The sequence below is a fragment of the Schistocerca nitens genome, chromosome 4, assembly GCF_023898315.1.
Source record: "Schistocerca nitens isolate TAMUIC-IGC-003100 chromosome 4, iqSchNite1.1, whole genome shotgun sequence".
Taxonomy (NCBI): domain Eukaryota; kingdom Metazoa; phylum Arthropoda; class Insecta; order Orthoptera; family Acrididae; genus Schistocerca; species Schistocerca nitens.
The window spans coordinates 76,733,185-76,805,273 of NC_064617.1; positions in this window are offsets into that span (position 1 = coordinate 76,733,185).

Consider the following 72,089-nt stretch of genomic DNA (forward strand, 5'->3'; position numbering starts at 1 on the left):
CATAGAGGGAGGATTATTTATGATGTAGCCAACTTCACCTTCTTAATATGGAACACTAACACTCACATCACACATCCATACCCAGGGAGCCCCTTCCAAACACCGATTCACGCAGACATTCACGCTCTAAACATGGCCCGGGCATCTGAGCCAAATATGGAGCAGTTTATTCTTTACAATCAGAGTTGGAGTGCTCCGCAATTAAATGCCCAAGATGTTACAACAATTTTAATCATTAAACTAACCTGACCTCACTCACACATGATAATATTTAAGTTAACAATCTCTTTGTGAGTTTTCAGAATCTAGTTACAACCTCCGATTCATTCTGTCTCCCTGCAGCAAGAATAACCTTTACAAAATGTTCCCTGAACTGATGGTCCATTCACAATGACAGTGGTGGTATCTGCTTCAGTTTATGGGGACTTCAGGCACACTGTTAGCATACACACAACAATAAACACAAAATACAAAAAAAACATGATGTGGAGAACAATACAGTAATCTGTAATAAGAATTACAGTGTAAAACACAAACGCATACAAGGTATAACATACATTACAGAAACAACATAAGAGAAAGAAATTTAAGAAAAACAAAAAAAACAAGGTTCATGGGGCATCAAATTGTGCGTGCACATTGCACAAAGTTCACGACTGTGCTGAGAATGAGGCACTAAATCACATTGTTAGAAATATCCGTGGCACTTCACTGATTCCACTGTACTGACATCACATAAGGCTAAACGTCGGTTGTAGTTGCTACGTTGTGGCAACAGCAATAGGGAGTTCTGGAGTGTCTGCAGTACGCTGTTGAGATTGTAGTCAGACCCACGCATATGATCACGGCCGTATGGTAGGAAGACACAGTGATAGGCTCTCCTCACGTCGATTAATTGTCTCTGAGGTCTACTCGTTGGGATACATCACTAGTCTAGGTCTCTTCTCTCGCTGGACAGAACTTTATGTTTCCCAATATTGCAGTTCGACGAGGGATGATGGCACGTGGAGTGACTCCACAAGTGTGTGAGGTCATCCATACAGGATCGAACTAGGAGCGACTATTGTTAAAAACTGCTCTCTAATAGAGAGGAGAAGTAAGACATGAGACCATACATTTGTTAGTGTGGCACGATACTGCTTTGTGTATGCAGATCGGCCAATGCTAGTGAGTTGTAAAAACCCAAACAGGTGAGTATAGAGCGTCCCTTTCTGTCCTGAGGCACATGAGGCGCAGGTTCTGACACGATATGTGATGTTCTTCGTGTACTCACGACAACGTGGTCTGCCGCAGGGAATCCCTCCAAGCGGCTGCCGCGTCCGGAGAGCTAGCAGGCTGTCGCGTGTCAGGGTCAACGGCCAGCCCCACTTTCGCTTGTGGCGGGGCGAGGGTCCCGTGTAATCCCTCAGGTAGGCAGCCGGGTGACTGTCAGCGTGTAGGACGGGACGCTCGCCCTCTAGCAGGTAGCCGAAGACCTCTTGTTTTTGCGCTGGCTGGCCTCTGCATTGCCACGTTCCTTGTCATCTGTACAATTCTTACAAAAGTCTTATGCCTAACTTTTTCCCATGACCTTCTATGTTATAATAAATTTACATAATGAAACATTGATGGTCTGTCATTTCAGACACTCTTATTTTACTTTTATAGTTATTAATCTATGGCAATCATTATAACATCTAATCTAGACATGGAAATAATTTATTTTGATATATGTGTAGAGACCGATCTCAGTATGTACATGGTGTGTGATAACTGATGCTTTGTAATGGATGAACAACTAAATGTGCGGGCCCGCACTAATATTACTATTAATTATATAGATCGACAGTAGACATGCTTCAAGAATTAACTACCATATCCCAACGATCTACATTCTACGTCTTTTAATTAAATTATGTTGTTATGCAGGTCTAAGTTTTACTGTGCTATAAAGAACATGCAACTACGCTACTTTCGCTCGCCCGTCGTCCCTCCATCTCGGGTCTGTGGTTTGGTGACCTGAAAAATAGCAACTCAACAGGCGCGCGCCACACTTGTGGTAGAAAACCCCCACAATATTAATCTAGTTATTGTTAAATCCTACAGTTTAACTTATCCTAGTATCGTACTTTCCCTTTTATTTATTTATTTATTTATTTTATTTTATTTATTTATTTATTTATTTATTTATTTTTTTTTTTTTTATTTACCTTATACAATACCCTTACATAGTTCCTGTTACGCTGAGATGTCTTGCTGCTCGCCGCTATTGACGACAGTGATGTGCGCGCCGTACGACATGACCTCCGAGTTTTCATTACGCCTCACTGAAACTCCAGAGACTGGGTTAGCCATGGCTATACACGACAATAAATTTATAGTTGCAACTTCCTTCTCTATGTGAAGCGGTTTTCGCGATCGAAGTACACCTTTCCAGAAGCAATGTAATATGACCAAGCCAGGACTGGTTCCTGTTGAGGATTCAGACACCCAACACACGCCAGCTACACAGTATGTCACGAATATCCAAGTACAATTCCTTGGTGATTCATCTGTGACAAAAACGAGCAGCACGCTAAATCCCCAACCAGCACATTAGCATGGTAGGCTTTTATGCCCTCATTTCTCTCGTCTAGGGCACCATTAGAGTCAAATGCTCACAGGTTCACCCCGACTTGCAAGACAACGATACCGGCGCAGCTCTGCAAAAACTATACTGCCCATATTCACCCTCGAAATCACGCAATATACCACAATCGTGCAGTGCACTGACGCGTGCCTGCAAGCATTGGTATGAACGTCTCACGAACTGGTTGTGGCCGCTATGGGGCGTATCACGACCTCTCAGAACGCTTCTAAGAGCACGTTCTTGTATGCGCCCGTTTGTGCGACGTCTCGTCACTCATCCTTATCCCTTAACATGGACACCAGATAGGAAAGGACAAAAACATTGCTCATGAAAAGGTAGTGTCTCCTACTCCATCGACATTGGAGATCGCAAACATAAACAAAAAGAGGATAGCAGCAGTAAATTCTTATGCAAGACAACGCAGCGTGTTAATACTTTAGCAATCTTAATCTATTAATGTAACGATTATTGTTCCCCGAACAAAGGTTCATATATTTGCCTATTCTACTATGTACATTTCTTACACTACTACTATTCTACGAACTCCTTTATGTGAGATATGTGGTGGAGTCCTATGGACTTCTTTCCTTTCAGCGTCTCCAATTCATAAGCATTGTGGTGAGCTGCTCTCCTTATACGGTACGGGCCGTTGTAAACAGAATAGAATTTTTGGCATTTCATTTTTTGTTTGTTCGAAAGTCGGAAAGACTTAACGAGCACCTTTTGTCCAACTTGGAAGTGTCGTAGACGAGCTCCCCTGTCGGCACGTCTCTTCCTGACCTCTGCTGCAGCCCGTATCCTCTTGAGAGCCAAATCCACTATGGCTTGGTGCTGCGTTCGCGCCCTTGGTGGGAAGTTTACGACCTTGGTTATCAAGTCCTTAGGAATCCAGTTTTTTAGTACTGTAATGGGTGCCAATTTTGTTATCCCATGGGGTGCCTCATTGATCACCTCCTGGAAGTCTTTAAGGAAAACGTCCCATGTCGTGTGCTGTTTGTTACAGTACAACCGGCACAAGTTTCCGAGTTCTTTAATAACCCGTTCTGCAGCATTCGAGCTCGGATGGTGTGAAGATATAAAAATGGGATCAATTTTACATCGACGCAACGTCTCCTTCCATGTTTTTGACTTAAACTGTGGCCCGTTATCACAAATGATTCTACTCACATGACCAACCTGTGGTAGGAAATCCCGGATGAGGGCTCGTGATACAGTTCGTCCTGTCGCCCTCTTCAGTGGCGTAAAGGTAACGTATTTGGACGTTAGTTCAACAAACACTAATACGTAAGTATATCCTCTTCTTGTTCTTGGCAAAGGTCCCATCAAATCTGTTGCTGCTAATTGTCTTAATCTGGTCGGTACGATTGGGTATAATGGTGCCTGCATGCTCACAGTGGTGTGCTTAGCCTTTTGGCAGTCTTTACACACCGACAGTACCCTCCGAATTCGACGCTCCATGTTTCGAAAGTAACACATGGTCCTTAGCTTGAGATTGCACTTGCGTGGTCCGAAGTGTCCATAGCTAAGGTGAGTATGCCATATAACCTTGTTTATTAGGTGTTCAGGGATGCATACCCCCCATTCAGTGTCATTGGTATAATTTCGGTGGAAAATTATGCCTTTACGCAAGAGGTAGAACTGCCTGATGGTGGCGTGTCTTCTGTCTATCCATTTCTGCTTCAATAACACTAGGGCAGGGTCCTTGTCTTGCTCCTTCTTGATGTCCTGCATACTACAGGTAATAAAATTCTCAAAGGCTACTTTCTGCATATAGTAAAGGCAGTAGTGATTTTCCTCTAGATCTTCTTCCATGTTGTGCTCAAATCCGATCGGTGACCGTGATAAGGCGTCTGCAATAATGTTCTGACTGCCGGGGATATATTCTATCGAAAAGTTGTACTGCTGTAGATATGATGCCCACCTAATGAGCCGCCTGTGATTAAGCTTTGCAGTCATCAAGAACTCGAGTGCCTTGTGGTCTGTGTAGACTTTCGTCTGGCGACCAAACAGAAGGTATCTGAATTTTTCAAACGCCCATACAATAGCCAGCGCCTCTAACTCGGTTACTGAGTAATTCCTCTCACTCTTGGCTAGTACTCTGCTAGCAAACGCAATTGTCTTCCACACCCTGTTTCCTTCATGTACATAGTCTTGGAACACCATGACACCCAGACCGGAGTATGAACTGTCCGTTACTATGCAAAGCTCTTCAGCTAAATTAGGGTGTGATAGGATGGGTGCTTGTAATAATGCGAATTTTAATGTTTTCCATTCGGATTCGGCCGCCTCATCCCATTCCCAAGGAATCTTCTTTCCTGTAAGTTGATGCAACCGAGGACTGCTCTGAGTTTTGACATGTATAAAGCGGTTGTAAAAATTTATGATCCCCAAGAACCCCCTTAACTGCTTCTTTGTCGTAGGAATGGGAAACTTTTCAATCGCTTCGATCTTTTCGGGATTTGGCGCAATGCCCTCACCCGTGATGATATGTCCTAGAAATTTCACAGAGGACGTCCCAAAATTCGATTTTTCGATATTGATAGTCACACCGTATTCCTTGAATGTCGCTAGGAGTTCACCGAGGACCGCATTGTGCTCTCCCCAAGATTTCTCCGCGATCAGCAAATCGTCCACATAGCTGGTGACATGACGTTTCAAATTATCGCTTAGTATGCCGTCCAGCCCCCGAATGAATGCGGCAGATGAAACGTTCAAACCAAATGGTAGACGACGAAACCGGTAACATCTTCCAAATGCTAAAAAGGCTGTGTACTGTCTGCAATTTGGATGGAGCTCGATCTGCCAGAAACTCGATTTTAGATCAACTGATGAGAAGATTGATATTCCATGGAAGTTTTGTAAGAGTTCCTCTAATCGTTCCGGTCTGTCTGTTTCGGGTTCTATTATGGTATTAATTTGTCGCGAGTCCAAGACTAAACGAATACTACCATCTGCCTTCTCGACTACTCTTAACGGGTTATTATAGGCTGAAGCCGTAGGTTCTATTATTCCTTCACTCAGCATTCGCGTAATTTCAGCTGCTACTTTCTGTCGATATGCCAAGGGGATTGGATAGGGTGGCACACGAAACTGGTTGTGCGGACGTACACGAAATTCATATTGGAAGTTCTTTATTGATCCTGTCTTGGGAAGGAAGACCTCCGCATGTTCTACTAGTAATTTATGAAGTTCTTTGCGGTGTTCGCCCCTTATATTCTTTATTGCTTCCACTTTTTCTCCTATTTTCTCCTTTATTTCTCCCATTATTCCGACTTCATTCTCATCCGTGTCCTCTCCCCTATCCGCAACGTCGTCCTGTTCTTCCTTTCTGTCTTTCAGACACGCATAGTTTATCCGAACACAGTTAGACGGTAGTTGAGCTGGGATCAGCTGATCGTCGAACTTAATGTGGACGGGATTCCCTTTCCTCAAAACCACTTCACCTCGTCCTAGATCAACTATCGCTTCATGTTCATTTAGGAAGTCCGTTCCTATTATCATGTCGATCGCCAGATTTGGCACGATCCAGAAGTTAGACTCTATTTTGTGTCCTTGGCAGGAGAATTCCAGTCTTGTTTGTTGGGTGACCTCCGTACATTTACCCGCTAATGCCCCTTTTATTTTGGTTTTCTTAACCGATAGGACAGGCCAGTCCATCTCCTGAGAGCACCTCTTGTATGCTGCCTCAGATATTGCTGTTATGTAGCTTCCACTATCTATTATTGCATTCAGACTCTTTTCAGCTATTGCTACTGTGATAAGAGGCTGCCGATCATGTCGAGGAGTTGCTTTATGTTCCTCTAGCAGGATTTCTGATAAATCTTCGTAATGTATCATCCGTAGTTGGCCAGGTCCGAGATTACGTGCGAAATTCCGGCGGCCTGTGTTCGCACTAGTCTGGCGTCAATCCCTAGTTAGGCTCCCCCTCCTCTGACGTGCATTAGGATTTGCGGGTCTGGTTTCAATCTCCTGGTTCCACCGTTGTCCTTGGTTTCGCTCTCTCCAATTACGGTCGCTTTGCCGTTCGTTATTCCTTCTATCCCAGATTCCTTGTCTAGATTGACCCTGCTCCCTGACGTTCTGGTTTCCGTGTCTTTGGTTTCCATAACCTTGAATAGCGTAACCTTGACTTCCGTAACCCTGGTTTCCTAACTGACCAGTGCGATTATGCAATCTGCTGTCGTCTTCTGTTCCTGGCCGGTGGTATTTGTTACTTTGCCCCTTCTTCCTGTCCTTTGCGTCTTGTTTATCAAAGACTACTTCGAGTTCGCGCAATAGAATCTTGAATGCTTCTATGTCAGCTCCACACTTGCCGACAAGTGTCTGTTGGTACCTAACTGGCAATTTGGAAAAGCAAAATTTAATGATTTCTCCGTTACTATATGGACTATCTAAAAATTGACTCTTCTTGAGTAAATCATCAAGAAATTTGGTTGCGCTCCTATGCCCGGACACTTCCAGTTCAGGACAAAATATTATTTCCTCTTTAATCCTATCTTGCGTTTCCTTTGACCAGTAGGTCCGCAGGAATGCACCAACAAATTCCTGATAAGTCCGACACGTCACTGCCACACCCCGCATCTTTTCCGCGGCTTGGCCTTCGATGTGTCCACACATGAATTCTAATTTTGCCTGGGTTGGCCATGATGCCGGTAATGAATTTGTAAACTGCATCACCCAGCTCTTCGGATGCATCGACCCTCCATTTTCTTTGAACTTCTGGAATTTCAGTATCGACAGGAAGTGATTGTGATCAAAATCCTGTCTGATCCTCGCACTGGTGTTGTCACTCGTTTCCGATACTTGCACGTCTGCTGAGTGTCCTGTTCTATCTTGCTGATAACTGTGATGTGCAACCTCTGTATCACAGTGGAAGTGGCACTCAGAATTCACTCTCCTAAGTGGGCTATAATTATTGGAGCTATTACTTGCTGTTTCTCCGTGTGCATTGTTAGTTCCGCACTCTGTCAGTGGGCTAGAGCACGGCGGGCTTTTCCTCGGAGACACAATTCTGTGTACTCCATCATGGGTATCCGAACGCGCAGTGCTCGTGTGCCCGTTTTGCTCTAGTTTTGCTATCCGACTCTCTACTTCTTCCATTCGTTTCGTGGAGTTCGCAACCGCGATATTACCTTGAGTTTTTAAGAATGCTAGGGATTTTGAGTGGGATTGTGTTGTACGTCGCAAGCGCCCTGCGAGTTTAGAAGTTGCTTCCGCGACTTTCATTGCCCCTGTTGCTGCAGTTTTGGCAAGGCCTGCTACTTTTTGTGCTACCGTTGACATTTGTTTTGCTTCTCCACATTCTTTCTTTATTGTTAATAATTCCCCACGAATTTCCCCTATATGCGAAATTATTGCCTCCGTGTCCTTCTTACGCTGTTCGTCAGCTTCTTCCTTCTCCTTCTTACGTTGTTTCTCCTCTTCTTCCTTCTCCCTCTTACGCTGTTCGTCAGCTTCTTCCTGCTTCTTACGCTGTTCGTCAGCTTCTTCTTTCATTGATCGTAGGAAGCTCAGTATTGGGTTTACGTCATCTTCTTGATCCTCTTCAAACATGGGCGATGTAACTCTGGACACCTGGGCGCTAGAGCTCTGACGTGACCGAGCTGGCCTCTGTCTGCACTCGTTCGTTTGACTATAAACTTCTGCTACCGTCTCGACCTGTGTGCCTGTCTCTGTTTCATCCTCTACTTCACTATCATAATCACGGCCGCAACGCTGCTCTGAGATCGCGTCCAAATCACCTTCCTCATCAATGCCCCTGGCGTCCTGTCCTGCTAAAAATGTGCCCATCTCATCTCCGAACCTATTCCCGTCAGTAAACTGCCCCTTATCCATTATGCTATCCTCTTTTGTTTTAGCTTCGCCCGATAATAGTCGTGCCTTACTTCTCGTTATCATTCATAAAAACAAATTCATCTAAAATGCACAATAAAATTAATCTACTCCATATATTTTTTACACATAAACATAAAATTTCAACAACGCTGTTCCAACGCTGTAATCACAAACACAATTTGATGTGGTACAGAAACCGCACACAAATCCGACAAAGTGCGATGCGGTACAGACACCACATCAGCGAAACACAAAAAAAACAATGAACAAAAAATATATACACTGAAAACAAAAACTGTAGTCATGCGCCGCTACTTAAAACTAAACGCGGAACTACCAAAAAAAACTTGGGTATTAATCATTAAAAAAAATAGAGAGAAAAAAAATTGAATGTTCCTACTAAGAATCCTGTTTGTTTATCAGAGATTCACAGGAAAGATCCGAGGCCAAGGGTCGCCATATTATGCGAGGTGCCGGGGCTAGTAGTGTATTTATCACTAAATTCTACTAGAATCCACATGTGTAAATCATGCTCTAAGCCCCCCCTATTCTAACTCCGACTTTTGCTGTTGCACAAGGATAAAACAAATACGCGAACTGACTCTAATCAACCCTGCTAGTGGAGTAGAAGAGAGTTTGGCACCTGCAATAATTTAATTTGATAAATAAGTTAAATAAACAAAGGTTTCATTAGCATAGTGAGGAATGATAGGGTTGCTCTATTGATTAACAGAAAGAAAGTTCTGTCCAAAATAACAATATGATTTATTAAGATTAAACGCAGAATAGTAAAAGAGACACAGGAAATATAAAACATCAAATTGGCTAAAATTGGAGATTCATACAAACACAGTAAAGGTGAAGTTGTCCCTAACTTAGATCGTGAGGTTTAAGACGAAGTGGTATGTGGAGCCAATTCCTTTCCACTCAAATCTCAAGAGAGACACACAGCTAACCCAATAGTAATTGCTGCTACTCGAAACTGAACAAAGTTAGAAAAGGATGAACAGGCGCGCTCTGCTGAGCTCTGATTATCACCTAGGAAAATCCCTATCTGCCAGTGCTGCGGACGTACATTACCAACAGTCTTCTTATCTCCCAGAACACGATCTGGCGTACCGCAGGCGAGGGCTGGTTGCTCCGATGTCCTCGACCGAAAGGCGACTGCCGACTACCCAGAGCACCCGTACAGGCCGAACACCGAACATTCCCGCCCCCACGACAGTGGCCGTGGTTACGTTCCAATCAGCAACTCGAAAACCGGCGGAAATTCCACTCCATTGCCGGAGCACTACCATTCCACCAATGGAGATTCTTGGCGCCAATTTCTGTGCTGATTTTGCAGAAAGTGCGGGAATTTTCCCGCCACAACTGCGTGGGTACACAAGTCATTCCCACGCCTCGCTGGTAGCCCGCCAGAAAGTGTTTTCGCAAAGTTTCTCTGAAGTAACGGAACCTCTAGCCCAGCCGCTACTTCACACCCCAGCGGGCGTGTCTCTTGACAATGTCGGCGTCTGAAAAGCATTCACTCGACTGCCTCACACACGTCGGCTTAACTCTCTCCAGTTCCACAGAGCCCGCCTGTCACCGGCCCACCCGGGTGACGAGAGACGCTGCGTGGGAAGTACGCGTGTTAAGGAAAAGCAACCCTCCACCGCATGCAACTAGAGAGGAGAATCGTAAGATAGAAATATGAGAGGGGGCTCATGCCACCTCTCAAAGGCATCATCATAATATCAGTCGAAGCAGAGACTAATTCGGTGTTAATGCAGCCAAACCGGAAAGTTTGGTATGCCTCATGATATATACACAGATGACCACCTGCTTAACAGCTTATTTGTCCGTCTTTGGAACGAAATACATCACTGATTCTGTGTATCACGGAACACACAATTTGTTGTGACAAATAAATAATAACACCTACAGCCGTCCTCATGATTTTATTTTATTTTGTCGCTACCAGTTTCAACGCTTGAGTGCGTCATCTTCAGGGCTGTATGCATAAAACATTAAAGATAGCATTATAAACTTATCAATCAAGTTACAAACAAATAGGTTAAAACATAATGAGAAACAATGGCAAGACTCTACAAATGATTTTACACCGAACATTTGACAGAAAGGATACATCCATTGTCACATATCTAAAATATACCATTACGAATTTCCCCTCAATACATCGTACAATTATACTACCTGTCTATTAAAAATTTCTTTAAATAGTATTCATGATTTTTATTGGACAGACGGACACACATTGTCTGCACAACCCTGAAATAATACTGTAACACAAAATAACTGTAAAATGTGATTAATTTCACAAACAGAAAAAAGAAGGAACATTACCTATGTGTCGTGTCAAAGTATAAAATCCTTAGTTGTACACAGATGAGGGGCATAAATTGTATCATATCTATAAAACGAACGTCCAAGACGTGGTATAAACATATACAGAAAGTATGAAAGACGCCCACAAAGAAACTGTTCATGATGCAAACATTCATATGCGAATGCATGTGTCGTGTACTGCCATGAAACAATCACACACATGGATACTAAGGGATACTAAGTAGCCCACAAGGATGCAGTGTATTATGAAGGATATATATATATATATATATATATATATATATATATATATATATATAATTGAAATTTTAAATATATAGTCATGAATAAATGCATTGTAACTAAATCACGCCGGCCGAAGTGGCCGAGCGGTTCTAGGCTCTTCAGTCTGGAACCGAGCGACCGCTACGGTCGCGGGTTCGAATCCTGCCTCGGGCATGGATGTGTGTGATGTCCTTAGGTTAGTTAGGTTTAAGTAGTTCTAAATTATAGGGGACTGATGACCTAAGACGTAATTTCCAGTCATTCAAATTGCGTCTAAGTCAAGCCACAATATTAATTGACCAGTGAGGAGCCCAAACATCATGCTCATTTGTAAAGTCTTGCCATTTTTCTCATTCTGTTTTAATCTGTCTCTATGTTGACTACATTGACTGATAAGTTGATAATGCTATCTTTAATGTTTTATGCATACAGGTCTGAAGATAACGCACTGAAACGTTGAAACTGGTAGCGACAAAATGAAATAAAATCGTAAGGACAGCTGTAGGTCTTTTTATTTTTTTGTCACGATAGTAAACGGCCGTCGTCCCAGAGACGTCCTGCTAAAAACACAATTTGTTGGTTGGTTTCTGGGAGTATGGCGCTCTATATGTCTATGCACAGGTCATGTAATTCACGTAAATAATGGGCCTCTGATTGCTGTACACGGTGATGTCGTCCGGTAGCGAGGAAGGTGGGTTCCATATCATTTACATCAGATGAATTTGGTCTCCGAGACATCAACGTGACTGCACTGTAATGCTCCTCAAACCACTGTGACTGGGAGACCGTTCGCCTAGTGCATGTCTTTCGATGTGATGCCACTTCGGCGACTTGCGCATCGATAGGAATGAAATTACAATGATTAGGACAACACAACACCCAGTCCCTGAGCGGAGAAAATCTCCGACCCGGCCGGGAATCGAACCAGGGCCCTGAATATTAACAGACTGTCACCCTGCCCACTCAGCTACCGGGGGCGGACGGCACTTATACTGCTGAAAGAAGACGTCGCCGTCGGGATGGATATCAATCATGAAGGGATGCCGGTGTTTCGCAGCTGTCATTGTGTCTTCGATAACTATCGAAGATCCAAGCAAGCACAGGAGAATTCCCCTCATAGCATAACACTGCTCTCACCAGACTGCGTCCGTAGCACGCTGAACGTTTCGAGCCGCCGTTCACCTCGATGACGGCGTTTGCGAAGACGACTATCAACCTAGTGTAGCAAGAATGTGATTCACCCGAAGGGCCCACACATTTTCACTGATCGACGGACGAAATCCGATGGCCACGTGCCCACTGCAGTTGTAATTGACGATGTCGCTGGGTCAATATGTGAACACGTATAGGTTGGTCTGCTGTTCAACATGTACGATGAATGGTGTGCTCCGAAACACTTGTGCGTCCACCAACATTGTGCTCTTTCGGAACAGATACCACAGATCACCATCTGTCAATCTTTTCGGAGCAGAGAAATCTCCGAAAATTGTGATGGCGAGCCACGAAGGGCTGCTCGTTACTTACGCTGTTACAGGTTGCAAACGGACTTTTGCAACCTGTAACCGCGAAAGTAACGAGTAGCCCTTAGTGGCTCGCCATCAAAATTTTTTTTTAAATATTTTTGTGACTAATGCCCTTTTGGCATATTTATCATCTTATGAATCACATATAGATACTGCCAGTCTTTCACGATGGTTCTGCACTTATACTCCGTATCATACGTTTTTAGTCATAATTCTGTGACCATGTTATAGACCATTCTTTGATTTAAATTCTGAGGAAGACACTCCTAGCAGTGTTGAAACCCGGTTAATTCGTTAAAAATAGTGACCGAGGGCTGTTTTCTTTCAATTGTAAGTATTCACGGTCTCTGAACGTGCAGCGGTCCGCATCTCGTGGTCGTGCGGTAGCGTTCTCGCTTCCCACGCCCGGGTTCCCGGGTTCGATTCCCGGCGGGGTCAGGGATTTTCTCTGCCTCGTGATGACTGGGTGTTGTGTGATGTCCTTAGGTTAGTTAGGTTTAAGTAGTTCTAAGTTCTAGGGGACTGATGACCTCAGATGTTAAGTCCCATAATGCTCAGAGCCATTTGAACGTGCAGCCATGTACAAAATTTTGTGTCTCTCATTGTCATTACCGCTCATTTTTAAAGCCTTGTGAAGACAGATTGCCAGACACGTACAAACAACCACGTTCGCACCTTGAATAAACACGGAACAATAAACAGCGCTGACCCCACGATTCCGTCGTAATGCAGAGAGTTGTGGAGACCGAAAAGTGCCACACCGTACTAAAGGAAATGTCGCGCTCTACCAACACCGACTCAAAGGAAGGCCTCGGCGCTTGCTCGTGACGTCACGTCAGCTAGGCACGGCGAGCGCCAGGTCTGTTGCAGGCATACTCACAATGGTGGTGTCTCCCTCTCTGACACAGGAAAATGTGAAACTATTGGCGGTAGTTGACCAACACACATTGTTCTGAGAGATTTCTGCAATCAATTAATTGTGCAATTCATTACAGTTCTTAACAAACAGTGTTCTCCTGAAATTAAATTTCCACCTGTTTTAAGGATTGACATACAAAAACAACTTTATGGTCCAGCACCAACAGAATTCGTGCTTCTTTACCTTATTTGTAAATCTGAGGAAGTTACGTTTGTACTAGGTTGCTTTTACAAGAAACTGTGAACATATTGGTGCTCTTCTTTAAGTATCTTGGTTGACTATGGGGTGAGGAGCACTGAATGTTAATGAAATATCTTGAGATTGTACACGTTGGGAAAGGGGAGTGGGGGACAGAAGAAGAGGCAAAAGAGAGATACTTGTTTTATCAAATAACATTTTTTTTTATCTTATAAAATTTCTCCTTTCAGTTGCAAGAAGGGAATATTTTGCTTTTCTAATGTGCATGTTTAAAAAAAGTTTAAGCTCAACAGTATTTTCGATGTATGTAGCTATTTTGTTTCCTGTTTAGAACTCCTTTCGTTGAAAACGACTGTAATCTAATGGCTGGCAACAGTTGGATATTTACACATGTAAATTAGTTCACATTTCCAGTGACGATGTCAAACAAAACTAAATAAATAAATAAAAGAAACGAGTTCATTGTAACGGGGTTGGGGTAAGTTTCGATAACAAAATGGATCAAGTAAATATAGTTACTTGAATGTAAAATTTCCGAAGCTTGCAATGGGGCAAAGCGTCTTGTCATATTGATCTACGGTTGTTTCGACAGGATTCAGTAATACAGAACTATGATCTTCATTTGTAGCTTTACGATAGTAAGAAAATCTTTCATCTAAATAAAACTGCAGAATCCAAAACAATACCAAACATTTTGTCCAAAAATAAGAGATTTATAGTGATAAGCACGTCCAGGCGTTTCTGCATGCAACAGACCTGGCGTTCGCCCTGCCTAGCTGACGTGACGTCACCAACAAGCGCTGAGGCCTTCCTTTGAGTCGGTGTTGGCTCTACCCACTACTTCCGGGATGGAAGTAGCAAAGCCGAGTGACAGTACAGGTCTTGGCCCGCACGCAACGGGGTCACCCGGCCCGCGTGGTGTTTGTCTCGCCGTGGGCGGCCGTCATGTAGATGTAGAAATACACGCACTCAGTGAGAAAAACGGTGCAACGAGGGGCACTCAAACACGGCTTGTTCGAATTCCCTTGACGCATCCAATCGCAGCGCAAGTGTCAGGGCTGGCATCGATGGTCGCAGCGTGAAACACAAACCGCTCAACCAGCTCGATATTATCGCCTGGGCGGGGATCGAATTGAGCACCGAGGCGAGCAGCGATGGCGCAGGCTAAATGGGCCGGTGAGACTCGCAAGGGAAACTCCACGTCGCAGCCTCCTCAGATTTAGTGGTAAGATGGGCCAGGGGACACACCGTCAAAAACTGAACACAGACCAAGCACAGAAAACAGGGAGAAGCTAAGGATGTCGTGGTTACGTGGTCACGGCGTTGAACTTCCAAACAGGAGATCCGTGTTCAAACCTCTGTCGTGCCCCGCATCTTTTTCACAAAATTATGAAGTTACCGTCCGGTCATTGACGTGTCTGTTCACCATATTCAAATTTGTGTATGTCGTGGTGAAACATCAGTTTCCAACACCGAGGTGTAAGGAAGGGAACTGCACACGTTCGTGCCTCCTATTTGTCCCACGCAATTAGCACGAAGATGACGTGCTACAGACGCGAAATTTAACCGACAGGAAGAAGATGCTGTGATATGCGCATAATTAGCTTTTCAGAGCATTCACACAAGGTTGGCGCCGGTGGCGACACCTACAACGTGCTGACATGAGGAAAGTACCCAACCGATTTCTCATACACAAACAACAGTTAACCGGCGTTGCCTGGTGAAACGTTGTTGTGATGCCTCGTGTAAGGAGGAGAAATGCGTAGCATCACGTGTCCGACTTTGCTAAAGATCGGATTGTAGCCTATCGCGTTTGCGGTTTAACGTATCGCGACATTGCTGCTCACGTTGGTCGAGATCCAATGACTGTTAGCAGAATATGGAATCGGTGGGTTCAGGAGGGTAATACGCAACGCCGTGCTGGATCCCAGCGACCTCGTATCACTATATAGCAGTCGAGATGACAGGCATCTTATCCGCATGGCTGTAACGGATCGACAGCCACGTCTCGATCCCTGAGTCAACTGATGGGGACGTTTGCAAGACAGCAACCATCTGCACGAACAATTCGACGACGTTTGCAGCATCATGGACTATCAGCTCGGAGACCATGGCTGCGGTTACCCTTGATGCTGCATCACAGATAGGAGCGCCTGCGATGGTACTCAACGACGAACCTGGGTGCACGAATGGCAAAACGTCATTTTTTCGGATGAATCCAGGTTCTGTTTACAGCATCATGATGGTCGCATCCGTGTTTGGCCACATCGCGGTGGACGCACATTGGAAGCGTGTATTCGTCATCGCCATACTGGCGTATCACCCGGTGTGATGGTATGGGGTGCCATTAGTTACACGTCTCGGTCACCTCTTGTTCGCATTGACGGCACTTTGAACAGTGGACGTTACATTTCAGATGTGTTACCACCCGTGGCTCTACCCTTCATTCGATTCCTGCGAACCCCACATTTCAGCAGGATAATGCACGACCGCATGTTGCAGGTGTTGTACGGGCCTTTCTGGATACCGAAAATGTTCGACTGCTGCCCTGGCCAGCACATTCTCGATATCTCTCACCAATTGCAAATGTTCGGTCAATGGTGGCCGAGCAACTGGCTCGTCAAAATACGCCAGTCACTACTCTTGATGAACTGTGGTATCGTGTAGAAGCTGCATGGGCAGCTGTGCCTGTACGCGCCATCCAACCTCTGTTTGATTCAATGCCCAGGCGTATCAGGACCGTTATTACGGCCAGAGGTGGTTGTTCTGGGTACTGATTTCTCAGGATCTATGCACCCAAATCGCGTGAAAATGTAATCACGTGTCAGTTCTAGTATAGTATATTTTTCCAATGAATACTCCTTTATCATCTGCATTTCTTCTTGGTGTAGCAATTTTAATGACCAGTAGTGTACTTGTGACGGTTATATGTTCTTATCACAAGACTCTTATTCTATAACCAGTGTATAAGATGACTTGCCAAGACTAAAGAAGGGAAACAGACACGTCAATAACCGGACGGGAAGTTTATAACTTTGTGAAAAAGGTATGTATGAGGTGGGAGGGAATTTTGAACACAGATCTCCCGCTTTACAGTCGAACACCATAACCACACATCAACGACGACATGGCTGTTCAGCTTCACTGAATGTGGCTTATGCTGAGCCTGGACCGTTCACCGTTTCTATTTTCCTCCTTTTTTCGCAGTTCAGTACACTTTCTTCCTGTTTTCATGCTTGATATTTGTTTGTTTTTGCAGTGAAAATATGGTGCTTCACAGGGCGATCACTCTAGTTTTAAAATAATTGTAAAGCCACGATCGCTTCAATATCGTTTACTAGATGACCGGTTTCAGCACTCTGAAGGTGCCATCATCGGATCTGAAACGTGGATTAACATTTATAAAACCATATGGACATAATGGCACATGAGGCAGACCACCCGATAAAAATCATTGTCACAACCAATAAAAAATAACGATCATGAGAGTATTTTTTATTATTTTTTATTGGTTGGGACAATGATTTTTATCAGAGGGTCTGCCTCATGTGCCATGGTGTCCATATGGTTTTATAAATGTTAATCCACGTTTCAGATCCGATGATGGCACCTTCAGGGTGCTGAAACTGGTCATCTAGTAAACGATATTGAAGTGATCATGGCTTTTCAATTACTTTGTTTAGTTTGTTGAATCCTGCCTACTCGTCAAATATAGGGTGTCCAGGAAACCTGCTTTCTTGGATCGCTAGACAACGATCCAAACAAATCATATTGAGTTTTATTATGAAAATTAAATCTCTCTTTCCAAGCATTTATTCCGACTTGCGGGGTCTGCTGGTTAATCGGATGTGGCATGTTAATTGTAAGGGGTGGCCGGATGCCTTTCCTGTCGCCTCACCGTACCCCCCCCCCCCCTAGGAAGGTATTAGTGTACCCCAACTGTCTGCGTCGAGTGTGATCCATGGAAAAGTGCAAATGTGTTCAGATGTCTGTGAGCCGTGTAACTGAGGCGGAACGTGGGGACCACCCCCGTATTCACCTAGTGGGATGTGGGAAACCGCCTAAAAACCACATCCAGGATGGCCGGCACACCGGCCCTCGTCGGTAATCCGCCGGGCGGATTCGATCCGGGGCCGGCGCGCCTACCAAAGTCTAGCAGGCGGCGCGGTAGCGCTCTCAGCTACCCTGGCGGGTCTATTACGAAAATTAAATGACAATACTTAACTTTGAGAAATACACAGATGTGTCGCAAGTAGAAAGCAACATGCAAAATAAGAACCCTCTTCAGTACAACTATTCGAAGATTGCCCTACGTAGAATGTACAGGCAAGTAACGAGCATTGACTCTTCTGGGGCCGCAGCCACTCTGGCGTGGCGCTTATGTTCTCTTCGTGTAGAGGACGCTGCTGTCGCGTTGTCCTCCTGGAGTGGGTTCGGTCAGCACGCAATTCGCTGACGTCTGCTTCACAACCCTCTCCGTTCTATCGTTCCCAACTGGTGTGCCGGCGCTTGACTTTACTTTTTAGACAACATAGTTGTATGGAGATAAACAGCGATTAATTGACTTATAATCAATTATTCAAAATTACAGTCACAATCGCAGTATTTATTTTGCCGCCAACCGGTTTCAACCCATGGTGGGATCACCTTCAGGACAATTTACACCATTTGGTCGCTTGCCATAGTCGTCACCCTGCCTGTGCACAGTTGGTAACTATGCCAACCGTGCACAGGCAGGGTGACGACACCAGCGAGCGACCAACTGGTGTAAATTGCACTGAAGATGACCCCATCACGGGTTGAAACCGGTTGGCGGCAAAATAAATAATGCGATTGTGACTGTCATTTTGAATAGCTTGACTTTACACCATAACACAGTTTTTGACGGACTATCCATTGGGCCATTTTACTACTAAACCTGTGGGGGTTCGATGGGGAGTTTCCCTTGTCAATATGTTTGTTTCATCATCGCCGGGCAATAGCGGCGAGCAGCGAGGTGGCAGCATAAACGCACCCTGAGAGAACGCTAACAGAAGAACGCATGAAGAATCACACAGATGAAGAGATTTTGGGATAAGAGGAAAGGAAAGCTTCAGCGAAATAACTTCAATAGCGCTCGATAGTTGGGGATATCAAAGTAAAAAATAATAACAATAGCATCACGGCAGCCGCGAAGCGCCTGTTGTTGGCCACAGACGAGGTCGCGCCAGACGGAGCTGCCGGCAGCCACGGCCGCCCGCCGCTGCCCCACTGTAACGGTTTCGCCGTCAATTGGGCGCCTCTGCTCGGCTTTCTTGCCGAGGCGCACACGTGCGCTGCGAGCCCGGCTGCGCGGCCGCGGCCGCCTAGTTATTGGTGCAGCTGCACGGGTGACGCAACCCGGCGTGGCGTGGCGCCGCAGCTGGACCGTGGACCGCGGGCCGTGGGCCGGGGGCCGCCGCGCGGCGTGACCGGCCGCAGCAGTCGAGGCTCGTAAATCCGGCGCTCACGAGGCTACGGGTTGCAGGTGGCCGCCCGCCCGGAAAAGCGTCCTGGCACGGTCGCCAGCGAAAAAGCGTCCTGGCAGGGTCGCCACCGAAGCTGGGCGCCGCCGTGTCGTGCTTGTGCACGGGCATAGTCGGTGATAACAAACCTCCTCTGACAAGTGAAACACCCCAACTGTAAAGCCAGTTCACACCAGTCTCTTACTGCTCCAAACTGACTACCCGTTCTTGGTCCACACCACGCGCCTGCGTTTAAGTCAGCAGCTAATGCGTCACAAGTTGATCAGTGGCATCAATGGTGTTGTTGTTGTTTTGTTAATTGACTTATAATCAATTATTCAAAATTACAGTCACAATCGCATTATTTATTTTGCCGCCAACCGGTTTCAACCCACGGTAGGATCACCTTCAGGACACTTCCTCGCAAATTAAAACTGTGTGCCCGACCGAGACTTGAACTCGGGACCTTTGCCTTTCGCGGGCAAGTGCTCTACCAACTGAGCTAACGAAGCACGACTCACGCCCGGTACTCACAGCTTTACTTCTGCCAGTACCTCGTCTCCTACCTTCCAAACTTTACAGAAGCTCTCCTGCGAACCATGCAGAACTAGCACTCCTGAAAGAAAGGATATTGCGGAGACATAGCTTAGCCACAGCCTGGGGGATGTTTCCAGAATGAGATTTTCATTCTGCAGCGGAGCGTGCGCTGATATGAAACTTCCTGGCAGATTAAAACTGTGTGCCCGACCGAGACTCGAACTCGGGACCTTTGCCTTTCACGGGCAAGTGCTCTACCACCTGAGCTACCGAAGCACGACTCACGCCCGGTACTCACAGCTTTACTTCTGCCAGTACCTCGTCTCCTACCTTCCAAACTTTACAGAAGCTCTCCTGCGAACCATGCAGAACTAGCACTCCTGAAAGAAAGGATATTGCGGAGACATGGCTTAGCCACAGCCTGGGGGATGTTTCCAGAATGAGATTTTCACTCTGCAGCGCAGTGTGCGTTGATATGAAACTTCCTGGCAGATTAAAACTGTGTGCCCGACCGAGACTCGAACTCGGGACCTTTGCCTTTCGCGGGCAAGTGCTCTACCAACTGAGCTACCGAAGCACGACTCACGACCGGTACTCACAGCTTTACTTCTGCCAGTACCTCGTCTCCTACCTTCCAAACTTTACCGGTCGGGCACACAGTTTTAATCTGCCAGGAAGTTTCATGACAGCGCACACTCCGCTGCAGAGTGAAAATCTCATTCTGTAAACATCCCCGAGGCTGTGGCTAAGCCATGTCTCCGCAATAGCCTTTCTTTCAGGAGTGCTAGTTCTGCATGGTTCGCAGGAGAGCTTCTGTAAAGTTTGGAAGGTAGGAGAAGAGGTACTGGCAGAAGTAAAGCTGTGAGTACCGGGCGTGAGTCGTGCTTCGGTAGCTCAGTTGGTAGAGCACTTGCCCGCGAAAGGCAAAGGTCCCGAGTTCGAGTCTCGGTCGGGCACACAGTTTTAATCTGCCAGGAAGTTTCATATCAGCACACACTCTGCTGCAGAGTGAAAATCTCATTCTGGACCTTCAGGACAATTTACACCATTTGGTCGCTTGCCGGAGTCGTCACCCTGCCTGTGCACAGTTGGTATTGTCCTGAGACTGGTTTGATGCGGCTCTCCATCCTTCTCTATCCTGCGCAACCTTCTTCACCTCCCAGTACTTACTGCAAAAATGGTTCAAATGGCTCTGAGCACTATGCGACTTAACTTCTGAGGTCATCAGTCGCCTAGAACTTAGAACTAATTAAAGCTAACTAACCTAAGGACATCACACACATCCATGCCCGAGGCAGGATTCGAACCTGCGACCGCAGCGGTCGCTCGGTTCCAGACTGTAGCGTCTAGAACCGCACGGCCGCTCCGGCCTGCCACTTACTGCAACCTACATCCTTCTGAATCTGCTTAGTGTATTCATCTCTTGGTCTCCCTCTACGATTTTTTACCCTCCACTCTGCCCTCCAATGCTAAATTTGTGATCCCTTGATGCCTCAGAACATGTCCTACCAACCGGTCCCTTCTTCTTGTCAAGTTGTGCCACAAACTCCTCTTCTTCCCAATTGTATTCCTCCTCATCAGTTATGTGATGTACCCATTTAATCTTCAGCATTCTTCTGTAGCACCACATTTCGAAAGCTTCTGTTCACTTCTTGTCCAAACTATTTATCGTCCATGTTTCACTTCCATACATGGTTACACTCCATACAAATACTTTCAGAAACATCTTCCTGACACTTAAATCTATACTCGGTGTTAACAAATTTCTCTTCTTCAGAAACGCTTTCCTTGCCATTGCCAGTCTACATTGTATATCCTCTCTACTTCGACCATCATCAGTTATTTTGCACCTCAAATAGCAAAACTCCTTTACTACTTTAAGTGTGTCATTTCCTAATCTAATTTCCTCAGCATCACCCGACTTAATTCGACTACGTTCCATTATCCTCGTTTTGCTTTTGTTGATGGCATCAATATCGCGAGCATATTGTAGACTGAGCATGCACACAGATAAGGGTTGGCGGTAACATGTCGATATTGTGTGATAACATGTCGATATTATTGTGTCCGCCCACTAGCCTAATATAGGCTGCCCCAGGAAGGTTTTCGCGGACCGCTAGGCAACAATTTAAGCAGATCGTATTAATGAAGTTTATTACAGTAAGTTAAATTGAAAATACTTTGCCTGTTCGCAAAGGTGTGTCGCAAGCAAATCGCGACATGGAAATAATCAATGTCCTCTGGTATAAACAAATTCAATGCAAGCAAAACAATACAGCTCATGTGACTGCTGTAGCGTTTGTATGACGGCTCGTCTTGCACTCCGGCCGCGGTTACGCGGCGCGGCGCTTATATTCTCTTGGTGTAGAGGCCGCTCCTGTCTAGGTGTCTTCCCAGAGAGGGGTTCGTCGGCTTACTATTGGCCTCTCTGCTCTTCCGTCCTTGATCATCGTGTCGGCGCTTGTCGTTACGACCGAATAGATATATCAATATAGTTATCTTCGTCCCAAACATATCGATATATACGGGCATTTCTTTCGATATGACATAGGAATGGTAATATCGGGTATCGATACTTTTGTTTCATATTATATTTTTTCGAAATTTCTGGCAAATATTTGAAGTTGTTCTTTGGACATTGTAGTAGAACATAGTTTTACTTTCACTGTGTGAAGGAATCTTACTGTCTTCTTTTCGAGCTTTAATCACGTTCAGTGTTTCTCTTTGACTGTAGGAAGCAAGTACAGGGCTATTACAAATGATTGAAGCGATTTCATAAATTCACTGTAGCTCCATTCATTGACATATGGTCACGACACACTACAGATACGTAGAAAAACTCATAAAGTTTTGTTCGACTGAAGCCGCACCTCAGGTTTCTGCCGCCAGAGCGCTCGAGAGCGCAGTGAGACAAAACGGCGACAGGAGCCGAGAAAGCGTATGTCGTGCTTGAAATGCACTCACATCAGTCAGTCATAACAGTGCAACGATACTTCAGGACGAAGTTCAACAAAGATCCATCAACTGCTAACTCCATTCGGCGACGGTATGCGCAGTTTAAAGCTTCTGGATGCCTCTGTAAGGGGAAATCAACGGGTTGGCCTGCAGTGAGCGAAGAAACGGTTGAACGCGTGCGGGCAAGTTTCACGCGTAGCCCGCGGAAGAATAAAGCAAGCAGGGAGCTAAACGTACCACAGCCGACGGTTTGGAAAATCTTACGGAAAAGGCTGAAGCAGAAGCCTTACCGGTTATAATTGCTACAAGCCCTGACACCCGATGACAAAGTCAAACGCTTTGAATTTTCGGCGCGGTTGCAACAGCTCATGGAAGAGGCTGCGTTCAGTGCGAAACTTGTTTTCAGTGATGAAGCAACATTTTTTTCTTAATGTTGTAGTGAACAGACACAATGTGCGAATCTGGGCGGTAGAGAATCCTCACGCATTCGTGCAGCAAATTCGCAATTCACCAAAAGTTAACGTGTTTTGTGCAATCTCACGGTTTAAAGTTTACGGCCCCTTTTTCTTCTGCGAAAAAAACGTTACAGGACACGTGTATCTGGACATGCTGAAAAATTGCCTCATGCCACAACTGGAGACCGACAGCGCCGACTTCATCTTTCAACAGGATGGTGCTCCACCGCTTTTCCATCATGATGTTCGGCATTTCTTAAACAGGAGATTGGAAAACCGATGAATCGGTCGTGGTGAAGATCATGATCAGTAATTCATGTCATGGCCTCCACGCTCTCCCGACTTAACCCCATGCGATTTCTTTCTGTGGGGTTATGTGAAAGATCCAGTGTTTAAACCTCCTCTACCAAGAAACGTGCCAGAACTGCGAGCTCGCATCAACGATGCTTTCGAACTCATTGATGGGGACATGCTGCGCCGAGTGTGGGAGGAACTTGATTATCGGCTTGATGTCTCCCGAATCACTAAAGGGGCAGATATCGAACATTTGTGAATGCCTAAAAAAACTTTTTGAGTTTTTTATGTGTGTGCAAAGCATTGTGAAAATATCTCAAATAATAAAGTTATTGTAGTGCTGTGAAATCGCTTCAATCATTTGTAATAACCCTGTATAGGTGGCGCAAAACTAGTCCGATTGCACTGAGGGTGGCGGTGTGAACGGAGTAACGAGATTTCCGGTGTGAAGAAATAGAACATAAGTTGCGTTAAAAAACAATTTTTATCGCAACTAATGAGCTATTTCTTCAGATCAGCATTGTTTAAAAGCAGTTGCAGAGAATAATGACAAGATAGTTCTTTACGATGGGTGGAGGTGTGTGAGGGGAAATGCTGACGTAATCGGCGCTCGGCGCTACCTGAAGAAACTGCAACGTTTAACTTTACCACCCAATTTTCAAACAGCAATTACTAGGTCGTTAGCATAAATGTAAAACAGGGAAGGCGACGTGAAGTGTTCCGGACAAAGCCGATATGTGACGAGACTGAACGACGGACCCACTGGACACCTTCTATTGTGCTACACACACGCAGTTAACATCGGTAGCAAAGTTGTTATCTTCAAGCGTGAAAGTGCATCAGTTTCCTCTCAATTCTTGTTCTAAGGGCGATAATCAGGCTGCTAGCTTGTTGATGTACAGAATATCTAAATAACATACCTATAGTTAAATATACAGCTCTAAAACTGGTGGTACACTTACAATGTGCAGCCGACAGTTTTACAGACCGGTATGTCGATATTTCTTCCGTAGATATATCGACACTATTTCCGATATATCCATGGCCGGTAGCGACATTTTTTTAAAATATCGGAATATCGGATTCCCGATATTTTTAAAAATATCAACAGTTCTAGTGGGTGGCAGCGTGTCCTTCTATTCTAAAACAATGGCCCTGCATTCGCCATTCAGGAGCCAAAATTCACAGCGGATAACTCTCACAAGACAAGCAATTTTATTGCTGTCATTGTAAACTAAAACGCAATTCGTGACAGGTGAGACTCAGTAAATAAATAAAACGTCAGGGCCGCTGCAGTAGACTCGCCACCAGCACTCGAATGACACACGAAAGTTGTTCGCGTAAAGGGACCTTATGACGAAAACTGAGTCAAAACTACTGTAAAACAGGGAAGTGTGTTTGTTCTTCTACCTGTCAAATCTTTGAAACCCTGCATCTGTGTACAATCGATGTCTCGAGATGACAAAAGTCACTAAAGAAAAAGAAGTGCCTATCAAGATCATTTGTCTTTAAAACCCTGGGTTTTTGTGCAGCCGATGTTTCGAGATTCACACAAGTCGCTGAAGAAGAAGCAGTACCATGAAAAGTAGCGAAGTAGAGGCATCTTTCCAGCCAAAGTGTTAATTCCACTTTTGCTGTTGGCCGGAACGGTACTGCATTCGGAAGGGATGATGAAATATGCAGATCGCATTACACCAGTGCATCGTCATACTGAAATGTTCCTTTCGCCCGTGCTCGGAGATTCTGCAGAGTCTCTCGCCGCCACTGCTGGTGCCAACCCTCCCGAATTTCCGTAATTCCCCCAGTAAAATGAGATTAAAAAAAAATCCAGCTCCACGAACATAGGTAAAACCTCTCGAATTTTTTCATTGCGTATCCATCCGCCACGACTAAGTCAGAAAGTACCACAGTTTATGAAATTTATCTTGGTGGTTGGTCCCGAAATTCCCTCGGGCCATGTCGGAATAATTCGGAACACTGTCGCCTCTTTCCCACTGTTGCGAACGACTGCGCTTCCGTGTGAAGTTTATACCACAGCCTCTGTTTGGTACGAGGCTCACGCGCGCTAGCTTCTCAAATTGGTTCAAATGGCTCTGAGCACTATCGGACTTAACATCGCAGGTCATCAGTCCCCTATAACTTAGAACTACTTAAACCTAACTAACCTAAGGACATCACACACATCCATGCCCGAGGCAGGATTCGAACCTGCGACCGTAGAAGTTGCGCGGTTCCGGACTGAAGCGCCTAGAACCGCTTGGCCACCGCGGCCGGCCCGCTAGCTTCTCGGTTGGCAGTTCTGAACCGGAAAGCTTCAGAATTCTCCCGTGACCTTGATTGTGTAATTAGTTTGTGATCATAAATGGACAGAGCTGGACGCACTTTGTGTCTGTAAGCATTTATGTGGGTATTGTTTGCTGTTACATTCTGAGTAAAGCGTTATGTTAGGTTCGGAAAGATCAACGCGGACACCGCCGAAAAAGGAGGAAAAGCAAGTATCTTACAAATTTTGACGAAACTTGGCTGAAAGATCATCTGCTTAGTGCTTCGATAAAAATGCGAGATGACTTCACTGCTGAATGTAACGAATGCAGAACCGACATCAGAGTGAAAAACGGAGGTAGAAAATCTCTCATTGTGCGTTCGGATGAAAAACATAAGTTGCGTCTCAAAAACAACACTGAGATGTCACCAGCTTCCAGTTTTTTTTTTTTTTTTTAATTCACGGAATCAAGATGTAATTACTACCACAGAAGTAACGTGTCCACATTATGGAGTTAAACATCACGCATCTGACAGCTTCTCAGGTCAAGACTGTAACAATAAGTTGTTTTCGAAGTTATTTACTCATTTAGAAGGCAGAAGATGTAGTGGACTGACAAGGCAGCCAGTCCACAGTGAAGTAGCCGAAAGGGCACGCGTCAACTCACGCCGTCTGGCGTGAAGTCTGGAACAGGATAAGTTATGAATGTGATAAAGAAAAGAACGTAGCTACTAGAACACTTAACTTGTATATTGTCCTTTGGTATACAGCATTCTTGATGATACAAGTGAGACTCTATCTTGAGGTACATGCAATGGTACAATTGGCGCCTTGCTAGGTCGTAGCCATTAACTTAGCTGAAGGCTATTCTGTCTCTCGGCAAATGAGAGAAAAGGCTTCGTCCGTATAGTCGCTAGCAACGTCGTCGTACAACTGGGGCGAGTTCTAGTCAGTCTCTCGAGACCTGCCTTGTGGTGGCGCTCGGTCTGCGATCCTGACAGTGGCGACACGCGGGTCCGACATGTACTAATGGACCGCGGCCGATTTAAGCTACCACCTAGCAAGTGTGGTGTCTGGCGGAGACACCACAGAAGATATCATAGACCCGCTGTCGTAAGAAATACTGCTATCCGAACTGCATGATTCGACACATTTCCCAGCCGGTACAGATTTTTGGTAGGAAACTTGTGGTAAGGTCTTATGGGACCAAACCACTGAGGTCATCGGTTCCTAAGGTTACACACTACTGAATCTTACTTAAACTAACTTAAGCTAAGGACAACACACACACCCATGCCCGAGGGAGGACTCGAACCTCCGACGGGTGGGAGGTACGCGGAACGTGACAAGGCGCCCTAGACCGCTTGGCTACGCCGCGCGGCTATACAGATTTTTCTAACAAAGGAAATGCAAATAGGTTTCCAGTTACAGTGCAATATTTTGTCTGAAACAAGAACACTGCTGAGACCAGTGAAGCGATCAAAACACAGCTCTTTAAAGTCTAGCAGATAAACGGTTTAGCCTGGGCATCAGTATCTTCATTATCTACAGATACTGCTTTAGTCAAGTATGCGATTCACAACTCAGTTTTTCATAAGCTCAAAGTAGAAAATCCACATAGATTGGCGGAAAAATTGCAACACCAAAAAGTAATTCATGTAGAGTAGTGAAATTTCAAGAATAATTTTGTCTAGCTAACTTATTTGAGTGATTAACAGTGCCGGATCACACGTTAAAGGAAGCACGAGATAAGTCAGTGTAAATGTGAAATGCTGGTTTATTAATAACCGGTGTAACTGTCAGAATATTGAATGCAAGCACACAGACGTGCATGTGCTTTGTTGTACAGGCGCCGGATGTCAGTTTGTGGGATGGAGTTCCATGCCCGTTGGACTTGGTTGGTCAATACAGGGACGGTTAATGCTGTTTGTGGATGACGCTGGAGTTGTCGTCCCATGACGCCCCATATGCGCTCCTGTGCAGACACATCTGGGCCGCAGATTCGGACGCCAGATCGAGAGCAGTTGTTGCCGCTACTATCTTAGCCACGCCATCGAGGAAGCACGTTACTGGCTGCCTTGCAGCTCCCAACAAGAAGACCGCTGAGTCGACTGCCGTCGCAGCCTGACGTCGTCACAGCCGGCCGCGGTGGTCTAGCGGTTCTGGCGCTGCAGTCCGGAACCGCGGGACTGCTACGGTCGCAGGTTCGAACCCTGCCTGGGGCATGTGTGTGTGTGATGTCCTTAGGTTCGTTAGGTTTAAGTAGTTCTAAGTTCTAGGGGACTTATGACCTCAGCAGTTGAGTCCCATCGTGCTGAGAGCCATTTGAACGTCGTCACAGCTCCGCGGCCGTACAAGGCCGACATACAGCCGGGCGTTGCAGGGGTCGCTGAGGCGCCAAGCCGTTTTGCAGACAGTGAATTGGTGTCCTCAGCATTGCAGGACCCAGTGACACAGACCGAGAGGAACGGGGGCACTGTAGCTGCAAGTAATGAACCACTTGGGAAACTCCAACGAGTTTTTGGTATAGCATATCCTGCAGTCAAATGGCTCTGAGCACTATGGGACTTAACATCTATGGTCATCAGTCCCCTAGAACTTAGAACTACTTAAACCTAACTAACCTAAGGACATCACACAACACCCAGTCATCACGAGGCAGAGAATATCCTGCAGTCCATCCACGTCCAACATACCTCTGCAAATATTATATGAATGAAAGAGGCCGTAGATGAAGATGAGACAGGAGATAATACATGGCGTAAAAAATTTGACCACTGAAAGATCGAAGTCGAAACAAGGCCCCGGGAGTAGACAACACTGCATTATAACACCTCATTCGGAATTCTCGTCTTGGACTTCACCACTGCTAATACCTCAAAGCCATCCACTCCTCCCTCAAATGGTTCAAATGGCTCTGAGCACTACGGGACAAGAACTGAGGGCCTCACTCCCCTAGAACTTAGCCGGCCGCGGTGGTCTAGCGGTTCTGGCGCTGCAGTCCGGAACCGCGGGACTGCTACGGTCGCAGGTTCGAACCCTGCCTGGGGCATGTGTGTGTGTGATGTCCTTAGGTTCGTTAGGTTTAAGTAGTTCTAAGTTCTAGGGGACTTATGACCTAAGATGTTGAGTCCCATAGTGCTCAGAGCCATTTGAACCAACCTAGAACTTAGAACTACTTAAACCTAACTAACCTAAGGACATCACACACATTCATGCCTGAGGCAGGATTCGAACCTGCGACCGTAGCAGTTGCGTGGTTCCGGAATGAAGCGCCTAGAACCGCTCCGCCACCTCCGCCCTCATCTGGAATGTCGACTGTGCCAGGAACTGGGTTGCTCAAGGTCTTCTCGGCACTCAAGCTAATGGTTTCATCCACAGACCGTGTTGATTGCCCATCTGGTGGCAGCGCTAGCTCGCTTATTGGTTGTATTATCCTGTTTTTCTGTCTTCACTTGTATTTCAACAAATCTTGTTCACCTTGTTCATTACTCAATCTTTCTGCTGTCTGTTCTTCCACCATTCGTGGATACAACATTTTCAAACGAAGAAAATGAAATAATTTGCAACAAATACGTTCCACATAAAATATCATACATAAAAAACCGCAGATAACATATTATTCTTGCACGATTTCAGTGGGTGTGATACAAAATCAGTACCGTTCAACCAAGAAAAATTAAATTTGGCGACGTGCTCTCCGACAAAACCCAGATTTAAAAGATCTTGTCCAGATGTTCAGGGACCAAGCTGCTGACTTAGATATCATTGCTGAAGCTGGAAAACGCTTCATCTATGCATTACACGGTTACAAGTCTTGAAACGTTTGTTGTTAAACAGCTATAGATATGCAGTGGTCAGCTATTACATTATGACCACGAACCTAATAGCCGGCACGGATAACAGCGCCGACACGTTGTGGCATTGAAGCAATGAGGTCTTGGTAGTTCGCTGGAGGAAGCTGGCACCATATCTGCACACACGAGTCACCTAATTCCCGTAATCTCCGGGGAGAGGGCTGATGAGTTCTGACGCCACGTTCAATCGCAGCCCAACTGTTTTCGATCGGATGCAGATGTGGCGAGCTGGGGAACCAGAACATCAATAGGAAGTCGCCACTGTGTTTCTCGAACCACTCCGTCACACTCCAGGCCTTGTGACATGGCGCTTTATCTTGTTGAAAATTGCTACTGACGTGGGGAAACATGATTGTCATAAAGGGGTGTATGTGGTCTGCAACCAGGGCGCGACACTCCTTAGGAGTCATGGTGTCCTGCACGAGCTCCACTGGTCTCGTGCATGCCCAGAGCATAAAGTAGCCGCCATTAGTTCCTCTCCATCCTGCATTACTCTCAAGGAGTTGTTCCCCTGGAAGACGACGGATTCGAGCCCTCCCATGGGCTCGGTCGAGAAGGTATCGAGATTCATCAGACCATTCAACGGTATGCCACTGCATCAACGTCCAGTACCGATAGTCACGTGCCAATTTCAGTCGTAGTTGCCGATGTCATCGTGTTAACATTGGCGCACGGATGGGTCGTCCGCTGCGGAGGTCCATCGTTAGCAGTGATCGGTTCAATGTGTGTTCAGACACAGACACTATGCCCAACATTAAGGTCTGAGATTTCAGACACACTCGTACTCCGCCCAACATTAAGGTCTGATGTTAGTTCCGGTTCGCCGCCTGTCTGTTTAACCAGTCCCCCAGCTTACAACGTCCGACATTTGTTATGAGGGGTGGCCGCCCACGACGCCTGGATGTGGTTTCACCTTGGCTTCGTCACGTGCTGAAGACACTCATCACAGCACCCCTCTAACAACCTACAAGTCATGCAGTTTCTGGGAAGCTAATTCCCAGCCTCCGGGTAATCACAATCTGCCCTCGGTCAAACTCAAATACACTAATGGTCATTAAAATTGCTACACCAAGAAGAAATGTAGATGATAAACGGGTATTCTTGGACACTACATTTTCACGCAATTTAGGTGCATAGACCCTGAGAAATCAGTACCCAGAACAACCACCTCTGGCCATACTAACGGGCTCGATACGCCTAGCCATTGAGTCAAACAGGGCTTGGATGGCGTGTACAGTTACAGCTTCCCATGCAGCTTCAATACGATACCACAGTTCATCAACAGTAGTGACTGCCGTATTGTGACGAGCCAGTTGCTCGGCCACTATTCACCAGAAGTTTTCAATTGGTGAGAGATCTGGAGAATATGCTGCCAGGGCAGCAGTCGAACATTTCCTGTATCCAGAAAGGCCCGTACAGGACTTGCAACATGCGGTCGTGCATTATCCTGCTGAAATGTAGGTTTTCGCAGGGATCGAATGAAGGGTAGAGCCACGGGTCGTAACACATCTGAAATGTAACGTCCACTGTTCAAAATGCCGTCAATGCGAACAAAAGGTGACCGAGACGTGTAACCAATGGCGCACCGAGTGATACGCCAGTATGGCGATGACGAATACACGCTTCCAATGTACGTTCACCGCAATGTCGCCAAACACGGATGCGACCATCATGATGCTGTAAACAGAAACTGGATTCATCCGAAGAAATGACGTTTTGCCATTCGTGCACCCAGGTTCGTCGTTGAGTACACCATCGCAGGCGCTCCTGTCTGTGATGCAGTGTCACGGGTAACCAGCCGCGGTCTCCGAGCTGATAGTCCATGCTGCTGCAAACGTCGTCGAACTGTTCGTGCAGATGGTTGTTGTCTTGCAAACGACCCCATCTGTTGAGTCAGGGATCGAGACGTGGCTGCACGATCCGTTTTACAGCCATGCGGATAAGATGCCTGTCATCTCGATTGCTAGTTATACGAGGCCGTTGGGATCCAGCACGGCGTTCCCTATTACCCTCCTGAACCCACCGATTCCATATTCTGCTAACAGTCATTGGATCTTGACCAACGCGAGCAGCAATGTCGCGATACGGTAAACCGCAATCGCGATAGGCTACAATCCGACCTATATCAAAGTCGGAAACGTGATTTTACGTATGTCTCCTCATTAAACGAGGCATCACAACAACGTTTCACCAGGCAACGCCGGTCAACTGCTGATTGTGTATGAGAAATCGGTTGTAAACTATCCTCATGTGAGCACATTGTAGGTGTCGCCACCAACCTTCTGTGAATGCTCTTAAAAGTTAACCAATTGCATATCACAGCATCTTCTTCCTGTCGGTTAAATTTCGCGTCTGTAGTACCTCATCTTCGTGGTGTAGCAATTTTAATGGGCAGTAGTGTAGGTCTCCATACTGAAGACGATGCACTCTCAAAATTCGGTCCATCAAGTATGGGGAAGCGAAGAAGGATGCCCTAAATTCCGTAATAGTGCATTACATGTGGATTAGACCTGAGACGTGGCGGATCATTTCACTATCGATATGTTTTAGCTGGCGCAAGCTATTTGAACAGATGTTTGTGTTTATGTTCATTGAGTTGAAATGGCTCTGAACACTATGGAACTTAACATCTGAGGTCATCAGTCCCCTTGAACTTAGAACTACTTAAACCTAACTAACCTGAAGACATCACACACACATCCATGACCGAGGCAGGATTCGAACCTTCGACCGTAGTAGCAGCTCGGTTCCACACTGAAGCGCCTAGAACTGCTCGACCACAGCGGCCGGCTATGTTCATTGAGTTGCCATGCACGCATTGTTATTTCGCTCTGCAGTTTTTGGAATTGTGTAGTTTTAGTGTGGTTTTAGGAATAGTGTACTGCTGCTCTGTGTGTTTTTGAAGTAACTTGTCTTAATCTGCTGACCAGCGTTCTGTCTCAAAAAAATTGCCATGAGTAACATTGTAATGATTGTATGATGTGTTCAGTTGTCATGCATACCAGTACCAGTGGCCCACGCCTTATCTAGCTTATATGCAATTTTTTTGTTTTGTTTTAAAATTCTTAAACAAGAAAACCAGCTGTTTCTGATATTTCATTTCTCCATGTTTTAGGAGCTTGTGGGCTCTGGTATCACTATTTTTCAGTCCTTTTAAGCATGTTGTGAGCTCCAGTTAATGGTAAGACCCAAACCAGTAATCTATTATACAGGGTGATTCAAAAAGAATACCACAACTTTAAAAATGTGTATTTAATGAAAGAAACATAATATAACCTTCTGTTATACATCATTACAAAGAGTATTTAAAAAGGTTTTTTTTTCACTCAAAAACAAGTTCAGAGATGTTCAATATGGCCCCCTCCAGACACTCGAGCAATATCAACCCGATACTCCAACTCGTTCCACACTCTCTGTAGCATATCAGGCGTAACAGTTTGGATAGCTTCTGTTATTTCTCGTTTCAAATCATCAATGGTGGCTGGGAGAGGTGGTCGAAACACCATATCCTTAACATACCCCCATAAGAAAAAATCGCAGGGGGTAAGATCAGGGCTTCTTGGAGGCCAGTGATGAAGTGCTCTGTCACGGGCTGCCTGGCGGCCGATCCATCGCCTCGGGTAGTTGACGTTCAGGTTTCATAACTAACCTTTTTCGTAGGACTCTCCATACAGTTGATTGTGGAATTTGCAGCTCTCTGCTAGCTCTGCGAGTCGATTTTCCTGGGCTGCGAACAAATGCTTGCTGGATACGTGCTACATTTTCATCACTCGTTCTCGGCCGTCCAGAACTTTTCCCTTTGCACAAACACCCATTCTCTGTATACCAACGTTTAATACACCACCTATCAGGAGGTTTAACACCATACTTCGTTCGAAATGCACGCTGAACAACTGTCGTCGATTCACTTCTGCCGTACTCAATAACACAAAAAGCTTTCTGTTGAGCGGTCGCCATCTTAGCATCAACTGACGCTGACGCCTAGTCAACAGCGCCTCAAGCGAACAAATGTACAACTAAATGAAACTTTATAGCTCCCTTAATTCGCCGACAGATGGTGCTTAGCTCTGCCTTTTGTCGTTGCAGAGTTTTAAATTCCTAAAGTTGTGGTATTCTTTTTGAATCACCCTGTATTGCTTTCTGGAAGAAATTATAGCTTCGTTTCTGTAGTTTTCTAGGGCCTATCAGCTTGTTGGAAACGCTCTACAGGTGCAATCATAGTTAAAGCATAACTTTACTTGTAGCATAATACACTGAGACACTCATCTTTCTTGCTGTTAACAGCGCTTGGTAGTAGCTGCGAGAGTGTTTTGCGCCGGCGGCTGCTCGCCGCGTGAGCCAGGCTTATGTGCGGCCATGTGCGCGGCTCTCGAGCATGTCCTAGCGGGGCTTGCTGATGTTTGCAGTCGCCTTTCCTGGCTGTCTGCGCTCAAGCTGACTAGATTATGTTATCTGACTTGCACTGTAAATGACATTTTGCTGTCGACCAAGAGACCTTTGATTAACTGGCATCGCACAAGAAGTTTTCCCTTTAATGTTTGATACATATCGTATCCTTGTTCTAAGTTTATTGCAAATCTTTTGGTGTAAATCTTTCGGGAGTCTTGCTAATGTTTTGGAGAAATTTACCTCCAATTGTTTTAATAACTTAAATTAGCTGGTTTATTTAAAACTAATTTAAAAATTTTAAAAAGGCAAATATTGTTACGGTCTTATTTCTTGAATTGGTTTGAGGTTATTATTATTCAAACTCAACGTCTGTCTCATTCATCATTTGAACGCGTTTATGTTTTCAATGGCAAATCAGTTTCAGTTCTCTCAACTGACATATTGTTGTTGTTAGTTAAAGGGACGTAGTCCTTCCATGTCCTTTCCTTTATCCTGGTAATTCACGATTTCGAGGTCTACTGGGGATACCACAAAGAAAGCCACTTATTTTACCTCATTGGCTGTATGGGAACGACCATTTTTCCGAAAACGCGTGTTGGAGTAGACTTTGTGGCGTACCTACGCTATAAGTATTTATTAAGAAAAGTTACCATATAAATTATAGGAAATGTTCTATAGTTTAATTTATTACATAGCTGTTTTCATTACTAAATCGGTTGGGGAGGAGATACCGTTCAAAAACTGCTTTAGAGTGCCATTTTTCCAATATGGCGGAGCAAGCGGCAGAGATACGAGGTGGCGAAATAAAAATTCGATAGAGCACATCGAAATCTACCAAAATACCAATTTTTAAATGTTCTGGAAAACTTTACAGGTAAAACTGCCAAATTAGTGGACCATCACCGTATGGCGCATCTTAGCAGATAAGTTGAAGAATGAGACATTTATGTTTATAGAATTCATAGATTTCGAGAAGGTTTTAATAGTGTTGACTGGAATACCCCTCCGAAATTTTGAAGGTAACAACCACAAAATACAGGGAGCAGAAACTTATCTAAGTCTTGCACAGAAACCTGACTGCAGTCATGAGAGACGAAATACAAGAAAGGGAAGCATTAGTTGAGAAGGGAGAAAGACAGGATTGTAGACTATTACTGTGATGCTATTCAGTTTGTACATTAGCAGGCAGTAAAACAAACCAAGGAGACATTTAGAAAGAGAATTAAAGTTCATGAAGAAGAAATAAAACACTCAGGTCTGCCGACGACATTGTCTGAAGTGGCAAAGGACTTGGAAGATCACTTGAAAGGAACAGACAATGTTTTGAAAACATGTTATAGGATGAAAATCAACAAAAGAAAACAATGCGTATAATGAGACACTGAAAGGAATAGACATGTTTTGTTATTCAGGGCCGGCCGCGGTGGTCTAGCGGTTCTAGGCGCGCAGTCCGGAACCGCGCGACTGCTACGGTCGCAGGTTCGAATCCTGCCTCGGGCATGGATGTGTGTGATCTCCTTAGGTTAGTTAGGTTTAAGTAGTTCTAAGTTCTAGGGGACTGATGACCACAGATGTTAAGTCCCATAGTGCTCAGAGCCATTTGAACCATTTTTTTGTTATTCAGGCAGCAAAATAGTGACACTGGAAGAAGTAAAGGGGGTAATAAATGATGACTCGAAATAAGAAAAAAAATCTTCTGAAAAAGAGAAATGTTTTACCATCGACTGAAAATGTAAATGTAAATGTTAGGAAGTTGCTTCTGAAAGTATTTTTAGGAGTGTAACGTGGCCGGTAAACAGTTCAGGCCATAAGAGAGAAGAGAAATCAAGACAAGAAATTGTTCTATGTGCTTGTTTTTGTTCCCAGCAGCGGTTTACATTTTCTAAGATAACTTCAGATACGTTTATCAGATGGAATATCTAATGCTGGCTGATGGTCACCCTATTTAGCCTTTGCAGTTTAACCTTCTGACTTTTCTTGAGCCTTCGTGGTAGCTATCGAATAAACTGTCGAAAACCCACCGACCTTTTCCACCATGTTTTCTAGGATGAGGGGTTTGGATTCCCGTTGGCCAGCACTCCGTATTTATTTACATCGACCTCCATAAGAATTCAGGCTATCTGAGCTGTCCTTTAAACGGGTATTCGTACTGTTTTGTCCGACATCTGTATAGCGACATAATTTCAGATTAATTTTATTGATGACTTGAAAGAAGAAAAGAGGTTAAACTGGCTGGGAAACTGTATTAAATTATAAGTGCTGCGGAAGTTGCCTAACCAGACAGACAAGTGAGAGGACATCATTTCTTTCTGTCTGATGAAACAGCTGAGTCTTTTTCAGATGCTGAGGGTTTTGGGTGTTGCAGCAAAGCAAGCTCATAAATTCACTGCAACCTCGTTGCAACAATGGCTGGAAAGTTAAAGCAATTCCTACACACAATTGAAGTCACGAAATACGTTCTGTAAACTTCGCAACCAGGCCACCAAGTTGAGGATTAAAAAAAAAAAAGTTAAAAAGGAGCGATACATCAACAGTTAAATATTCGTGCGTTAGTCATTCACATAATTCAGTCTTTATGTGCCATTCACTGGACCATTATCTTAGCAAAGCGAGTTGCTGGTTTATGATACCTCTACTGGCCGCTGTGAAGGCAGCGAGAAACGTTACAGGAGATTGCGTGTGCCGTTACAAGTTCTCTCTGATTCTCTTCGTTTCGAGACTGCTTGTAAAACAGTTTATACAGGTTGGAAGCGTATAATTGCTACGCTTCATTTCTTAACTACTGCACTCCAAATGGTTCGCAAAAATGTGTTTTGGAGCCAAATCAGTCGTGGTAGTAAGTAATTTACGCACGTTCGCAGCAGTTTTGTGGACTGCAACCAGTTCTACGTGCGATATCCTTGAACAACAACTTTTATTATTACATATTTTTTGATAATAACATGTCCACTTTGATAAACAGAAGTTGGTTTCATTTATAACAGGAATGCGTTCAAAATGATGAATGAGACAGCCGTTGTATTACAATAATAATAACCTCGAACTAATTCAAGAAATAAGGCCCTAAAAATATTGACCTTTTTAAAATTTCTAAATTAAACAATTTTAAATGAAACAGCCAATTAAAATAATTAATTAAAACAGTTCTAGATCAATTTCTCCAAAGATTAGACAGTGGTGCTGTGAAATGCTTACGCCACAAGCACCAGAGACAGATGCGCGCCTTGATGAAGTAAAGGATATAACTAGGCGGCATTGTGAAACTTCCTGGCAGATTAAAACTGTGTGCCCGACCGAGACTCGAACTCGGGACCTTTCTCATTCTAGGCGGCATTGTGGTTAGCGCAGCGGCTTACCGCCGGTGTGCAGATTGCTTCGAACACCTGTCCAGCGTACTTAAACACTGTAGGTTTCCGCGATTTCTCTAAATTGCTTAAGACAAAAACAGGCGCGGCATATTTTCTTCTCGATGCTCGCCTTGCACGAACTTGTATCCGTGTGTGGTGACCCCCATCGTCGAAGGGACGTCAAAAACTTACCTTCCATCCCTCTGGAATAGAACGCCGTGTAGTGATGGAAATGCTTCATATTTAGAAGTAAAGTATTGGCTTCAGTAGTTTCTCCGTCGGCGAAATACTGGAGAAACACCACTGCTCATTACATTCTAGGCACTTTCTGTCGCATTCATTATTACGTGAACTTGCTCGTTTTCAAAGATTTCCTCTTGGAGTGATACTCACCAGAAATATATCCCATTTGTAACAATTATGTGATAAAGGAAGCAAAACTAAAGAAAAATCAAGCCGTGTCCATGGTATTTGTCGACCTGGAAAGAGCGTTCGAGAATGTCAAATGGTGCAAGATATTCGAAATTATGGAAAAATAGGGGTACGTTATAGGGAGAGACGGACAATGTGTACAATGTGTAACTTTCTGGCAGATTGAAAGTGTGTGCCGGACCGAGACTCGAACTCGGGACCTTTGCCTTTCGCGGGCAAGTGCTCTACCAACTGAGCTACCCTAGCACGACTCACGCCACGTCCTCACAGCTTTACTTCTGCCAGTACCTCGCCTCCTACCTTCCAAACTTAACTGAAGTTCTCCCGCGAATCTTGCAGAACTAGCACTCCTGAAAGAAAGGATATTGTGGAGACATGGTTTAGCCACAGCCTGCGGGATGTTTCCAGAATGAGATTTTCACTCTGCAGCGGAGTGTGCGCTGATATGAAACTTCCTGGCAGATTAAAACTGTGCCGGACCGAGACTCGAACTCGGGACCTTTGCCTTCGGGACTTGTGTTAAGTTTGGAAGGTAGGAGGCGAGGTAGTGGCAGACGTAAAGCTGTGAGGATGGGGCGTGAGTCGTGCTTGGTTAGCTGAGTTGGTAGAGCACTTGCCCGCGAAAGGCAAAGGTCCCGAATTCGACTCTCGGTCCGGCACACAGTTTTAATCTGCCAGGAAGTGTCATATCAGCGCACACTCCGCTGCAGAGTGAAAATCTCATTCTGTACGTATACAAGAGGGAATAACAAGAGTGGACGACCAAGAACGAAGTGCACGGATTAAAAAGAGTTCAGTCTGTACATCGAAGAAACAATTATGGAAATAAATGAAAAGCTCAGGACTGGAACTTAAATTCAAGGTGGAAGGACGCCAGTGATACGATTCGCTGATGACACTGCTGTTCTGAGTGAAAACGAAGAAGAATTACATGATCTGCTGAATGGAATAAGCAGTCTAATGAGTACAGAATACGGACTGAGAGTAAATCTAAGAAAGAGGATAGTAATGGGAAGTAACAGAAATGTGAACAGCGGGAAGCTTAACATCAGGACTGATGGTCACGAAGTAGATGAAGTAAAGAAATTCTGCTACCTAGGCAGCAAAATAACCAATGGCAGATGGAACAAGGAGGGCATGAAAAGCAGAATAGAACTGGCAAAAAGGGAATTCCTGGAAAAGAAAAGTTTGCTATTATCAAACATAGGCCTTAATTGAGGTAGAAATTTCTGAGAATGTACGTTTGTAGCACAGCATTTTTTTTTTTTTTTTTTGTATGGAAGTAAAACATGTAGTGTGGGAAAACCAGATCAGCAGAGAATCGAAGCATTTGAGATGTGATGCTACAGACGAATGATGAAAATTAGGTGGATTGATAATGAAAGAAATGAGGAGGTCCTGCGCAGAATCGGAAAGGAAAGGAATATATGGAAAACACTGATAAGGAGAAGGGACAGGATGATAGGACATCTGCTAAGACATGAGGGAATGACTTCCATGGTACTAGAGGGAGCTGTAGAGGGCAAAAACTGTAGAGGAAGACAGTGTTTGGAATACATCCAGCAAATAATTGAGGATGTAGGTTGCAAGTGCTACACTGAGATGAAGAGGTTGGCACAGGAGAGGAATCCTCGTCGGGACGCATCGGTTCCTACTATTTCATAATTTTGTGTAATATGCTGCCGGCCTGTTGTGTGGGAGAGAGGGAAGGTCGCTTCCGACTGACGTGGCACCTGTAGGGCGACACTTTTGTGGCCCGGCTTGGCGTCAGGCACGTAAGAGCACGACATTGGCGGAGTATATGTGTACTGTAGTCAGACTAAATTACCGTGGCGCTGATTGGCCGAGGGGCAAGGTAGCTGGTTCCTATAGTGTGTCGTAGAAAGCTGGAAGACCAAAGGCCAGTGACGGGGGGAGGCGAGCAGCAGCGGACTTGTGTCGGTTGTAGCTCTTACTGATCACTATAATTATTGTATTTAGTGGTTAAATGTCGAATCGGTATCTGTGGCCTCCGAATTCAATATCGGAAGTGGTTTTCGGTAAGTACCGTAAGGTTCGTGGATAATATTGCATATTTGCGGTCCGTGATTCTGAGGTCGCGTATGTACGCGATATGATCTGGATAATCTGCCTATAACACTACTGTCCGCTACTGCTATACCATAACCTTAAAGTTGGAGGCAGGTCGTGAAATAAAACTATACTGTTAAAGCAATTATGGTATAAAGCAACAGAGCATTGTTGCCCTCTGGGAGGAATTTTGTTTACCTAACCGAGGCGGCTTATCGGAAGTGAAAGTCAGAATTACATAAATATTTAAACAGTAACAAACAATATTTTACCTATCTACACAGTTTAAAGAATAAGGAGAACGGCCGCCATCTTAATTAGGCAAGAGAATGATTGACATTCTATAAAACGTCCCCTTTGAAAAATTATACATGACTGTGCTTAAACTGACACACAATATTTTTTGGGGAAACGCAATCTGACTTTCAAAAATCCCTACAAAAGAATGGCCCTGACTAACATTAACCTATACGTTTCACAAATCACTTACCTCACAAAAATCTTCGTTACTCGAACTACTGCAATACAGCGAGCGCCACTACTGCCAGCTAAATAAAAGATTCAAACTACTGAAGGCACTAACTACTGATAGGCATAGTTAGCAAATGAAAGATTTTGATAGAGAACAAACAATGTATTTACCTCAATAGTGTTCAAAAGTCATTATATATATATATATATTATATATATATATATATATATATATATATATATATATATATATATATATATATATATATATATATCATCCGCTCTCAAAACTCTGCCATCTCACTCCCCACATCCACCACTGCTGGCGGCTCACCTCCAACTGCGCAACGCCACGCGCTGTTAACATCCAGCTGCCCAACACTACAATGGCAGACAACAATGCAAACTAGCCACAGACTGCACACAGCACAGCCAGTGATTTTCATACAGAGCGCTACGTGGCGTTACCAATAAGAAAACCTAAACAGCCTACTTACAATTCTTGTTCAAGAAAATAGGTATGAGTAACTTTAAAGGACAAACACAACCTATACTTTGCCACACGCGAGTGTGATGAACTCTGACACCTGCATATGTTCACAAGATTGGAGCAGACAGAGCAGAACAAACTATTTGCATAAATATATCAGATAACAATACACACTATTACTTTCAGGGCTTATTCAAACTGAATGGTCTTTATAACATTACTATTAATATTCGCTGTAGAATCATAAATTGGAGATAGGTTCAGTATTACTTTTCACACGTTTTCCTAACTGACATAAAATTGTAAATGTAGTTCACTGCAAAATTATGAACTGATCACAGGTTAAGTCTCTCTCAACTAAATACTATTCCATTTAGAATGAAAGTTAAATGGAATTCACTAACAGGTTACTTCTCACTGTCTTTTGAATAAAGAAATTATTGTTTTCATAAATAGTGGTCTTTCTGTTAATTGTTATTTATCATGAGCATAAAGGATAACCTGTGGATCCTATTACACTATTAATATGCACTTTCAATACACAATAGAAACAAGGCATTAGTTCTCAACTCTTACTGCAATAGAACACAACTTGACATATCTGTAAGAAACTGACTCACTTTTTGCGATTTGCAACAAGCAGCAATGTGATCATTTACTAAGCAGAACTTAACCATCCTCAGTTTTAAGAACTTTTAATTTTGAAACTGGCAACAATATATTAATAAGCAGTTTTAAGAGAAAAATGTACTTTAGCTCACCCCCTTGCCACATTAACTTTAACTTTCTTTCAATAAAGGGCACTCAGTAAGCACTTTAGCGTGGGAGGGACCCTAAGTGGATATGTGAGTGACGGTAAATCACGGTAGGTACAAAAGTACAGTTAAAAATTACCTTGTATGTGAGTACACTAAACATCCAATGAGCTGATCCTTCACTGTACATTACTATAGTGTTCTATTAACAGTGATTGCGCCATGTGATGGTGATTGCATGTTGGTAGGTGGATTTGCAGGTAGAATTGCCGGACTCTTCATTTCTTGGTGGCGATGACAGACATCAATTCCAGAATAGTTCCGGCTCTTTATCCATCCATCCGAGGCATTGGAAAGCGCCAGGAAAAGCCTCTCTCAGAACCAACACAATACACAACTTTTACATGAGCAGTTGACAGTTTGGTAGCTCGTCCCCGACTGACTCTTGTTCCACCTTTCTACCCAGGCCAACCACAATTTGCGCGCGCTACACTTCCGTTCCCGAGGGGAACCACAACACCTTCTACATACAAAATAACTAAGAACCCTAAGTGAGGATGAGCAATTACATAACAACAGCCAAACATATTAATTAAAATAGAACATTTACACATATTCGTATTTCTACAAAAAATTATTTAAACAAAATTATTCAATCTCAAAGATATCCAAAGACATTAAGTGAGAAAGACAAACATATCATTTGCTCATATCGTACATATTACATAGGTCAAACTTCCCTCATTCTAAACAACATCAATGTTTATAACAGAGAAAAGAATGAACACTCTCCTGGTATGGATTCAATCCAACAACATTTACATAAACTCAACGATGTAACATTAAATAAAACAAAAGGCATAAGAAATCAGTACAGCATTAGAGCAATGGTGTTACATGCCTACAATTGCAGGCTGGAATGTAATTGTGCAATGAAGTGTAATATGCAGTGCATGGTATCTGTGACAACACCACAAGATCAGTAGTTAATTATATGTCACCCCGTTTACAAGGTTGTGCTCTCTTTGCAGGCATGAACCAGTAGTTGAGTAATCCCTTCAAAATTCACCTTTGCAGTCACAACTTCGTATCCAGATCCCCTGGGACCACGACCAGTGCTACCATTGAAGCGAGAGCGAATCACCTGAGAGAATCAGGTTAGAGAATTTCAGATCAAAAACTACACAGGAAGAGAATAGAAGCTTTCGAAATGTGGTGCTACAGAAGAATGCTGAAGATTTGATGGGTAGATCACATAACTAATGAGGAGGTACTGAATAGGATTGGGGAGAAGAGGAGTTTGTGGCACAACTTGACCAGAAGAAGGGATCGGTTGGTAGGGCATATTCTGAGGCATCAAGGGATCACCAATTTAGTGTTGGAGGGCATCGTGGAGGGTAAAAATCGTAGGGGGAGACCAAGAGATGAATACACTAAGCAGATTCAGAAGGATGTAGGTTGCAGTAAGTACTGGGAGATGAAGAAGCTTGCACAGGATAGAGTAGCATGGAGAGCTGCATCAAACCAGTCTCAGATCTGAAGACCACAACAACAACAACAAACTACACGCTGTGACGGACTTGCACACCTCCAACGACGATCTCGCCATGTACAGTTGCTTTAGCACAAATAGAGACAGATATCGGTCTCGCCAACGCAAAGGGAGTGTTGTACATTGCTTTTATAACAAAAAAATGTCCTAATGTACTAGATCTTTTCCCCTATTTTATATTTCAGTTACACTATAAATCCTTTTCTTGTGGTAACTCCGCTCCCCCCTCCCCCTGTCCAGTTGAGACGCAATGAATGTGGTGCCACTTTTTGAAAACAATTATGTGAACTGAAAATTAGAGAAATGAAGAGGTTTCCACCCAGTCGACGACCAAAGGAATATGCGGAGAACACCGCGAAGAGGAGAGAACCGATGGAAAATGCGAGCAAATCATAAAGGAAGTTGCTTCGGAAGGACAGATTCAGCATATCGAAAAGAAAACAACTTTCGGTGAAATTAAAAGCATGGGCATCAACAGTAATGGCTGCGAAAGGTTTTCCACAAACGCAGAGGAGAGAGCGGACAGGCGGAAAGAATACACTGAGGACCTCTAAGGGAAGAAGGAAATGGTTGCTGAGCGCAATAGATAAAGAGATTGTTGTTCATGTTGTGATCTTCAGTCCTGAGACTGGTTTGATGCAGCTCTCCATGCTACTCTATCCTGTGCAAGCTTCTTCATCTCCCAGTACCTACTGCAGCCTACATCCTATTGAATCTGCTTAGTGTATTCATCTCTTGGTCTCACTCTACGATTTTTACCCTCCACGCTGCCCTCCAGTACTAAATTGGTGATCCCTTGATGCCTCAGAACTTGTCCTACCAACCGATCCCTTCTTCTAGTCAAGTTGTGCCACAAACTTCTCTTCTCCCCAATTCTATTCAATACCTCATCATTAGTTATGTGATCTACCCATCTAATCTTCACCATTCTTCTATAGCACCACATTTCAAAAGCATCTATTCTCTTCTTGTCTAAACTACACTCCTGGAAATTGAAATAAGAACACCGTGAATTCATTGTCCCAGGAAGGGGAAACTTTATTGACACATTCCTGGGGTCAGATACATCACATGATCACACTGACAGAACCACAGGCACATAGACACAGGCAACAGAGCATGCACAATGTCGGCACTAGTACAGCGTATATCCACCTTTCGCAGCAATGCAGGCTGCTATTCTCCCATGGAGACGATCGTAGAGATGCTGGATGTAGTCCTGTGGAACGGCTTGCCATGCCATTTCCACCTGGCGCCTCAGTTGGACCAGCGTTCGTGCTGGACGTGCAGACCGCGTGAGACGACGCTTCATCCAGTCCCAAACATGCTCAATGGGGGACAGATCCGGAGATCTTGCTGGCCAGGGTAGTTGACTTACACCTTCTAGAGCACGTTGGGTGGCACGGGATACATGCGGACGTGCCGGTCTAGGAATGGTAGAACGATGGGTTCGATGACGGTTTGGATGTACCGTGGACTATTCAGTGTCCCCTCGACGATCACCAGTGGTGTACGGCCAGTGTAGGAGATCGCTCCCCACACCATGATGCCGGGTGTTGGCCCTGTGTGCCTCGGTCGTATGCAGTCCTGATTGTGGCGCTCACCTGCACGGCGCCAAACACGCATACGACCATCATTGGCACCAAGGCAGAAGCGACTCTCATCGCTGAAGACGACACGTCTCCATTCGTCCCTCCATTCACGCCTGTCGCGACACCACTGGAGGCGGGCTGCACGATGTTGGGGCGCGAGCGGAAGACGGCCTAACGGTGTGCGGGACCGTAGCCCAGCTTCATGGAGACGGTTGCGAATGGTCCTCGCCGATACCCCAGGAGCAACAGTGTCCCTAATTTGCTGGGAAGTGGCGGTGCGGTCCCCTACGGCACTGCGTAGGATCCTACGGTCTTGGCGTGCATCCGTGCGTCGCTGCGGTCCGGTCCCAGGTCGACGGGCACGTGCACCTTCCGCCGACCACTGGCGACAACATCGATGTACTGTGGAGACCTCACGCCCCACGTGTTGAGCAATTCGGCGGTACGTCCACCCGGCCTCCCGCATGCCCACTATACGCCCTCGCTCAAAGTCCGTCAACTGCACATACGGTTCACGTCCACGCTGTCGCGGCATGCTACCAGTGTTAAAGACTGCGATGGAGCTCCGTATGCCACGGCAAACTGGCTGACACTGACGGCGGCGGTGCACAAATGCTGCGCAGCTAGCGCCATTCGACGGCCAACACCGCGGTTCCTGGTGTGTCCGCTGTGCCGTGCGTGTGATCATTGCTTGTACAGCCCTCTCGCAGTGTCCGGAGCAAGTATGGTGGGTCTGACACACCGGTGTCAATGTGTTCTTTTTTCCATTTCCAGGAGTGTATTTATCGTCCATGTTTCACTTCCATACATGGCCACACTCAATACAAATACTTTCAGAAACGACTTCCTGATACTTAAATCGATACTCGATGTTAACAATTTTTTCTTCTTCAGAAACGCTTTCCTTTCGCTTCCCACGCCCGGGTTCCCGGGTTCGATTCCCGGCGGGGTCAGGGATTTTCTCTGCCTCGTGATGACTGGGTGTTGTGTGATGTCCTTAGGTTAGTTAGGTTTAAGTAGTTCTAAGTTCTAGGGGACGGATGACCATAGCTGATAAGTCCCATAGTGCTCAGAGCCATTTGAACCATTTCTTGCTTCCCAAGTATCGGCACCATGACCGGAAACTGCTGTCTTGCCAACCGAAAGGTCCCCTCTATTTAGTGCTGTTTAAGTGAACACGTATTATTGTGTTTGGTTAAAGGTCTATCCGGATTTTGTGATGTGATACAGTCCGAGCTAGCGAGGTGTATTAATTGGTACTATTGCTGTTCGGAGTGACGGACGGCATAAGCCAGTATGGTGAAACTGTAATATTTTTCCTGGTGTAGTGAGCTATGTGGACGTTGTTATATTTGCTTCGAAGCACAGGCTTAACATTGACTCTGTACGTTCTGTGTTATCTAATTGGCCGGCCGGAGTGGCCGTGCGGTTCTAGGCGCTACAGTCTGGAACCGCGTGACCGCTACGGTCGCAGGTTCGAATCCTGCCTCGGGCATGGATGTGTGTGATGTCCTTAGGTTAGTTAGGTTTAAGTAGTTCTAAGTTCTAGGGGACTGATGACCTCAGCAGTTAAGTCCCATAGTGCTCAGAGCCATTTTTTGTTATCTAATTGCATTACTTGTTCACTCGTAAACAGTGAAATGGTAGCCTTACTTGACTGTTTAAGTTTGTCAGTATCCTGTTAAGGGGTAATTTAGGTGAGCCCCCCAGTTTCAGTGAGCAAATGTTAACCTACTGGTGTAGTTTAAATTTCTAAGCTGACTTGGTATTATGCTATTCGCCCTCGTCCTTTAAGGTTACGTCAAGAGCATTAGTTATTGATTCGCCCTTGACTATTTTATTTCAATGTTATGAAATAGGCTATCATTTTATACATCGTAGTTATTTCACGTCTGAGGAATTAATGTTTACCGTTCCCCCACCCCCCCACCCCCTTTTCTCTGAAATTGTATAGAAGCATGAGCTTTAAGACCTCTTTTTCAGTGTGTTATAGTGTAGTGTGTGCGGCACCTTGTCCAGCTCGCCCGCTTGCTGTGGGTTCTGGGTCAAGCCGTCCCTGGTCTGGATCCAATGGGCCCCCCCTCTGCTACTTGAATTAGCCCGTGCCTATGTGACGTCACTTGTTTTGAAAATGTGTCACGAAGGAGCGTATCTGTCTGTGTTTTATTTTGTGTTTAAAAAATTTTGTGATATCCATTATTGGTTAAAGTTTATCTCTTTGTTGTAGTCTCCTTTTGGGAGCTTTACTGTGTACATAATTTAATTAACTTGCGAGTCACTTACTGCTTGTTTAAAGATGAATGTTGTTGTTTGAATAGGGCGGTTGCCCGTTATAATGGTCGCCTAGTCGTAGATATTGCTATAATCGCACTATATCACTCCCATTTAGGGGGCTTGTTAGCACTTGATGTTAGGTTGGCGCCATTAAAATGCATTGTGGTAATCGCTGCTGCTTGCTGGATCGCTGCTGTGTCTCGATGCTAATGCTGGCTCTAAATCTGGTTGTCTAGGGGTAAAAATATGAGGTCCCGTGGTTTTGATGTGCTTTTGATGACAAAGAATGAGCGAAACCAACAAATATTTAAACTTCATATATTTATTACTCTGGTGGCCATCTTAATTCCACTGTCCACCAAAGACAATGACACAACACAAAGTAGCACTTCTTTTACATGTTCTTTGAAATGTTTATCCACCTCGAACAAAATAACACACATACACTTTACCAAAGAGACATTCAGACTCCGCTCCCGACCCTTCTTGCTGCTTGTATTTATAAGCTTGTCAAAGAACTACTGAAAAGAGGTATAGTTTATAAGTCACATGTACATCTGTTATCGTAATTTGTGCAGAAAAGTTATTAATTTATATCGAGTGGCATAATTTAACAGGTTATTAAAATGACAGACAGATTTGTTGACTTGACGGAATAATTCTTTGTTACAAAATGGCCGTTTTTTAGAAGTTTGTCAATTGACTTCTCTAATTTGCATAAATAAGTAAATAACATGAATTATTAAGAATTACATTGGTTTTCGTCTAAAATAGGAGTTTTTACGTGAATACTGAGAGAAAACGGTCCTAATGAACAAATAGGTTTCACTGGGTGATTTTTATTTAAGGAGATTCAAAATATGTAAGTTGGCCACTATTTTTCGTACTTCATATTAATTATTTAATATGAACTTAGTGTTTTTAGATGATGACATTTGCTGTATCAGTGATCAAGTGATATTAACTTTTGTGTGGGTCAGTTATTCAGTATAATTTAATGGGTTGACTGTTTATGGAGACATGTTATGCAATCATTGTTAACATACACAATAACTTTTCTATAATCATAAATACTCGTTAAACTGGTTGAATTTGGAGGGTATCTCAAACTTCGGTAAAGTAAAGCTTTTAATAGGTTTCGTTACACCGTGCTTGTAAGGATTTTTTGCTAACTTACCTTATCACAAAAATTTTAAACATAAAATTTTATTTTGCCAGAGAAAAGTTTAATAAAAGTGTTGTTGTTGTCAACTGTGAATGTTGCTTATGTGGCCCGCCCCTCCCGCTCAACAGCAATTGGTTGATCAGGGTGAAATGGCCACCACAGTAATCATTTGTTTTTCTCTACATGTAGATCACATCTACCGATTTCCGTCTCATTCAGATACTTGCTTCGTTGTGCGTCCATCTCAGATAGGTGGAAATTCGTGCACGACGGCAGGTTATGAATGACGATAAGATGAGGGAACATTAAACAGACTGCGATCGGGCTTCATTTTACGTGATTCCGCCAAGTTGTCAAAGCCCGTGCTGCGGATAAGCTGCCACTGTGTTGGCGACAGCGACGTGGTGCTGTTGGGTCTTCACAGCAGTCCGGAGCAGTCGGGCTGACACGCTGATCGTTTACCGCTCATTAAGTCCGCGGCCGAGACAGCAGCGCGCCGTGTGCCGGAGACGGCGGTCGGCGCTAATCAGATGCTGGCAGGGCGCGGCTCTGCTCGGCCCTTAAAGCGGCGGAAACACTCTGCTGTGCGCCGTACGGCAGCAGGTGTTTCGCCCGCAGCGCGCGCGATTCATCAAAGTCCCGGGAACAAAGTCGCCGATACGCATCTACCTTCGGCCGGTTCGTAAACTCATAAATTGCCGCCAGAAGGTTCGTGCTAGGCGTGGGCACGGCCGAAATGCTATTGGGCGTCACAAAACGTCGACCTTACCTTCTGTTACTTTCTATCCCTACACAGAAGTTGTAAATTACGCAACTATAAATTGCGAGCGCCAGTTGTGACATTTAACGTTCGTTCAGGGAAATTCGTTCTTGTAAATAACGATAGAAAGAAAAGAAAAGGAAAGTAAATATAAATGCGGTTATTACGGCAGTATCACGACATTGCGCTCTTCAAAACACAAAAAACAAGCCTTGTAATATATTCTCGGCGTGGACCTCTCCACCGATCTTCAAACAAGCCCACAATTATGAATCATTTTGGCATAAAAAGCTCACTTTTTACATGCTGTTTTGTCAAAAACTGACGTTTTGAGCCCGTGGCTGTGTATAAAATGTAGACTGACTCTTACATAGAAGATTACAGCAACAAGCCACTTTTCTCAATGCTCTTTATTTAGACAGCTCCGTTACCTGTTTCGAACCGACAGGTTCTTCTTCAGACGGGTATTTGACGTTTTACATTAGCTTTCGCCTTTTCTTTCCCCACCCGACGAAATAATCTTGGGGTGGTTATGACCTACAACGAAAATAATACGTGAGGAAATGTCTTTTTAACTGTAATTCTGCCTCAACGATTTTAAGAGATGTAAACAGATTTAATAGGGGAGATATTTCGGTTGCTTAGATTAAAAATCCGTGCCATCGTAAAGTTGGCGCCAAGTTTTTCCATTCTTCTGTATATTATTCTCGTCAACAACTTGGGTGCATGCCGAAGCTGTACACCCACAAATAATTTGTCTGACCAGAGCACACAGAGCAATATACGGGGCAACGTCGGCAGTTACTCCTGTTTGTAGGAGATACAGTGCTATATGTTATACAGACACGTATTTGATGCCCAGTAAAAGTTGAATTGACAGAAAAGTAGCATAGGTGTTCACAAATATAGGTTCGAAGAACCGCCATCCGATACAGAGGACATTTCTTCCATCTATGGAAACTGCTGTGTGGGTATATTATTTATGATATCATTTAAGATATCTAACCTGAATCTCGCTTATACACTGGACAAGACAGTGTTTCCTCACCAAGCCTGCATTTCTCACTGTCATAAGTCAGAACTGGTAATAGAGGATGGCTATAAACTTTCCATTTAAGATAAATAGGAACTTACTTTTGAAAATTATGCTTTATTTAACAAAATCACTCGAGTTTTTATTACCCATTTAAAACTTTTTCTTTGGTTGGAGTAGATGCCTTCAACTGACCTACACAAAAAGATCATCGTCGAGGATGGCTCTCTCAACATAAAAAAATGATTTTAATCGATCAATACAGCTAGTAGGATGGCCTGCTAAGGTCAAATTAACTTATTAACAACTGCGTCCATTTGAAAGGGAATATTTCCGTCCTCATTGATACTGAAAGCTGGCTGCATCAACCAACTTTGTTGAGAGAATATGAGGGATGCGACTGGACATTTATTTTCCAGTGCCAAACAGTTGCATTTCCACACCCTCTCTATTTCTACAGACAATCTCCATTTAGTAAGAATCTGCGTGGATGTGCTCTCAAATCTACCGATGAGGGAAGCACAGTTTTCTTGTGTGTTCTGTGCTGTACAGTGTCGATACTGACATTTTTCCTCAAAGAAGGCTACCAAATATATTTCTCCATGAATCAGAGTGCTTCCTGCGTTGTCCAGCTCCTCATCTTAAAAAATGCTCTCCAGAGCCCATCGCCTCTACATTTTAAAACGGCATTTGGGCTCCAGATACTGGTGGTGGAAAACAATGTTTTGTTCACGTACCTAATCATGTGTGCCTTAGATAAATAATTCAGTGGGGACTTATCTTCCTTTTCCTCGTAACTGCCTATTTTCCTTGAAAGGGTACAGTACCGCCCGACATTGAAAATGGGTACAACATTCTTCGTTATTCTTGTCAGAACAACATATTTTTTGTAATAATAACTCAATTTCACTTAATACACAGAAGCCGGATACCAGTGTAGGAAAGAAGGATAATTTATTTATTTAATTGATCACATGTGCACTCCCTCAAAATAAATCCCTACATCCAATTTGGTGAGATCTGGTCGTCTGCTAACCGCAGATAGTGAATGTGAATATGTGATCATCTTTGAGATGGTCCTTTGGTCACCCTTGGTGGAACCAAAGAGATGAAATTTACCGGAGCTTTGAGCGCCTGAAATGTGGCTGACCAATGCGGTAGTAAGGTGCTCACCCACTTCGGCAGAGGTGCGAGATGACCTGAAGAACGGCCATGTTTTCAACACTCTGCCGCTGGATCTTGTGTTGGTAAGACCTGTCTTAGGTGTACTCCGTAAAGACAAAAGAGTGGAGACATGGTATGCATGTGAAATACTTAAGAGTAGTTTGGAATAATAATTTCTCTATTTCAGGAACTTTTGTGGGGAGAATTAAATGTCAGGCAGGTAATATTAAGGGGATCATAAGTAATCTTCGGAAGTGACCAACGGTCACAATGAAACCACGTGTAGCAATAAGTTGAAATACTTCCGAGTGCTTAAGTTAAGCTGAATTACTGGCGTTTGTACTATAAGTTGGAAATATTTAAGAAATGGCGTGCGCAGGACTTGAAATTAAAGACGAGTACTTCCACGTGGTGAGTACTGTGTGAGTCTCAATCTGTGTGTGAGACAAAAGGATAAAGAGAAGTACTCGTCCATGGTATCAGTTGAGGACTCGCGTATGTGACGAATATGTTCTTAATATTACTTTGCGTGTTACGTTTCCGTGTGACGCTTGATTCAAACTATAATACTCTGAGAGAGAAGCAAGGTGAGTCAGCCATCTATCCAGCAACGCCACTTGGCTTGCATTGCACAGGAAGAAGTGCATATATCCTCCAGAGTTCGTAGTAGGAAAGGAAAGTTACGAAGTGGGGCAGTGTCGTGTGAAACTGGGATGAATATTAATTGAAGTGGGAAAGCTGAAATTGATGTGATTATAACGTTGTGAGTAGTCTTGGTGTTGTATTGTATGTTGCCAGTGTAGTGTATTTCATGTAATTTAAGTATGTGTGGTTTGCATGGGAGAGTAGCAAGATAGGTTTAGAGGTAGTGGGTTATGCACGTTCCTTTTGTACCGCTCGGTCTGGAGGAAATTTTCGTGATGTTGGGTGTGAGAGTCGAAGTGTGAGATACAGCAAAAGATCCACCATCCTATCCAGAAAGTGCACTGTAGTGTTAAATAATTACGAGACCATAAGATAGAGAATCACCAACGTAAAGCCATGCCCGGAGTTTCTCATGTGTAATTGTTTTAGAAAAATGTAATGGTGTGTTTAGGTTATAGAATTTATCGGAATAAAAAAGGTAGTGAAAAGAAAAAGATTGGTGGCCTTTTCCTTCGAACTGTATGTTGTCACGATATCCAGAATTTATAATGTGTGCGCCATTCATATTTAGTGCGATGGCCACGTGTTGTTCAAAGCCGTTGGGTAAGAAAGAAAATGTGGTATTGCCAGTGCATAGTGAACAGTCAGAGTTGTGTAAATTACTAACAGTCAGATGTGCGTTATCCGTTGCGTAATATTCAAATAGGAGAATAATTTGTACTTAATTGTGAGTACTAGAGCCCATGTTACTTGATAAATAAGAATGAATCCACTCGCTTCGCAGACCACTCATCTTGCTGGCCTGACTGCTTGATGCCACAGTATGAGCAAGGCATGTGGGTGCCTCTCATCCTCTTCAAATGGCTCTGAGCACTATCGGACTTAACTTCTGAGCTCATCAGTCCCCTAGAACTTAGAACTAATTAAACCTAACTAACCTAAGGGCATCACACACATCCATGCCCGAGGCAGGATTCGAACCTGCGACCGCAGCGGTCGCGCGGTTCCAGACTGTAGCGCGTAGAACCGCTCGGCCTCCTCGGCCGGCCTGTTTTCCTCTTATCCTCATCTCGAAGTTCATATGCTTTTGAAATGTAGAAGCTTTTGAAACCTGGTGCTACAGAAGAATGCTGAAGATTAGTTGGGTAGATCACGTAATTAAAGAGGAGGTAGTGAATAGAATTTTGGAGAAGCGAAATTTGTGGCAAAACTTGACTAGAAGAAGGGATCGGCTTTTAGGACACGTTCTGAGGCATCAAGTGATAACCAATTTAGTACTGGAGGGCAGCGTGGAGGGCAAAAATCGTAGAGGGGACCAAGAGAAGAATACACTAAGCTGACTCAGAAGGATGTAGGTTCCAGTAGCTACTCGGAGGTGAAGAGGCTTGCACAGGATACAGTAGCATGGAGAGTTGCATCAAACCAGTCTCTAGACTGAAGACCACAACAACAACATGCTTGTTTCCCTCCTGTGATTTGTTGTTAACCATACAACCATCAAGAGTAAGGGATTACAATTTCCTTTGTGATCAGAATTACTCTGTGTATTTAATGTGGGTTAACGTGCCCCATAATAAACTGTCAGTGTCGGTGAAATCAATTTTGCGAATATTTCCACCTCACATCACGTTTTCGCACTTCCTGAAAGTACAACACCAAAAGTCTAATGAGAAACACCGTAAGATGCAATGTGAAACATAAAAATGGTTTTATCTTCATGTAATGCACACCATGTCCACGTGTACTCAGACGGGACCATAGTGAGAATTTTTGTTGCATAATTTTGGTATTTAGCTTTCTCATAATTCAATCGCAATATTGCACATACAGGAGACCTTTGTCGTTGCTATACACCAACGTTGCATTATACGTGGGTGAGTCAAATGAAAACCTTAAATTTGTAATAAGAAATCGAAATTTCGCTCCGTCATCCTGTAAGTTGGTATTCGTGCTACAAACAGCGTGCAGAATGGCCTGTGGGTTTCAGCATAGAGCAGATGCAGACATATCGTCACAGTATCAGTATAAAGATGGCCGCCCAACTTGCGGCTTGCACCAGGGAAGAACAGCGTTCTGTTATTCGGTTTTTGCGTAGTGAAGGTGTGAAACCTATAGAAATTGATCGACGAATGGAGGTTCGGTACGGTTATGCATGTGTGACACAGCAGCAAGTCTACAAATGGTGTAGGAAGTTTGCAAATGGTGTGTCTTCAGTGGAAGATGCTCCTCGTCCAGGTCAGGCACAACGAGTTGTGACTCCACAGAACATTGCAGCAGTTGAAGCCATAGTGAAGGAACACCGCCGAGTGAAACTGAATGACACTGCAGCATGTTTATAGATTAGTCATGGGTCAACACACCACATTGTGCATGATGTCCTCCAGTTTCACAAAGTGTCTGCAAGATGGGTGCCACGGCAGCTGACTCCTGAAATGAGAGAGCGATGTGTTGATGCTTGTGAAGAACTTCTTCGGCGCTTTGAACGAAAAGGTGATGCCTTCCTTGCAAGAATCGTTACTGGGGACGAAAACTGGCTTCACTTACACCAACCGGAAACGAAGAGAGTGAGCAAGGAATGGCGCCATTCCTCATCACCAAAACCAAAGAAGTTTCGTACAGAACCATCAGCAGGGAAGATTATGCTGACTATCTTTTGGAACGAAAAAGGCGTCATTTTGGAGCATTAGACGTCTAGAGGGACTACTGTCACCAGTGCATCACACACAGATCTCCTACAAAATCGTCTGCGGCCTGCAATCAAATCAAACGACGTTTATTGCTGTCAGCAGGTATCCTTTCGCAACATGGCAATGCGAGGCCCCACACTGCCCGTACAACAATCACAGACCTGCATTTTTCCTCATCCACCATACTCACCAGACCTTGTCCCAAGTGATATCCATATGTTTGGACTACTCAAAGACGCAATGGGAGGAAAGAAGTTCCGTTCTGATGAAGAGGTACGCCACGAGGTGCATGAGTGGTTGCGCGGACTACCAAAAGAATTTTTTTCTAAAGAAATTTATCCACTTTGTAAGAGCTGGAGGACTCGCATTGAGCGTGGGGAAGATTATGTTGAAAAGTGATACAGCTTTGTACCACTTCTGCACAATTAATAATATTTTAAAAAATATTTAAGGTTTTCATTTGAGTCACCCTCGTAAATGTGTGCGGTGTTGGTATTAAGGGCATTCCAGAGTGCTGTTTTTCGTGTCCTACATAACTGCATCACATCCACAATCAGAAATTAGTAAGCAAATGGAGTTCAGAAAAGAAAACACATTTTAATTAATGAATTTTGCAAAATCCATACGCGAATTACTACCTTCGCTTAGGTACCACTCAACGTGAGATTTATGTAGTAACGTGGAACATACATCAACGAAGGCCCCGGTTCCTCAAAGAGGAGTGTCTTAGAGTGGGTCGTTAAAAACTTCAGCTTGACTGTCAGCCGTTGGACTGAATATACACTGAGGTGGCAAAAGTCATGTGATAGTGATGTGAACATATGCAGATGGCGGTAGTATCGCGTACACAAAGTATAAAAGGGCAGTACCTTGGAGGAGCTGTCATTTGCACTCACATGATCCATCTGAAGATGTGTCCGACGAGATTACGACCGAGCCACGGGAATTAACACACTCTCAACGCGGAATGGTAGGTGGAGGAAGACGCGTGGGACATTTCATTTTGGGAACAGTTAGGGAATTCACTATTCCGACAACTAGAGTGTCAGGAGTGTTGCGAGAATATCAAATTTCTGGCATTACCTCCCACCACGGACAACGCAGTGGCCGACGGCCTTCACATGACGATCGAGTTGCAGCGGCGTTCACGTATGTCAGTGCTAACAGACAAGCAACACTGCGCGAAGTAACCACAGAAATCAGAGTGAGACCTAAGACGCGGTGAAATTTGGTGTTAATGAGCTACGGCAGCAGACAAGCGACGCGAGTGTCTTTGCTAATAGCACGGCGTCGTGTGCAGCGCCTCTCCTGGAGCCGTGGCCATATCGGTTGGTCCCTAGACGATTGGGAAACCTACATGGGTCAGATGAGTCCCGATATCAGTTGTTAAACAGCTAATGGTAAGGTTCGAGTGTGGCGGAGAGCCTACTGAACCAGGTCGTCAGCAAAGCACGGTGCAAGCTGGTGGTGACTCCATAATGGTGGGGGCTGCGGTTACATGGGAAGGAATGGGCCCTCGGGTCTAACTGAAGGGGTCATTGATTGGAAGTGGTTATGTTCGGTTACTTGGAGACCATTTGCAGCGATTCACAGACTTCATGTTACTAAACGGCGACTGAATTCTTATGGATGACAGTGCCCCCTGTCTTCGGGCAATACCTGTTCGCGACTGGTTTGAAGAACATTCTGGACAATTCGAGAGGAAGATTTGGCCAGCCATTTGGCCTGCATGAATCCCATCGAACATTTATGGGACATAGTCAAAAGGCCGGCCGTTGTGGCCGACCGGTTCTAGGCGCTTCAGTCCGGAACCGCTCGACCGCTACGGTCGCAGGTTCGAATCCTGCCTTGGGCATGGAAGTGTGTGATGCACTTAGTTAGGTTTAAGTAGTTCTAAGTTCTAGGGGACTGATGACCTCAGATGTTATGTCCCATAGTGCTCAGAGCCATTTGAACCATTTTGAACCTCAGATGTTATGTCCCATAGTGCTCAGAGCCATTTGAACCATTCTGAACCTCAGATGTTATGTCCCATAGTGCTCAGAGCCATTTGAACCATTCTGAACCTCAGATGTTATGTCCCATAGTGCTCAGAGCCATTTGAACCGTAGTCGAAAGGTCAGTTCGTGCACAAAATCCTGCACCGGCTACACTTTCGCAATTATGGACGGCTATACAGGCAGCAATGCTCAATATTTCTGCTGGGGACTTCCAGCGACGTGTTAAATCCGTGTCACGTCGAGTTGCTGCACTGTGCCCGGCAAAGAAGGTCTACGACATTACGAGGCATCCCGTGACTTTTGTCACCTCAGTACAGTCGGCTGCTACCGGACGGCGTCGGTACCGCATTCGTGTAGCGGTTAATACCTCGTCTGTTGAATTAGTCATCAGGACTACGAACCGCAGCCGGCGCGCTACGTTTGACATTCATAGGATGCGCGCATGCACACGCGTGGACCTCAGTGAATGACCTGACAGCTGCAGTGCTTCTCCGCACAGCGCCTGAACGAAGAGCCGAGGCTTCGAGGAAATACCCACCAATTTCAAATATCCAACCCCGAGTGCGGATAATGTAAGTTCTGCTGTCTATTTTAATACGTATCAAATTTTTCCCTGTCATTTTTATTTGGGCCGTTCTTTACGAGGGCAGAATTACAGAGAACGTGCACTTGTTACCAGAACAGCAAGTCACGTGCGGGTGACAAAGCCAGCAATCACATGGGAGGGCCGCGCGGGGTTAGCCGAGCAGTCTGGGGCGCTGCAGTCATGGACTGTGCGGCTGGTCCCGGCGGGAGTTCAGGTCCTCCCTCGGGCATGGATGTGTGTGTTTGTCCTTAGGACGATTTAGGTTAAGTAGTGTGTAAGCTTAGGGACTGATGACCTTAGCAGTTAAGTCCCATAAGATTTCACACACGTTTGAACAACACATAGGAGGCAGCCAGGATTGTGTTACAATATGTGATGGATACGTACCAGGAACACTGCACTACATTCGCTCGACGACACTTACCCAGTAGACGTGTCAGCCGAGCTTGGAACAAGTACAGTGTCTGTGCAAAGTTGCTATCCTGTTTTACTTTGTCCACTATTGAAACCTGTCGTGTATCTTGTGTCCAATGTGCTTCGTTCAGTCGAAGTAGATCCATGAAACTACAGAATGCCGTTCTAAAAGTAACCCAACACATTTTTTTCTCGGCCCGTTTCAGTTAAAAAATGCAAAATTTGTTGTGGGAACCTGTGAAATATTCCTGCTGCAGCTCCTGTAGTCTCATGAATTTCCAACAGCTAGCGGTGCCATATGTACCCTTGCAGATTGCGTCTGTACGGAGGTGCCTTCCAAGCAGTGATTTTCTAGGAGACCTTCCAGTGAACAGAAGCACGGCGAGTCGTTGGGCCAGGGCTCTGTCATCATTGCAACAGGGTCGCGTAAACCTATCGGGCCTTTCGCGTGCCGGCTGTCCACACACAGCTGTGACTCCTGCAATGCTGGAATGTGCTGACTCTCTCCTTCGAGGAGATCGACGGATCACAATCAAACACTTTCCTGCTCTGTCACAAAGCAAGACCTTACACAAGTCTGCGCACCCGAGAGGGATTCACAAAACTTCATTGTACTCTTCTTCTTCATCCACCCTGTAAGTACGCTGTTTAGGTTTTCTTGTTGGTAACGCCACGTAGCGCTCTGTATGAAAATCACTGGCTGTGTTGTGTGCAGTCTGTGGCTAGTTTGCAATGTTGTCTGCCATTGTAGTGTTGGGCCGCTGGATGTTAACAGCGCGTAGCATTGCGCAGTTGGATGCGAGCCGCCAGCAGTGGTGGATGTGGGGAAGTGAGATGGCCGATTTTTGAGAATGGATAATCTGGAGGTGTGTCCATCAGAAACAGTACATTTGTAAGAATGGATGTCATGAACTGCTATATATATTATATTGTTTGTTCTCTATTAAAATCTTTCATTTGCTAACTATGCCTATCAGTAGTTAGTGCCTTCCGTAGTTTCAATCTTTTATTTAGTTGCCAGTAGTGGCGCTCGCTGTATTGCAGTAGTTCGAGTAACGAAGATTTTTGTGAGGTAAGTGATTTGTGATAGGTATAGGTTAATGTTAGTCAGGGCCATTCTTTTGTAAGGATTATTGAAAGTCAGATTGCGTTGCGCTAAAAAATATTGTGTGTCAGTTTAAGCACAGTCATGTATAATTGTTCAAAGCGGACCTTTCAACCCTACAGCCCGGATCACTCACCTTCCCACTTCCATCTGCTTTGCCCAACTACGGATGCACTCCGCGGGAAGCAGTAAGTGGATGATGGGGAAATAACTGATGCTCCGAGATGTTGGCTCCGTCGACAGGTAGAGTGGTACCATGAGAGTCTATCAGACCTCGCAGTACGATGGTGTCAGGCCGTCGTTTAGAATGGATGGTTCAAATGGCTCTGAGCACTATGGGACTTAACATCTGAGGTCATCAGTCCCCTAGGACTTAGAACTACTTAAACCTAACTAACCTAAGGACATCACACACATCCATGCCTGAGGCAGGATTCGAACCCGCGACCGTAGCAGCAGCGCGGTTCTAGACTGAAGCGCCTATAACCTCTCGGCCACAGCTATAGAACGGAGACTGTATTAAAAAATATGGGTTTGCAGGCTTAAGAGAGGGGAACAATAAGGTGTATTAGAATGCTGAATAACACCAACCTGCTTTTAAAAAACGTGTTTCATCACTTATTGAATACCCTTCCAATTCAATGTTATCGCTTCACGCGTGAATTAATCGGTTTTATGTCCTTCTGATTTGTTTTTGAGCTACAGTTAAGAGCGACACCTCTGTGGATATTGCTTTCCAAGCTACACTCCTGGAAATTGAAATAAGAACACCGTGAATTCATTGTCCCAGGAAGGGGAAACTTTATTGACACATTCCTGGGGTCAGATACATCACATGATCACACTGACAGACCACAGGCACATAGACACAGGCAACAGAGCATGCACAATGTCGGCACTAGTACAGTGTATATCCACCTTTCGCAGCAATGCAGGCTGCTATTCTCCCATGGAGACGATCGTAGAGATGCTGGATGTAGTCCTGTGGAACGGCTTGCCATGACATTTCCACCTGGCGCCTCAGTTGGACCAGCGTTCGTGCTGGACGTGCAGACCGCGTGAGACGACGCTTCATCCAGTCCCAAACATGCTCAATGGGGGACAGATCCGGAGATCTTGCTGGCCAGGGTAGTTGACTTACACCTTCTAGAGCACGTTAGGTGGCACGGGATACATGCGGACGTGCATTGTCCTGTTGGAACAGCAAGTTCCCTTGCCGGTCTAGGAATGGTAGAACAATGGGTTCGATGACGGTTTGGATGTACCGTGCACTATTCAGTGTCCCCTCGACGATCACCGGTGGTGTACGGCCAGTGTAGGAGATCGCTCCCCACACCATGATGCCGGGTGTTGGCCCTGTGTGCCTCGGTCGTATGCAGTCCTGATTGTGGCGCTCACCTGCACGGCGCCAAACACGCATACGACCATCATTGGCACCAAGGCAGAAGCGACTCTCATCGCTGAAGACGACACGTCTCCATTCGTGCCTCCATTCACGCCTGTCGCGACACCACTGGAGGCGGGCTGCACGATGTTGGGGCGTGAGCGGAAGACGGCCTAACGGTGTGCGGGACCGTAGCCCAGCTTCATGGAGACGGTTGCGAATGGTCCTCGCCGATACCCCAGGAGCAACAGTGTCCCTAATTTGCTGGGAAGTGGCGGTGCGGTCCCCTACGGCACTGCGTAGGATCCTACGGTCTTGGCGTGCATCCGTGCGTCGCTGCGGTCCGGTCCCAGGTCGACGGGCACGTGCACCTTCCGCCGACCACTGGCGACAACATCGATGTACTGTGGAGACCTCACGCCCCACGTGTTGAGCAATTCGGCGGTACGTCCACCCGGCCTCCCGCATGCCCACTATACGCCCTCGCTCAAAGTCCGTCAACTACACATACGGTTCACGTCCACGCTGTCGCGGCATGCTACCAGTGTTAAAGACTGCGATGGAGCTCCGTACGCCACGGCAAACTGGCTGACACTGACGGCGGCGGTGCACAAATGCTGCGCAGCTAGCGCCATTCGAGGGCCAACTCCGCGGTTCCTGGTGTGTCCGCTGTGCCGTGCGTGTGATCATTGCTTGTACAGCCCTCTCGCAGTGTCCGGAGCAAGTATGGTGGGTCTGACACACCGGTGTCAATGTGTTCTTTTTTCCATTTCCAGGAGTGTATTTCAGCACCATCTGTATGTCGTCAGACTTTTCGTACCCATCAAGCGACCTGCAAGAAACATTTTTTGTCACCTAAGTTAGCCGAACATGGGGAAATGCTAGTGCCTCATCCGGCTCTGAGTAGGGTAATTTTTTTTCTGTTTGTATTTGTATTTCAACAGTTACACTATGTGATCAAAAGTATGCGGATACTTGGCTGAAAATGACTTACATGTTCGTGGCGCCCTCCATCGGTAATGCTGGAATTTAATATGATGTTTGTCCACCGTTAGCCTTGATGACAGCTTCCACTCTCGCAGGCATGCTTTCAATCAGGTGCTGGAAGGCTTCTTGGCGAATGGCAGCCCATTCTGCACGGAGTGCTGCACTGAGGAGAGGCATCGATGTCGGTCGGTGAGGCCTGGCATCAATTCAGCGTTTCAAAACATCCCAAAGATATTCTATTGGATTCACGGCAGGACTCTTTGTAGGCCAGTCCGTTACAAGGATGTTAGTGTCGTGTAACCATTCCGCCACAGTCCGTGCATTATGAACAGGTGCTAGATCGTGTTGAAAGAAGCAGTCGGCATCCCCGAATTACTCTTCAACAGTGGTAAACAAGGAGGCGCTTAAAACATCAATGTAGATCTGTGCAAACAACAAGGGGTGCAAGCCCCGTCCATGAAAACCACGACCGCACCATAACACAAACGCCTCCGAATTTGACTGTTGGCACTACATACGCTGGCAGATGACGTTGACGGGGTATTCACCATACCCACACTCTGCTATCGGATCGCCACATTGTGTACCGTGATTCGTCACTCCACACAACATTTTTCCACTGTTCAGTCGTCCAATGTTTACGCTCTTTCCACCAAGCGAGGCGTCGTTTGGCGTTTCCCGGCGCAATGGGTGGCTTACGAGCAGCCGATCGACCATGAAATCCAAGTTTTCTCACCTCCCGCCTGTCATAGTACTTGCAGTGGATGCTGATACAGTTTGGAATTCCTGTGTGATAGTCTGGATAGATGTCTGCCTATTGCTCATTACGACCCTCTTCAACTATCGGCAGTCTCAGTCAGTCAACAGACGAGGTCGGCCTGTACGCTTTTGTGCTGTACGTGTCCTTTCACGTTTCTACTTCACTATCACATCGGAAACAGTGGACCTAGGGATGTTTAGGAGTGTGGAAATCTCGCTTGTAGACGTACGACCCAAGTGACACCCAATCACCTGACCACGTTCGAAGTCCGCAAGTTCCGAGGAGTGCCCCATTCTGTTTTCTCACGATGTCTAATGACTACTGAGGTAGCTGACACGAAGTACTTGGGAATAGGTGGCAGCACGATGCACCTAACACGAAAAACGTATGTTTTTGGAGGTGTCCGGATACTTTTGATCACATAGTATATGTATCTGGGAGAACGATGTGGAAGCAACACCCGTGCGACGTAGCGCAGTGGTTAGGACATGGGACTCGCAATTGGGAGGACGCCGGTTCAAACTCGTGTCCAGCCTTGCAGATTCAGGTTTTCCGTGATTTCCATAAATAGTTTCCGGGATGGTTCCTTTGAAAGGGCACGGCCTATTAGTTTCTCCCCCTTGCCTAATCCGAGCTAGTGCTCCGTCTCTAATGATCTCATTGCTGACGGGACGTTAAACGCTAATCTCCTCCTACTCTTATGGAAGAAACGGTGTATTAATCGATACAAGTGTGGAAAGTACACTCATATACCAAATCAGATCTGTTTCTCACTTTTTCCTTGATTTTTACAGTACCGAGAATGGAGATGGTATATTCAAATGGGGCCGGCCGAAGTGGCCGTGCGGTTAAAGGCGCTGCAGTCTGGAACCGCAAGACCGCTACGGTCGCAGGTTCGAATCCTGCCTCGGGCATGGATGTTTGTGATGTCCTTAGGTTAGTTAGGTTTAATTAGTTCTAAGTTCTAGGGGGACTAATGACCTCAGCAGTTGAGTCCCATAGTGCCCAGAGCCATTTTTTTATTCAAATGGTTTTCCGATAATAATGTGTAATCGCTGCGAATGTTTCCTCAAAGTTTTGCCAGTTTTTATTGAAATCTGTTTTCAGTATTTTGTCTTTGCGGAGTCCAAGAAATTATATTGCGCTTCTCTTTGCTCTGTCTGAATAAATCCTTTCAGTGACTGGAACCGGTCTTACAATATAAGAATTTAACTTTCGATTTTTTAAAATTAATAAAACAGTTGCCACTAGAATATTAACTGCGATGACTTGTGATGACGTATTTCATTTGAGTAACCGTTTTTCATTCTTTGCGTGAAATGTCTGTTTGGGGAAGACAAAATGTCCTAATCCTTGGCCATACGTAGGTAAACTTCCTACTTGCTGGTAATCTTGAACTGCTCTATTAAAGTGATGATCATTTTCCTTACAACCTCACATAAAGTATATTTATTTCTCTACAAGAATTCGCAATGTTGGTAGTTTGGAAACAACATACTATCCATTACTTTGGCTTCTTTTCCATATTCGTCCTTTCAAGAAACAAACCATTTCTCCACGACTATCACCCCTATCGTTAAACAATGATGACAATTTTTACAAATAGTACAACTTCAGCTACTTGTGTACCACAGTGTACAAAAGTCAGTGCCATTGTTACTGTTGTGTCTAGACCATACAGCCTAGACACAATGCTGTAGCCGATAGGGCACGCAATGCTAACGCAGACGGGCGTGAAGTCTGGAACATGAGACTTATAAATGAATAAGAAGAAAAGTACGTAGATGCTTGTTACTTAACTTTTAATTAGTCCTTGGAATACATCTCTCTTGAATATTAGTAAGCTATAGGCACTGATACAAATGGCGCCTTGCTAGGTGGTCGCCATTTAACTTAGCAGAGGGCTATTCTACTGTCTATCTCTCGGCAAATGAGAGCAAGGCTTAGCACGTCCAATCGCTAGCTATGTTGTCCGTACAACTGGGGACGAGGTCTCCTCAGTCTCTCGAGACCTGCCTTGTGGTGGCGCTAGGTTTGCGATCCCACAGTGGCGACACGCGGGTCCGACATGTACTACAGGACCGCGGCCGATTTAAGTTACCACCTAGCAAGTGTGGTGTCTAGCGGTGACACCACAGTTACAAGTTTCATGCGCAACGCTTGTTACTATAACGGTTGTTTCCGGTGCCAGGCGGGGCCTGTTAGTCCAGGAAATAAGCTCATAGCAGCGTCAGTACTCGATGCATTTAGTACCGTATTTTGTCCTAGTCACAGACTGGCGTAGCACACCAAAAGTCGGCAAGCGGTCGCGAACGTCAGGAATGGAATGTGCGCGGATGACATCGTATGCTACGTATCAGCAGCTACAGTACTTAACGCTGACGACTGTAATGAATAGCTAAGTCTACAGGATTGTTGTATCCAGTCGTCGATATCAAGTGGCGGATGACGGTGGAGACTAACAGATCAAAGCTTTAGTTCATTCTAGTAGGCAAATCAAGGAAAACAGTGGTGTTTAACCTATGCTGGCATAGTTTTCGCAGTCAGCCGACATGTTTTAGCAAAAGATCTTGCCGAAAACCCGAGAGCACTCAGATCCTAATTAATATCGCTAACCTGGTCGAAGGCTTCTGTCTAGTCGCTCGTTAACCAGCTTGTGTGGCGATACAAGACAGCGAAAGGAAAACTGAAGTTCTACATTTCACGTTTAAGAAATCACGAAAGAGAGTCGTACAAATACATCGTCGTTTGACCGCCGCATAGGCTCCCGTGTATAGGACGTAGTAATAGGCATACCGACGTAGAAATGCATCCAAGAGAGTTGAAAAGAAGTTAGTCGCCAAGTCGAGATGGAATGCCATTTCGGTTTTACAGAGAGTGCTCAACGGCACTGGCCACTTGCTTGGCTTGCCTTCATCGCGTATCTCTCGCCCAGCGCAAAGTGGCAAGCGACTGGAAGAAAGCAGAGGTCTCTACTGTGTATAAGAAAGGTAAAAGGAATTCACATAGTGTGACATTTTACCTCGAATGAGCATACATCCTCACATATACTATGTTTTCTCATCTATAGGATTTATGTAGGACTGTTATATTAAAAAAAAAGACAAGGTTTGTTCGGCAGAGCTTCTGATTGTATATCGTCTATTTCTGGCATTTTAATGTATGGCATGTTCTCTTATAAATTCGGTATATTAAAATACACTCCTGGAAATTGAAATAAGAACACCGTGAATTCATTGTCCCAGGAAGGGGAAACTTTATTGACACATTCCTGGGGTCAGATACATCACATGATCACACTGACAGAACCACAGGCACATAGACACAGGCAACAGAGCATGCACAATGTCGGCACTAGTACAGTGTATATCCACCTTTCGCAGCAATGCAGGCTGCTATTCTCCCATGGAGACGATCGTAGAGATGCTGGATGTAGTCCTGTGGAACGGCTTGCCATGCCATTTCCACCTGGCGCCTCAGTTGGACCAGCGTTCGTGCTGGACGTGCAGACCGCGTGAGACGACGCTTCATCCAGTCCCAAACATGCTCAATGGGGGACAGATCCGGAGATCTTGCTGGCCAGGGTAGTTGACTTACACCTTCTAGAGCACGTTGGGTGGCACGGGATACATGCGGACGTGCATTGTCCTGTTGGAACAGCAAGTTCCCTTGCCGGTCTAGGAATGGTAGAACGATGGGTTCGATGACGGTTTGGATGTACCGTGCACTATTCAGTGTCCCCTCGACGATCACCAGTGGTGTACGGCCAGTGTAGGAGATCGCTCCCCACATCATGATGCCGGGTGTTGGCCCTGTGTGCCTCGGTCGTATGCAGTCCTGATTGTGGCGCTCACCTGCACGGCGCCAAACACGCATACGACCATCATTGGCACCAAGGCAGAAGCGACTCTCATCGCTGAAGACGACACGTCTCCATTCGTCCCTCCATTCACGCCTGTCGCGACACCACTGGAGGCGGGCTGCACGATGTTGGGGCGTGAGCGGAAGACGGCCTAACGGTGTGCGGGACCGTAGCCCAGCTTCATGGAGACGGTTGCGAATGGTCCTCGCCGATACCCCAGGAGCAACAGTGTCCCTAATTTGCTGGGAAGTGGCGGTGCGGTCCCCTACGGCACTGCGTAGGATCCTACGGTCTTGGCGTGCATCCGTGCGTCGCTGCGGTCCGGTCCCAGGTCGACGGGCACGTGCACCTTCCGCCGACCACTGGCGACAACATCGATGTACTGTGGAGACCTCACGCCCCACGTGTTGAGCAATTCGGGGGTACGTCCACCCGGCCTCCCGCATGCCCACTATACGCCCTCGCTCAAAGTCCGTCAACTGCACATACGGTTCACGTCCACGCTGTCGCGGCATGCTACCAGTGTTAAAGACTGCGATGGAGCTCCGTATGCCACGGCAAACTGGCTGACACTGACGGCGGCGGTGCACAAATGCTGCGCAGCTAGCGCCATTCGACGGCCAACACCGCGGTTCCTGGTGTGTCCGCTGTGCCGTGCGTGTGATCATTGCTTGTACAGCCCTCTCGCAGTGTCCGGAGCAAGTATGGTGGGTCTGACACACCGGTGTCAATGTGTTCTTTTTCCATTTCCAGGAGTGTAGTTTCAAGATTAACAAGTATGTACACATATTTTATTCTATTGTGCTATATGTAAACAGGGTTTTGCCTTAACGCTGCCACTTTCATTCTGTAGTTTTAAGTGTCTTTATTATTACACTTCACTTTCTGTAAAGGTTGCTATGGTGCGCCTTGATATACACTACATGTATACTCTTTTTATTATGCAGGGGCCTGAAGATGACATGATGAATTTCCGAAACTGGTAGCGCAAATAAAATAAAATAACATCTCAATTGCACGGCTGTTTGTCAAATGTAATTGTTAAATAAAGAAGCACGGGTTTAGGAAGCATCGCTCTTGCAAAACCCAGTCGTTTTCCTCCCATGATATTCACTGAACCGTGGATGAAGGGAAAAGATGACTCTATATTTCTAGGCTCCCGGAATGTATTTAGACAGTGGCACACTGCAGACTGTTAACGAAGGACGGAGCATACGGATTAGGTGTCCAGATATGTGAGTGGTTCGAAGATGTTGTTCTAGACGGCGAGTGTTATCAGAAATACGAGTATCATCGGGAGTGAATGATATGATTTACAGGGTGAGCAGCAATCTGCGGATCTTTGCTGATGATGCTGCTCTGGTGTACGAGAGGGTGTCGTTATGGGCCGTCTGCAGCAGGATACAAGATGACGCAGAGAAATTTTCTGGTTTGTGTGATAAACGGCAGCTTGCTCTAAATGTAGAAAGATGTAAGTTAGTGCAGATGAGTAGGAAAAACAGTCCCGTAATGTTCGAATACAGCATTGGAACTGTGCAATGTGAAACTGTCACGTCGATTAAATATATAGACGGAATGTTGCAAAAAGCGATATCTAATAGAACGATCATATAAGGATTGTGATCGGGAAGGCGTATTTTCGACTTAGGTTCATTAGAAGAATTTTAGGAAAGTGTAGCTCGTCTATAAAGGAAACCGCGTGTAGAGTAAAGGAGATCACGTATAAAACACTCTTGCGATCATTTCTTGAGTACCCCCGGAACGTTTGGCATCCTCAGCAAGTCGGAAACAATTCAGAGTCGAGCTACTAGATTTATTACTGATAGATGCGACCAACGCTTGAGTATAAGGCTTTCGTGAAGTAAACAGGACTCCCTGGAGGGGAGACGGCCTTCTGTTCGCGAAACACTACTGATAAACTTCAGATACCCGTCATCTGAATCTGAATGGAGACCGATTCAACAGCCACGAACATATATTTCGCTTAAAGACCACGCTGGCAATATGAGAGAGATTGCAGCTCTTACAGAGACACATGCAGGGTGTTTCTGCAAGAGCGTGCCAAAATTTAACAAGACATAGAGGCTGAACAATTTTAGGAAGGGAACCTGGGGTCGGAGAAGCCAGCTCAAGGAGATAATAGGAATAAAGTCATATTAATGTGCACTTTTTATTTGCATTAATTAACTGCGAATACCGCCACTGACACGATGAGCGTGCCAATTGTACTGCATCTTACAAAATGCGCTGACACTGACGGTCATCAGCTTCAAAGCAAGCATGACATCTGCGACCAAGATTCTGACGCACTCTGACAAGTGTCCCTGGTTTGTTTCGAATCACAGCACAGGCAGCTACATTTCCGGCAACTTATTCCGTCTCCGTATCCACTGGGGTCTGATACACACGTAACTTTAGATGTCCCCCATAGGAAATAATCAAGGGGTTTCAGGTTAGGTGACCTCACAGGCCATGGAATAGGACTTTCTGTTCCAATCCAGGAACCACGAAATACGTAGCGGAGCTGCTCCACCGTTTTCTACTGTACGCCTCCAAATAGCACTGAGTAATGAATGGGCCTGTTGTTGTTTCATGGCACGTTCTGTTCCATCAATGTAAATACGATACAAAAGAGCCACCTTATGGACAAGTAAAGTAGACAAAACATGCATCACGACTTCCTGGTAATCGGGTGCGTTCTTCTTGTTTCCTCTCAGGAAATAAAGAATGTACATGTAAATAAACAGTACAGTACGTGTAAACTTGTACGTATGTTAGTTGTAAGTAAGCTGGAAAACAGTAATGTTAGACGCCGGCCGTTGTGGCCGAGCGGTTCTAGGCGCTTGAGTCCGGAACCGCGCGGCTGCTACGGTCGCAGGTTCGAATGCTGCCTCGGGCATGGATGTGTGTAATGTCCTTAGGTTAGTTAGGTTTAAGTAGTTATAAGTTCTAGGGAACTGATGACCTCACATGTTAAGTCCCATAGTGCTCAGAGCCATTTTATTTAGTAATGTTAGGCAAAGCAGTAGGCAAAATTACTTCCGTATCTCCTCAAGCCGGCTTTTCCGACCCCAGGTTCCCTAGTTCAAATTGTTCAGTGGAGCATCCTTTATGTCCTGTTACATTTTTGCACGCTCTTACCGAAACACGCTGTAGACAGTCATTTTCCTTCGCTCTGTTTACGAGTGGAACAGGAATGGAAAATGACTAGCAGTGGTATTTGTTACACAGCGTAGGGTGACTCGCGGAGTACGAGGTTTGTCCGGAAAATACGTATAAAAGTTGAACAATAACTCTATTTTGCAATTATTCAGATATTACAATATGGTCTCCTACAAAGTACTCGCCCTGAGACGCGATACACTTCTGCCAACGCCGTTTCCACTGTTGATAACATTGCTGAAAGTCTTCAGTTGTGATGCTGTTCAGTTGCCGTGTCGTTTCCGCCTTGATGGCTTCCACATCTCCCAAGTGCCGCCCCCGAAGCACCATTTTGCATTTCGGGAACATCAAGAAGTCACATGGGGCTAAATCGGGTGAATAAGGCGGGTGGTCTGTCACGGTGATTGAGCTTCGGGCCAAATACTCGCGCACAACGAGCGACGTGTGACCGGGCGCATTCTCTCGATGAAGGATCCACCTGCCCCCTTTTGCCAACTCCGGTCGAACTCGGGCTACACGAGCCCTGAGACGTCTCAGAACTTCAACGTGAAAATTTCCGTTCACTCTCTGGCCGGGAGGGACAAATTCCTTGTGAACAATGCCCCTAGAATCAAAGAAAACAATCAACATTGTCTTCACATTGGACCTTGATTTTCGCGACTTTTTTGTTCTCGGTTCTCCTGCTAGTTCCCATTCCTTGCTTTAAGATTTGAGCTGCACATCGAATTCGTAAAACCAGGACTCGTCTCCAGTGATGACTCGGTTGAGAAAGTCCCCTCGTTCCTCTGCTTCCAACCAATCCTCACAGCACTCAACCCTCTTTGCTTTCTGTTCTGGTGTCAAGAGCTTCGGTACGATTTTCGCACACAATTTTTTCATTTCAAGTTTTTGTGTCAGGATTTCGTGAACGATTGTTTTGGGGATCGACAGCTCCTCAGCAATCATTCTGACTGTCAATCTATGGTCTTTAAGAACACAAGCCCGAATTCGTTCAGCATTTGCATCGGAACTCGATGTCGACGGGCGTCCTGGGCGAGGGTCATCGGTCACTTCTTCTCGGCCATCCCGGAACCTTTTTAACCACTTGTTCACGGTTGGTTCCTTCAGAGAATTGTCTCCGTAAACATGTCTCAAACACTCAAAAATCTCACGGCCATTCTTGCCTAGCTTTGTAAGAAACTTGATGTTGACGCGCTGTTCCTCAATCAGAGAGAGAGCTCCATGCCGACGGCAGGTGAAAAAGGGTAACTGTCAACAAGCTGCCGCACACTCCCACCTTCATGCAGAGTGCTCTGACTCGAACTGAGCGTTGATGGGATTGATTACAGCAGAAGTCCCACCTGGCGGTGACTGCAACTTGTAACATAAAGACATTATTCATCTTTTATACGTATTTTCCGGACAAACCTCGTGTGTACGTAGATGTGGATGTAGGTGAGGTACAGCTATGATCCCCACGAGGTTGACCGAGTCACTGCGGGGCGCCGTAAATATTGGCGACGGCCTGGCGCCAAGGCTTTGTAAAAATACGCTTGTTTTCTCAGGCCGCCGCGTACGTGTGAGGCCTGCAGTCGGGCATCCGGCGACGGCACGCATTTGTTTGGCAAGCGGGCGGCGGCGGCCGGGGCGTGTGCTCGCATGTGTGCGCCAGACGCCGCTTCCGACATGTGACCAGCCCTGGCCGACATGTGGGCCGTCTGCGTCTGGAAAACACGATACGCGTCCGTGGGAGTCGCGCAGCCCGCAGCGAGCGCGCCTGCCTGCCGGTGGGAGGAGCCGTGGCTGGTGCAGGCGCCGCCTCCCGGCATGCACCGCGCGGCCGCGAACCCACCGCCGCTCCAGGTGACGTCACAGCGACTGCCGCCCTGTAGGCACGAGGACCCCGTCTCCCCAAACGCCGCAGACTGACCCTCAACGTAGCCGTAAAAAAAGCCCATACAGGGTCGCCATTTATTCTGATTCAAAAATGAATGATTCCAGAGTCTTTTGGTAAACATCCTCTTGTCACGACTGCGTCACCGACTCGCGCGCTTTGCGGGAAATACTATACAAACCGCTGTTATGAACCGATTTGTACAGCCTTGTGTGGCCGAGCGGTTCTAGGCGCTTCAGTCTGGAACCGCGCGACAGGTTCGAATCCTGCCTCGAGCATGGATGTGCGTGTTGTCATTACGTTAGTTAGGTTTAAGTAGTTCTAAGTTCTAGGGGACTGATGACCTCAGATGTTAAGCCCCATAGTGCTCAGAGCCATTTGAACTATTTTATACAGCCTTTCCCGCAAAGCCAGCGAATCGGTGACGCAGTCGTGACAACAGGATAAATGAATAACATTTTTTATAAATATTTGCAGTGCACCTTAACAGCTAAGTGAATTTTAACCATAGTGGATGCTGTCTGTCTCCGTGACTGTTCCTTTATAGGGTGTAGAAAAATATCCGCTACCAGTCACAACAAAAGGTTATTTATTAGTCACACGACCGGTTTCGGGCTTGCGCCCATCCTCAGGTGTTTATACATACATTTACATGTCTATACTGTTGGAGATCTGACAACAGTGTGCCGGCCGAAGTGGCCGTGCGGTTAAAGGCGCTGCAGTCTGGAACCGCAAGACCGCTACGGTCGCAGGTTCGAATCCTGCCTCGGGCATGGATGTTTGTGATGTCCTTAGGTTAGTTAGGTTTAACTAGTTCTAAGTTCTAGGGGACTAATGACCTCAGCAGTTGAGTCCCATAGTGCTCAGAGCCATTTGAACCATTTTGACAACAGTGTGGCTCAAAACAGTTCTAGCTGTCATTTTTAATTTGTAATATCTTTGAGTAATTTCATATATATAACATCATTGTACTTCCTAAATCTAAGTTCTCTGACAAAAATATGAATCAAAATATTTAAAAATGAATATCAAAAAACGTCGCAGTCCACAACAGCTTCTGAAATTTCTATGTATGTAACACTCTTGCACTCCCTGTGGCTAAGTTCTCTGACCATAACCTGCAAGTTTCTGTATTAGCAACATCTTTACATCTGCTACACAGCCCATATGATAGTATGCAGACATAGTGTATTTCACGAGTGCACATCATAACAGGGCAGTCTATAACAGCTTTTTAAATTTCTGTATATGTAACACCGTTGCACTCCCTGTGGCTAAGTTCTCTGACCATAACCTACAAGTTTCTGTATTAGCAACATCTTTAAGTTCTTTGACCACAGCACACATCTTTGTCTGTAGACATAGTGTATTTCAAAGGGCACATCATAACAGTGAAATATGAAACTATACTTTGTGAAACTGAAATATGGACGTGAAAATGACAATAAGTGTGTAACTAGCCGGCCGCTGGTGGCCGAGCGGTTCTAGGCGCTCAGTCAGGAACCGCGCGACTGCTACGGTCGCAGGTTCGAATCCTGCCTCGGGCATGGATGTGTGTGATGTCCTTAGGTTAGTTAGGTTTAAGTAGTT